Source organism: Monodelphis domestica, chromosome 2, assembly GCF_027887165.1.
Source record: "Monodelphis domestica isolate mMonDom1 chromosome 2, mMonDom1.pri, whole genome shotgun sequence".
In the NCBI taxonomy this organism is placed as follows: Eukaryota; Metazoa; Chordata; class Mammalia; order Didelphimorphia; family Didelphidae; genus Monodelphis; species Monodelphis domestica.
Window position 1 is genome coordinate 85,828,924 of NC_077228.1, and position 72,089 is coordinate 85,901,012.

Sequence of the window (72,089 nt, forward strand, 5' to 3'; positions counted from 1 at the left end):
ATTTTAAGGGACTCAGTAAGGTAAAAATATTTATATGTCTACATGGAAAAAGGATTTCAGTAATTCTCAAAAATCACTCTCAGTAGTAGAGAAGAGAGAAAGAATTTACTCAGAGGGTAGAGAAATAAGCAGTTTATGATGATGTGATATATATATATATATATATATGTCTCTATATATATGATGTATATGTAAATGTGATGATATGAAACACTACATATGTATGATATGATATGTATGCATATCAATGATCTGTAAAAAAATCAATCCAGAGCTGAAAGAGAGGAATGCACTGAAAGAAAGGGGAAGTAAGAGATAAAATGAGGTAAACTATATAAGATAAAGATGAGAGAAAAACCATTATAAATAGGAGAGGATTAGTCTGGGGATGGGCCATGCTTACACTTTACTCTCATTGTAACTGACTCAGAGAGGGAAAAATAAGTATACTCAGTGGGGTACAGAATTCTATCACCCTACAGAGAAGTAGAAGAGGAACAAGACAAGGGAATCTAGGGGTAATTGAAGGGAGGGGAGACTTGGGGGTGACAAAAAGCAAAATACTGGTGAGGAGGAAATAGATCAGGATCTAACAGAATAATATGTTGGAGGGCAATACACATGATAATCATAATGCTGAATGCTATTAAGGAGGAAATAGATTTAGAGTTTTAATTAAGAGTTTTGATGAATAAGTGAGTGGAGCCAACTGTCTGCATTGGTTAGAACTTGGAGCCCAGTTCCTGATAGAATTCTGTGGTGGTAATAGGAGTTGGAACTTTCCAACTGTTTCTTGGTCTTTGGACTAAGCCAAGTCCTTAAGACTGCTTTTTTGTCTCTCTGTTGGTGTTCCCTGCCCAAAGATGTGGCACAAACATAGGCTCACTGAAAATCCTTGAAGTGGAGTGGCAGTTGTGGAAAGAGGAGGAAGCTAAAAGTGTTGAGAAGACCTGTGAAAGAAGATCTACAGGTAAAGGAAGCAAATCTGGTTTTTGTTCCTCTGTGGTTACAGAGTTTAGTAGGCTTGGCTTGACCTTGTCAGGTTTGGATTGACTGGATTTTGAAAACCTAACTGAGCAATTACAAGTACAAGATAATTAGAAATTTGGGGTAAATTAGAAGTAAGGATTTTTCCAGATCATAATGTGATAAAAAATATACTTAAAAAGGGTCCATGGAAAGACAAACAATCTAATTCTTCAAAACTGGTGGGTCAAAAAAGAAATCATAGAAACAATTATAACTTCATTAAAGAGAATGACAATGAAGATACAACATGTCAAAGTCTATGGGATACAACCAAAGCAGTACTCAGGGGAAAAATATATCTCTGAGTGCCTATATCATCAAAATCAATAGGAAAGAGATCAATGAATTGGGTTTGCAACTTGAAAAAATATTAAAAGAACAAATTAGAAATCCCCAAATAAAAACTAAATTAGAAATCGATCCAAAAAATTAAAGCAAAATTAATCAAATTGAAAGTAAAATAACTATTGATCTAATGAGTAAGACTAGTATCTGTTACTTTGAAAAAAACAAATACAATAAATAAAGTAGTTATTAATCTAATAATAAAAGGAAGAAGAGAATCTAATTAACATTATCAAAAATGAAAAGAGTGATTCACCTCTAATGAAGAGGAAATTAATTTAATTATTAACAAGTATTTTACCCAATTATCTGACAATAAATATGACAATCTAGGAGAAATGAGTGAATATTTACAAACATACAAATTCACTAGATTAACAAAAGTAGAAATAGAATATTTAAATAATCCCATCTCAGAAAAGAAATTGAACAAGCCATCAAGCAACTTCCTAATAAAAAAAAAAACCTGCGTCCAGATGGATTCATCAGCAAATCCTATTAAGTATTTAAAGAACAACATTCCCAATACTCTACAAATAATTTAACATAATAAGCAAAGAAGGAGTCTTATCAAAATATTTTTATGACACAAATATGATATTGATCCCAAAGCCTGGCATAAAAACAGAGAAGAAAAACTACACATCAATCTCCTTAATGAACATGGATGCTAAAATTTTAAATAAAATGCTAGCAAAAAGACTATAGCAAGTTATCACAAGAATTATTCATTATGACCAGGTATAATTTATACCAGGAATGTGTAAAAGTTAAAATTAAATCTCAATAATAATATCATATTTTAAGAGATTTATTAATGTTCTTTAGAAATCAAGGAATAAAGAAGATACAAAATAAAGACCATGTGCTCATGGCTGGTTAGCCATTTTTTAGTCAACCCCACTCACCACCATCAATGCTGATTCTACATCAGAGAGAGAGAGCCTCCAAAGCCCCCACCCTTTATCCTCTGTCTTTAGGAAGTACATAATGACAGGAAGTCCGTGGGCTCTTGGGATATATAGTTCTTTTTTAGGGTAACAGATTTTCAATCATACAAATGTAAGGATGGCTTAATATTAGGAAAACCATCCACATGATTGAACATATCAATAATCAAACCAACAGAAATCACAGGATTATCTCAATAGATACAGGAATAGAAGGGCCCCTACTCAAAATAGCAAGCAGTATATATTTAAAACCATTAGCAAGTATCATCATCAATGGGGACAAGTTAGAAGAGTTCCCAGTAAGATCAGGAGTGAAGCAAGGATGTCCATAATCAACTCTATTTTTTAATATTGTAATAGAAATGTTAGCAGTAGCAATTAGAAAAGTAGTAGAAATTGAAAGGATTAAAGTAGGCAATGAGGAAACTAAACTATCACTCTTTGCAGATGATATGATAGTATACTTAAAGAATCCTAGAAAATCAACTAAAAGGCTAGTGAAAATAATTAACAACTTTAGCAAAGGTGCAGGGTACAATATAAACCCACATAAATCATAAGCATTTCTATATATTTCCAACAAAATTCAGCAGCAGGACTTAAAAGTAGAAATTCCATTTAAAGTCACTCTAGACAATATAAAATATTTAAGAATCTATTTAACAAGACAAACACAGGAATTATATAAACACAACCACACAATACTTTTCACACAATTAAAATTAGATCTAAATAACTAGAAAAACATTATCGTGTAGAATGTGTAGAGTTAGCTAATATAATATAAATGAAAATTCTGCCCAAATTTATTTACTTATACAGTGCCATACTTATCAAACTATCAAGAACCTTTTTCATTGAATTAGAAAAAATTATAACAACATTCAGAATATCAAAGGAACTAATGAAAAAAAAGTGAAGGGTGGGGGCCTAGCAGTAGCAGATCTTAAACTGTACTATAAAGCAGTGGTCATCAAAACAATACAGTACTGGCTAAGAGACAGAGGGTGGATCAGTGACATAGACTAGGGGTAAATGACCTCAGCAAGTTAATGTTCAATAAACCCAAAGATCTCAGGTTTGGGACAAAAGCTTACTATATGACTTAAACTGCTAGGGAAATTGGAAAACAGTATTGGAAAAATTAGGTTCAGATCAACAGCTTTAACCCTATACCAAGATAAATTAAAAATGGGTAAATGACCTAAATATAAAAAGTGAAATCATAAATAAGTTAGGTGAACATAGAATAGTATACCTGTCAGATATGTGGGAAAGGAAGGAATTTAATAGCAAGCAAGAGATATAAAATATTACAAAAAAGTAAAATGATTTACTTTGGTTATATCAAATTAATACATTTTCCCACAAGCAAAACCAATGCAACCAAAATTAGAAGGAAAGCAACAAACTGGGAAAGCATTTTTATAACTAAACTCTCTGACAAATGTTCAATTTCCCAAATATATAAGGATCTAAATAAAATTTACAAAAAAATCAAGCCAATGACAATTGGTGAAGGGACATGAATAGCCTAGGTTTCACATGATGAAAACAAAACTATCAATAAATACATAAAAAAGTGTTCTAAATCTCCCCTGATTAGAGAAATGAAAATAAAAACAACTCTGAGATATCACCTTACACCTAGATTGACTGACAAATATGGCAGTAAAGGAAAGTGATAAATGTTAGAGGGGATATGGCAAAATTGGGACACTAATACACTGCAGGTGGAGTTATGAATTAATCCAAACATTCTGGAAGGCAGTTTGGAATTAAGTGCAAAGGGCTTTAAAAGAATGCCTATCCTTTGACCCAGCCATACCACTATTGGGCTTGTACCCCAAAGAGATAATAGGGAAAATATGTGTACAAAAATTTTTTTTAGCTTTGCTCTTTTTTTTTTTTTAGCTTTGCTCCAATCATAAAATTGGAGATTGAAGGGATGTCCATCGATTAGGCAATGGCTGAACAAATTGTGGAATCTGATGCTGATGGAATACTATTGTGCTGAAAGGAATGTTTAAATGGAGGATTTCTATGTTAGCTGGGAAGACTTTCAGGAACTGATGCAGAGAGAAAATTGCAGAACTAGTAGAACATTGGATACAGAGACTGAAACATTGTGGCACAATTGAATGTTATAGACCTTTCTACTAGCAACAATGCAATGACCTAGGACAATCCAGAAGAACTTATGAAAAAGAATGCTATCCACATCCAGAAAAATAACTGTGGGAACAGAAGCACAGAAAAAAAAAACAAACCATATAATCAGTCATGTAGAGCGATGGGGATATTATTAAGGGTTGGATGTTAAAAGATCACTCTGCTGCAATTATGAATTACATAGAAATACGTTTTGAATAATGACACATTTATAACCAATTGGAATTGCTTGCCAGATCTAGGAAGGGGGAGTGAAGAGATGTGGGAAAAATGATTAATCATGTAACCATGGAAAAATATTTAAAATTAAAAAAAGAAAGAAACAAAATAAGAAAAACACCTAACCTTAATGAGTTACATTAGTGCCAGGGAAGCTCAGATATAAACTTGAAGAGACTAGCAATGGAAAAAAATAAACATATAATGCCCCAAAGGAAAGTAAGGAAAGGTATCAGCCTTTCCCCAAGAAAATCTATTTGAATAATTTGAAAAGAAGCTAAAAGTCAAATATTAAAATTTCTAAATGGAAATGGAAGCAAAAAATAAACAAATTTCAAGAAAACAATTCCTTAAAGGATGTAAGGGAGTAGAAATGTAAGGGGTTATTATAAAAGGTTGTACTGGATTATTCAAGAGTAGGGTTGCCTGGAACTTTAATTAATTCCAAAGAGATTTATTTTAATAATTTATTTATAAAACATAGAAAAATCAAAAGTAAGAAAACCAGAGAGAGTATAGGGTAAGATATCTAGTCTACACACTAAGTATTTTGCTCTGGCCATGGGCTGAACCCATGTAGGGCTAATTAGTCTTTAGCTGTAGGGGCATCAGCCTTAAGCTGAGGACCTAGGAATGCAGGGAGTCTCTCTCAAGAGGTAGGTCTCTCCTGAGGCTAATCCCTTCAGAAAGTCCAGGAAAGGAGTCAGCCTTTTTCACTCATCTCTCATGGTAGTTTTAAGGAAAATAGAAGCATTCTGAGTTCCTCGGTCACAGGTCCTCCAAATTCAAGTTGAAGATGCAAGATTGAAAAGCTCCTTCACAGGAATTTCTTGGCATTTTAAAAGATCATGCCTTTTCATAACTTCCTGTGACTTTCTTCCATTTTACATGTACCAATTATAGCTAAAACTTTGCTTAGGACTGCCCAGGGGGCAGGTAGTTGATTCTGACTCATCACCCACTATTGTACATGTAGGTCATAGACACTGAAGTGTAAGTGGAGTGTATACTCTTCTAGTGATTAAATCTAAAAATGGGCAGGGGAGAGTTAATTTAATCTTCATAAATTCTCCTGTGGTCATTTGGGAGACTAGTCTCCCCAATTGATCATTTCACATAATCATCTTGTATCCCTAAAAATGTTCTAACTATAGGTGTATACAATATTGCAGACTTAAATAGGCAAAGTAGAAAAAGAAACACACACACACACCCAAAGAGTACTGGTGGACACATGAAATTATGCAACCATTTTGGAGAGCAATATGGAACCACTCCTACAGGATCATAAAATTTTGGGTTTATGTCTCAAAAAGACCATAGATAGAGGAAAAGGATCAACTCATTAAAAATATTTTAATAGATATTTTTGCAGTGGAAAATATTTTCAAACTTCTGGGGTATCTATCAATTGGGAAAATGGCTGAATATGTTATGTTATATGAATATAAAAAATAATACTGCATCATAAAAATGGTGAACAGGATGAGTTTAGAAAAATATGGAAAGACTTTTATGAGCTCATACAAAGTGCAATGAGCAGAACCAGGAGAACAGTTATATACAATAATAGAAATATATCATTATCAACTAAGAAAGACTAAGCTATTATCAGCAAAACAAGGTCCCGAGATAACGTCAAGGAATTCATGATAAAAAAAATATTATCCCCATTCAAAGAAGGAACTTTTGAAATTCAGTGCAAGTCAAAGTATACCATGTTTTATTTAAATAAATAAGGAAAGATGTGCCTATATGAGTGATAACTAAATAAATAGATGAAAGACTTAGCCAAAATGAGTGAAGAAATAAATAAAATAACGGGAAGGGAAACATCTTTCATACTTTATATAATGTTAAGATTAGCAAAATTAATTCCATTTTTTAAAACCCTTACTTTCTACCTAAAAATAAATACTGTGTATTGGTTCCCAAGCAGAAGAGCAATTGGGGTTAAGTTACTTGCTCAATAACACAGGTAGTAAATGTTTCAGGCTTAATTTGAACCCAGGACCTCTAGTCTGTCAGCCTGGATCTCAATCTACCAAACAATCTAACTGCCCCCTCAATTTATTTTTAAATATCCTTTTCTGAAGCTAATTTTCAAATGCTTATAAACCACCTGCTTTAAGTCACAAGTTTAGTCTCCTACCCCATTGTCACAGGACCACAATGATACCCCTCTACCACCAACCATGTATTAATAAAATTAGGACTCTGGTCCTTGAAATTATTAGTTTATTAGAATTACTTGAATAGGTAAAAGAAGGGAAATATATAGAAAGAGAGAGATTAAGGGCTAGGCTAGCTTTCCATGTGGCTAACCCAATGGCACCCCCAGTAGCAGTTTCCTTTTCAGGACACCAGATCCTGAGAGAGAGAACACTTCCTCATCCCCCCACCTTTTATACTCTCTTTCATGTCCAGATCAAATTCAGTTATGTCTAGAAGTTCAGAGTCACGTGCAGATGAAACAGACTCATGCAGACTTTTGTCACCTACATGACCCAAGAAAAGGGAGGTTGGGCAAACTTCCCCCCACCATGCACCCTCTGATTCTTTGGAAGACCAGCATGTTAAATCTCCTCACCTCAGTTTTCTAGGAGATTAACATACCAGGTCTCCCAAATGAATCATTTTACATATGGAGTCTATACATTTAAAGATTCTCTTACTAGAGGTATATAAAATATTGTTCCTTACATAGAGAGAATTACAGTAATCTGGAAAATGAGGGAAAGAAAGAAGCAAGGAAAAAAATGATTGATTTGATAGATACATTGACCTGATAAAATCAACTCAGATTTTCAATTCCTTAAATTCTTTAAAGTTCACTCATACAAGGTTGTAACCATTTTGATGGAGTTCATCCATCATCCTATATGTGACAATTACCAAAAACAAAAGGAGCAAAAGGCTAGGTAATATGTGACCTTCCCATGGTACTAATTGTGGTAGTTTCTTTTCCCATGACAAAACAGAGCTCCTATGGATCTGGTGACAGACCCAGCAACCATAGGGAACAATGGCTTTGCCATGAAAAGGTGTTTGTCTAACTTGACTATGGACTTTTATAATGACATTATCCCTAGTCCAATCATAATGAGAGGATACAAATAACAACAATGTAACAGAACTTATAGCTAACATCCAAAGCATACTAACTGAAGGTAACATTATATAACAGAACATCTTAAATTAGATTAATATGTAAACTTAAAGCAAAAGCAAAAGCAAAAATGCAATATATGTGACAGGATATAGTCACTCAGTGTCAATTGAAGGTACCCATTTTACATTCAAGCAATGAATCCAAGAATTCATTTCTCCAATTTTGATAGCTATTGGAATACTTTGCAGTACTTGGAATGGACTTTCCCAGGCAGGCTGAGTTCCTCCAGTGAGCTGGAAATTCTTTATGTATACCTTGTCTACTAGGTATAGATCATGGAGTGAGAAATCCAGAGGTCCAGCTTGTACCACAGTTCCATATTTAGAGTTCTCATAATTTGTCATGCAAATCCTATATATAAGAGACAGTAGAAGTGTTCCTCCCTAGTCATGATGTTTATGCAGGGAGAAAAGGCTTTTTCTATATGGGGGGATGTCCAAAATGCATCTAAAATGATGAGGCATATAGATCTCTCCTAGGCCTGCTGCAAAAATAAAACAGGGCTAATGATTGAACCTCAGGCCATTTTAAGTAAATCTCACTTGAATTTATCAATTAATCAATCGTATTTTAAAGTACTATATTCATGTTTTCAACCTGACCTGAGCTCTGGGGGGGTGATATGGAATGTTGAATTGTGGAGTAGTCCCCAAACAACAATAAACCTGGGATACAACAGAGTCAGTAAAATAGGTTCCACTGTCTGAATCATTGAGTGCTGGTGGGCTAAAGTGAGGGAAAATATCCCTCTAAAGCACCTTAGCAAGAAAAGTTGCTGTGGCCCACATGTACTGGTGAAGGCTTGTCTCATTCTAGAGAGCTGATCCACTATGACTAGACAAATTTTATAATGTCCAGCTATGAAGATTGAATTTGGCTCTCCCCTGATTGTAACAATGAAGGTACTTAGATCTTCCCTGATTGTGAAGATTTAAATTGTAATTCATGTCTCCTTTTAGATCTTAATCCCCATAAGTGTAAACATTCTACTTAAAAGTTAAGTATGAAAATCTGCCAATTTACATCGAATCACCAAAAGTGCAAATATCCCATTTAATCATGAAGTGGGAGGTCTGTGACCCATGTGTGCAATAATGGATAATGAATCAGAATCAACTGGCTTCTGGGCAGTCCAGGAGCAGAGCATCAGCTGTGATTGGCAGACATGGAGTTAGGGGAAGTAAAGCAAGAGAAAATATCTTTAAAAGTGGAGTTCAACTTAGAACTGGGATTTATTTGGAGTAGAACCTCCTGTGAGAGAGTTCTTCATTTTTGGTAGTGGAGACTGGAGGAATTCTTCATGCTTTTGAGTTGAGGCTGGTGAAGAGGGGCAGAAGGATCTGCTTACTGGACTGACAAGTGGTGAGTGAAAAGCTGACTCTTAACTGCTGGATTTATTCTGAAGAGACTTCCCCAGATCCTTGGCTACAAGGGCCGAGGCCTATCCAGTTGAGTGCTAAATTCCCCTGCCTAGTTTTTGAGCCAGGGGCCAAAGTAAATTATGTAGTATTCAGGCTAGATATCTTACCTTATCCTCTATCTGATTTCTTGCTTCACTTTTTCTACATTTTGTAAATAAATTGTTAATAAAATCTCTTTGTAATTAATTAAATTCCTGGTGACCACACTCTTAAAAAAACAAGTCCAACCCTTTAAAAATTAACCCTATTTCCCCCTTACATAGCCTTAGGCATAGTAATAAAATCAATTTGAAAATACTTAAAAGATGTATAAGCTAGAGGACATCCCCCAAAAGATTTGCTATGAAAAGTATATTGAGTGTATGCCTAGCAAGTGGGGCAGGCTACACATACCTTGGAGGCTATGGTGGTTGTACCAGGGACAATTCAGACCTTTTAGACAGAATCTATAATACCCTGAGTGACAAAGTGACTACTCTTGTGAAAAAAAAGTATATTTGATGATAGAAACCAATAGGGAGTAGGGGTTTCCTTTCAGATGACAGCTGTATGTCATCAATCTATTTTTCCTTAAACTTTCATTTCCATTTTTCCACTTCCTGGTCATTATAAGAGAGAGATAAATTTGGCACTTTACTAGATGTTAGAACTAAAATGAACTCAGATCCTTCTAAGGTAGTGTATTATTTAGAATGTGTACCCTGAACTACATTTTTCATAATCCCCTTTTCCTTTTCCTGTACATGTGTCATTGGTTAATTTTGTATTCAGTTTTGATTTCCTTCACACTGGCTTTCTTCCCCAGAAGCTCCATCTCTCTGGCTTGTACTGGCATGGAGCAAGGGAGCAGCTTTCTTTCACTGGATTTACTTCCCTTTTGCTCTAAGTTGATTTTAATAAATAGTATTTATATATAATTATATATATATATATATAATGTAATAAGTAACTATATATAATATAATACTTTGTGACAAGGAAATCACTTTAAAAGACTGATATATATTAACTTAAGGTCACCAAGGAATTCAGCTATGTAATTCCTTAATGAAAACTCAAGTCAGCAGTCAACCTTTTATGGAGTTTAATTACAAACAGGAGGAAGAAAGGTTTGAGAGAGAGAGAGAGAGAGAGAGAGAGAGAGAGAGAGAGAGAGAGAGAGAGAGAGAGAGAGAAGGGAATAGGGCTTAAATACCCCCTCTATTTAGGCTGGGCCAAAAGGCCCAAGCCCTTAGATAGCCGAGGCAAAGAAAAGAGATCAGTCCCTATCACTCACGTGACCAAAATGGAGAAACAGTCTCAGGGGCGTCTACCTCCAGCTTCCTTCAGAGCAAGCTTCTCAGAGCACAACCTCTCAGAGAAAAACCTCTCCCACCTCCCTAGTCCTCAGACCCCACTATCTTTAAGGAAACCATCCAAGTTCCCTCCCCTCAGTTCTCACATCTACCAATCACTGTCCATGTCTTCCCTGTCCCAATGGTGGCTCTAGCTTAACCCAGGACCGCGCAGAGGTCTGTGGCTTTGCACATGTCTGTTGAAGGTCATATTCTCAAATAATTAAATCTTGATCCTTTGCTGCAGCCCTTCCTAAATCCTGTTACCCTGAGTAGGGTGGAGATTGGAAGTTCCAAGACCTGGTTCTGTCATTCCAAGTATCTCTATTGTATCAATTCTAAAATCAATCATGACTCAAAGAACTTCCTGTTCTATGCTTAAGCATAGGTCAAAGCCCTTTCCATTGTTCAGCAAAAGGTTTCTGTCCTAAAGTAATCTTAAGTAGGGAGGAGAAGGACCCTCCCATGCCAAGGGGGGTTTCACATTCCAGTAGACTATCAGTAGGAAATTTTTCAAGTATGAATTTTCCCAATAGTGAAATTTCCAACATTTATAAGTCTAAGAAATTTTAAGGTTTACAACTTGGAGTATCAGATATTAGTTTTAATCTTTACAATTGGCTAATGACAAAGGGTAATTAATTCTGACTGTACTCTTGCTCAAACCACTACTAGCTGCTCCTGGTCTCCCTGACAAAAGCTCCCCACCCTCTACTCTTGCTGGTAGCTCAACCCCTGGCCTTAGACAATCTGATTATGTGACACCCTCACAATTCATGGATAAGCTCATTGAACTTGGGGATTGGTACCTAGACCTTGATATTTCTAAAGACAAAGATACTAAGAAAATGAAGCAACACTTTGTCAACAACTCTTGCAGGGTGGTCCATGATTATTTTAAGACACAATGCCCACAGGGACCTCAGATGAACCTTGAAGAATTGAGGGAAACTGGTACTTATGTACTTAAAGACCAAAAAGAAAAAAAAAAGAGGAAGAGGCTAATGATGTCATAGAAACCTTGAAAAAATAAATCAAATCGTTAAAGGATTGGTTTGATAAATAAGATAAAGGGCATGGTACTCAACCAATGGCACTAGACCCTCTCCAAGAATCTAACTATCAGTCCCTTATCTGTCACTTCTGGCAGAAGAAGGGCCACATAATGATGAACTGTAGGAATTTTTCCCAGGCAATGAGGAACTATACCCACTGCAGAAATTCTTATAGGAACAATTAAAGGAATGATAATTATAATGGTGACTTCAGGAATCATAGCTTTAGGACTGTTAATAATAATTCTAGGAACATAAATCAGGCACCTGAAAACTCATACCAAATGACCCCACAACAGTATATTTTTAGTGAAACTCATCCCTGAACCACACAGGGTGCTATTGCCGCTAGGGGGGAGCCCAAGGAACTACCCAAAGATTTTGAAGGTGTATGGGGGAAGGTTGGGGCACAGGAATCAGAAGATACAACCTCTGTTTTTCCAAACACTTAAGTATTACTGCCCTTTGTCCCTATCCACTTCCCACCCCTATACTGATGAGCTCCATGTGACATTAAAGGTTGGTAATACCTATTATGATTGTCTTTTGAACACTGGAGCTTCCCAGTCTGTATTGAAGATTTTACTTGATTAAGATTGCAGCTGCATTGGCTCAATAAATGTTGTGGATGTATCAGTGACACCCCCTGATGGTTCCCAAACTTTCCCCTAGAATAATATCTATAGGACCTCTTAGTGTAGAACACTCTTTCCTCTTAATGCCTAGCTCCCCTATAAATTTTCTGGGGAGAGATCTTTTATGAAAGCTTAGGGACACAATAACATGTTCTCCAGATGGCTCTATGACACTGGAATTGCCTGAGAAATCCTTAAATTTATTCCCTGTACTTCTTTCAGATGCTCATGAGTTGAAGGGGACTCCTATTTTTGAGATTCCTACTGATATACCTGAGTTTGGCTGGGCCACATCATCTTCTGATGTTGGCCTACTTAAATTGACTGTCCCTGTCCAAATTCAAACAAAATCTATCCCACCTCCTTCCATTCCTCAGTACCCTCTTTTTTGAAGGAGGCAATTGATGGCATTACACCAATAATAAATTCATTGATTGACCAAGAGCATCATAATTTCCCATATATTTGAATACAATATTCCCATCTTGCCTATTAAAAAGCCAAAACTGGGGCCTGATGGTAAACATCTCTATTGATTTGTCCAGAATTTGAGAGCTTTGAACAATCACATTATAAAGAGACACTCTGTAGTTTCTAACATTAATACTGTTATTTCTTCTATTCCTAGCACAGCTACATACTTTACATTAGTAGGCTTGTGCTCAGCTTTCTTTTCTATCCCCATACATGAGAACTCCAGACATATCTTTGCTTTCATCTGGAATGGGCATGGGCTTGATTTCCTCAGGGCTTTGTGGACAGCCCTATTTTGTTTACACAATTCTTAACTGCTGATATAGATGCCATAAAATTTAAATACAGCTGTTTAATTCAGTATATGGATGATTTGCTATTGGCCTCACCAAACACTGAAGCATGCCAAGAGGATTGCAAGCACCCCCTCTTAGAGCTAAATAAGAGAGACCACAAAGTCTCCAAAGACAAATTTCAGTGGTGTTTCCCAAAGGTACAATATTTAGGCTTCATTTTAACCCATGGGTCCTGTTTGATTTTTCCAAAGTGTATTGAAAATATCTAAAAATTAAGATCTCCTACCACTAACAAGCAATTGAGAGTGATTCTTAGAGCAACAGAATTTTGAGGGGAAAGCTGGAAAGGAAGGGAAGGAAGAGAGATAGAGGCTGGGCACTGGGGAGGGAAAAACTGGGCAAGGCAAGAGCAAGGGTAGAGGAAGCAAGGCAGAGGATGAGTAGGGGAAGGCTTAGATGGTAAGGGTGGGTGTCGAGAGATTGCACTAAAGGTGTTCTCAGAGGGAAGGAAGTGGGCAGGGTTGGAGGTGAGACATGGTAGAGGTGTGAATGAATAATTCCCACCCCTTATATGAGAATTAGATTTTAATCTTCGCAGTAGTTTTGAATTAATCATAATTGTAATTTGAAGATAGTTAAATAATGTTAGCAGAAGTGATGATTTTAGAAGAGTTTCTGTAATTATTTTAGTATAATCATCAAGGTTGAATTAAATAAGATGATTGAATTAATAGATATTCAAACATTGTTTGCACAGATCTTGGTGTTGGCCTCACCCTTAGAATTTGCTATATCATGCACCATCAGCAAAAATTATGGTCTTGAACTTGTGATCCAATGTAAGTCACTAGTCTTGGCTACTCCATACTCCCATTGTCTTTTGTGTCACTAGTCCAGGCTCCCCCACTACCCCCTTTTCTATCAAGTGACTTTCCAGTCATCATCAAGTGACTTCTTCTACCACTGAGAAGTATATTCTACTCTATTTTTAATATGATCTTGGACTACTTTTAACTTGGTATATAAATTGTGATATCCTTTGGTGTATATAGGAAGATCTTTCCCAGTGCTGGGGGTCTTTTGGTCTTGACCAGAAGTCTGGTTTTATTAGGAGATTTCCCCACTCCAAAAAAAAACCTATTTCTTTATGGCTTGGAGACTCAGTTTCTCTCAATTGTGTTCCTGTGGTTGGAAATTACAAAACAGGGGGAGATGTCATAGTATTCTAGTCATAATGGCCTGGATCAAGAGAAGGAGTAGCCCCATGACAGGTGGGCTGGGAAGGCTGGGTGTCATTTTTTTAAAAATTCAACCAAGAGGTTTTTGGCAATATTTTTTTGGTTGAACTGTCAAGGTGATATGCCCAGAGCTTCCAGTAAGATTATTCCTTAGAATCCTTGCTGCCAATGGCCAATCAAGTTAAAAGAGCTCAAACAAGGCCAGATAAAGGATTTAAAAGTACAGGTTTCACATAGTTTCTTTGACTTCTTCCTTGAAATCCAAACCTCCTTAGGCAACCCTGGTTCATCCCAGCTGCTTAGTAACTTATGTAAAGGTGACCTCAAGGGTATTTTATCTGATGTCCTCTGGTTTGTTGTTATATTTCCCATAATATAAAAAGGAGTTAGTTGATAATATGGTCAGAAACTACTGCTTTTGTCTCTGAATTTAGAAAAATCCCTCCCTGGTATTTCTTCCCTAAGTCTGTGCTTCTGCTATAGCTGCTATTGCTGAGGAAGAAAGTTATGAGTCTAGAAGCAGCTGTGTAGTACTGGTACTGAGGCTAGAGCCCAGCAGGGAGCTCTATGAAATCAAACAGTTAAAGAATCCCAAAACATTTCTAATACAACTTGTATTAAGTTCATTATAGCCAAAATAAAGTTTGCTTAGAGTTAAAAAAGAAATCAATGCAAAGAAATACTTTTTTTTTAATGATGGGCCATTGAACTAGCATATCCAATTAATTAATTATTGCATATTTGTTATTTTTTGAATGACAGAATAAAATATACTTTAATTAATTTGGTTTGATTTTGATTAATGTTGTTTAATTTAAATTTATTAATTTATTTTTCTTCTTTTTATTTAATTTTATTCAATTTGATTTGATTCTATTTAATTACTTTTAATTGATTTATTATTTTATTTTTATTTGTATACATATCATTTTTTAAATACTTTCATTTCTTTTGTTAGCCAGTAGGTTGTGCTGCATTGGCCTGTGGGCACCCTGGTCAGGAGGGGAGGTATCTCAGATCTAGGGGGCGGAGCTAGGGGAGTCAACTCCTTGCATGAGTGGATTTGAAAGGGGGAACTGGAGTTGTGCATATACAGAAGCAACTTAGCTCTCTAGGGTTTGAATGTAAGACCCAAAGAGCAAAGGGCAAACATTTTTTTATGCGGGGCTCAGGGAAAGTGGGGTGGAGGTCAGCTCTAGCTGCCTTTTCCCAGGAGCAGCCCTCACCTCGGGGAATCCCCCCCACTACCTGGGGATGGACTGAGATTCCCACTCAGTGCTGGAGGGTGGATCTTGGAGGGAAAAGAAGTTCTCATGAGTCTTGAGAAGTCTACTTAGCAGCAGCTTTTCTCCATAAGAGAGACTTGGTTTTCTCCTCTAGTGCTCTTAATCTCATAAAGCAATTTGAAAGATCTTTTGCCCTTCCTAAAGTTGCCTCCTTGCATTAATAAAATTAGGACTGAAGTCCTTATAATTTAATAAATTTTTTTAAAATTACTTGGATAAAAAATAAAATAAAAAAAAAGATAGATAGAAGAGAAATAGAAAAAGAGACCTTAAGAGTTAGGCTAGCTTTCTAAGTGACTGGTCCAGAGGCACCCCCAGCTGCAGCTTCCTTTGCAGGACACCAGAGACAGAGAGAGGAGAGAGGAAACACTTCCTAGTTTGCCCCTTTTATCCTCTCTTTCACATCCATATCAAATTCAGAGTCTAGTAGCAGATGTCTGTGAGGCAAACTCATGGCACCTACAGGACCCAAGAAGAGGGGTAAAGGTAAACCCCCCCTCCCAACCAATTGTCTTCAAATATGCACTACTAGTAAGAAACATGGAATCATAATTGCTTCATGCTATTTTTCCTTTTTTTTTTTGATGTGTATTAACTAGGTAGAAATCAATGGTCAATTTCCTTGGCTGCCCAGAGCATTTGTCCTGGTTCATTATGCAACTGGCATGAATTGCTTAATAAATTGTTTGGATGTGATTATTGGTATCTTTATTTGACCATAACATTATGGTCTCAGCCCCCAGGAATTGTATTCTTTCAACAGCCCTTCCATCTGGTTTACTTCAACAAAGAAGAATACAAAAATACAGAAACATGCCCAGTTTAAATGGCTCCACAAGATAAAAGAGACACATTTCACTTCACTAATGATGAAGAGGAGATAAACAATTTCAGTTCATTGAAATAAATTTTTTAAAAGTTTGGCAAAAAAAATTAATGAAGATAAAATAAGCTGCTAATTGGAAAAACTTCATATCAAATATATTTGAAAAAGCTCTGATGGAAAAGGCATATTGGGGATTGAAATGAATATATTAAGTATATTATTTTCTAAGCAATAAGTGTTCCAATATGTAGAAAGACATTTTTTCACTACCATGTGTATATTTCTCTAAATCATTAAGTACAAGGGATGAACATACAAATGAAAAGACTTGGAAGCTTTATTTCACATTTATGAAATTAACAAAGATGATAAAACAAAAACAAATAAGAAAATATATTTGCTGAAGGGGTTTTGGGAAATTGAGGCCTACAGATGGACTCTTGGCAATGCTGTTCATTAGTCTAAACATTCTAAAATATAATTTGAAATATTTTAGGAAAATAACTGTAATTCATATAAATTCTATCCAGTGATATCACTATTGGGCATCTCTACTAAAAAAACACAATGAAAAAAGTTTAATTCCTACAATACCCAACTGCATATACATAAATACAAATACATATCATGCTTGTTTTAATGGTAGCAAAAATTGGGGGAAAAGATGAGTTGAACAAAGATGGGCTGAATAAATTATGATGTGTTATTAGGTTGTAATATTAATATTATGCTGCAAAAAGACTGAATTCAAAGAAGTTTGAAAAGGCTAATAGGAATATATATATATATATATATATATATATATTATGAAATATAAAGATCCAAGAGAAAAAATATACAATTCTTACAATAATTAAAACAAAAACCACATTAGATGACAGAGTTCAGATCAACAACATATAGGTATTCAGTCACTCAGTTGTGTGTGTTCAGTCACTCAGTTGTGTAAAAGGCCTCCTGATCCCATCCACCAAACCATCCCTGAAACTTTCTAAATAAAGATACAGAAGTAGATTTCCACTTCCTTCTCCAATGGATTAAAGGAAACAGAGGCGAAATGACTCATCCAATTTTACACATCTAGTAAATTTATGATGTTAAATTTAAACTTAGGTCTTGCTGACTTCAGGTCCAGAATTCTATCAAATCATTCATCTAGCAACCTTTGAAGTCTTGACTACAGTCAATTAAAACTAAATAGTTTTCTTCTTGACAAAGAGATGATTAACAATAGGTAAGCAATAAGGAATTGTGGAAAGGAAACTAGAAATAAGTTCTGTCTGCCATTGTGTTGGAACAAGAAACAGTGGGAATATCAAGAGAGAAGAAACTGTCAAGACTGTTGGTGGGGAAATTGGTGGGGGAAGGGGCAACTGGGAATGGCAGTTGGGTCTTGTGACTAGCATTTCCTTCCTGCCGGGGTTGACTTCCTTCCTGTTGTGGGAGAAGGGAGGAGTTATTCTGTCCCATCTGGAGTGGAGTACCTCTACTTGCTTCAGCCGAAGATTCAGGCCCAACCAGCTCTGAAGGTCAGACTTTATTGTTTCTTGGCCGTTATGTATGGGTTCCCCTTCCAATTGCAGATCTGGAATCAAGGATGCAGGATTCAATGGTTGGCAACTTTTTAAAGGGATGTTTTTGTGGCTTAGTAACACAATTTCATGTTGAGAAAGTCTTTGCAAGCTTGCTCACAAGTGATGCATACTATTTCTCTGATGTGTGAAATTACTTTATTTTCTGCTTAGAGTCTATGAAAGTTTGCTGGATATGTGTATTTCGCTTGATTTCATTCATTGCTACATATGGTGGGGCATTATTCTTCTTGATCCAATTATACTATGCCCTAAAAAAAGGTGTGTATCTAATTTATGGGGAAAAAAAGCAAAAGATAATGAAATGGTTGTGATGATTTTAGCCATGAGGGAGGAGATGATGCAACTAAAGCAAATGATTAAGCAACTGACTGAAGAGAAACAATGTGGCAAAGTTATTAACACACATGATATACCTAAAAATAACAATGTAGTTAAACAAGAAAATATAGATGGCGCTGAAAGTGGAATACCAATATTACCACTAAGAGATCAAACAAGCCTGCAACCAGATAGAGGCATAATTCATATTAATACACATAAACCATTTACAACAGCTGACCTTGAAAGTCTGAAAAAACAGATACCTTCCTGGTTTTCAGAACCAATGAGATGTTTGAAAGAATTAAAAAAACAAAAAACAAAAAACAATTACACTTTATGATCCAGATTTCCAGGACACTGAAATTCTTCTCTCGGAATTATTTTCAAAATGGGAAAAAAACAATTCATTGATGAAACTAGAAACAATCCAAATTTAACATCATTGCCAGAGGAAGGAACAGACTTAGAGTTATCTAATAATGAAAATCTATGTTATCTAAGAAAAGCCAGAGTAAAGATAGTCCACGTATCTGACTGCGAATTCAAATAAGATAAAGTTTAATAATCAGTTTGGATTTTAGAGGTATCAGTAAAGAGGGGCAAGGGATGTCCCTAAATAAGGTTGAAACCTTTCTCAGCTTGTAGCTGAGTCCTGACCTCACAGGTTGGTGGAGGGTTTCTCCCATGCCTGTCTACTCTATATCTCTGTTAGCTTTGTCAAATTCAGAAACTTAGCAGTTGACAGATAGCAACAATAAAGTCTGACCTTCAGAGCTGGTTGGGCCTGAATCTTCAGGAAGAAACAAGTAGAGGTAATCCACTCCAGACAGGGCAGAATAAGCTCCTCCCTCCTCCCACACCAGTTTCCTTTCCTCAATTAATGCTTATAATGAACAGGAAATTTAATCATAGCATAGACAATTAGTTACACATAGGAATAGCTGCATTAAGCTACATTTGCAGATAGTTAGTAGACTTTTAATTGTTTATTGTAAAGCTGATGCTGAAATTGTGTTTAATGGATATAGATAGATAGATAAGATAAGATAAGATAGTCTGCAAATAATACTACATATAAAATAGGAAAACTATTTGTTTTAGTTAACTTAGCAAGAGTAAGTAGTATTAACCCTAAGATTCAAATTTCTTTGTAATGGTTTTGTTTAAACATTTATTGTACTGAATTTATTATAAAACCCTAAAACTACCCTTACCCAAACTTTCCTGCAAAGAATTCCTTAGAGTAGATTTAGTAAATTGGTAACTATAATATAAATAAGTTACCTTGGGAAGGTCACAACAAAAAAGGGGATGATTGTGGAATGGAAACTAGAAATAAGTTCTGAACATTTTGCCACTGTGTTGGAACAAGCAACAGTGGGAATATCAAGAGAGAAGAAATTGTCCAGACTGACAGTTGGTGGGGGAAGGGGCAACTGAGAGTAGCAGTAGGGTCTTGTGACTAGCACTTCCTTTCTCCTGGCTTTACTTCCTTCCTGGTGTTGGAGGTGGGAAGAGTGTTGGCTTCCCAGTCTGGATTCAGAGTGCCTCTTCTCGGTTCAGCCTAAAAACACAGGCCTGTAACAGTTAAATTAGTTTATCTACTAAAAGTATTGTATTTTTAGAGTTTTATTAAAGATTATTAGAAATCAAGGATAAAGAAATATAAAATAAGAAAGCACATGTCAAGGGCACATAACCCATTCACAGCCACTTACATCTTGCCTGCCAGGTAGAGAGATGTGTGTACTTAGAAGTGAAAGAAGAGAGTCTCTTGGGAGGCAGAGAGCACTTTAAATAAAATTTGTGTTCTTGCACTCAGGTAAGATTATAGGGAATTCTGGGAAGTACCAAGGACTTCTGGGGATTGAAGTATGGGGTTCAAGTCTCCATTTTTACATTTCCCTTTTGATTGTTATTAGGAAACCAGTTTCCCCAAAAGGATCATGAAAACATAATCAACTTAAAGATTACAATAATTTGAGGATGAGAGGAAAAAAGAACAAAACCAATCATTGATAGATGCATTGACAAAAAACTAGTTAGGGGGCAGTCCACTTTGGCATGAAAGCATAAGTACAAATAAATGTTCAATCAACCACAACCAAAGTCCATTCTTGATCTTCTCATGCAGCTTATGGTCTGGAAGCATCTTCATGGTGTCTTCTCCAAACTATTCAGTTTCTGGATTTGGAGAGGTAGAATGTTTCTTAACCTAAAATTTCTTCTCAAAAGGAATTTAAACTTTGCAATTTAAAATTATACTATTTTTACATTTCCCCCTTGAAGAGGGTGATTGAAAAACACAGGGATCACTTCAGGATGCATGGCTGAGTTATGATGTATATGAATCAATTGTCAAGAGAAATGAAAAAGACATCAGAAAAATCAAAATAAAACAATTTCTGGATGAAAATATAGACTATCAAAGTCTTAAGTAAAGGAAAACTAAATCTATAAGAGGTCCTTGAATCAGGGCCCAATTAAAATGATATAAGCAAGTAAGCATTTACCCAATCAGTAGCCAAGACTACAGAAAGGTTGTCACACTATGAAAGACAGAAAAGGGACCAGATTATAGGAACCAGGTAGGAGCCAAGTTAGGGATACTCATCTGTAAGTATTTTCCCAAAGAGTGTGGATATAAGGAAGGCCTATGTCTTAATGTATGTTAAGCGTCGCAATCTTGAATCTTCACACTAGGTTCAAGTCCTTTGTATTGGCTTAGAAGTGCATCAATCCTTCCTTGATTCATTCCTTTTTTGACCTGTGTGCTCTTTTGGCACAATTCAGGTTTAGCTTTGTGCTTCTTTAGCCCTATACAATGACTCTTTTTCCTGGAATCAGAGAGAATCATTAAGCAAAGTCCCATAATTTTAAAAAAACAATTCGGGGCATCATTTTTATAGTCTCAAGCTTTTGGGGCATGCATTGACATTATAGAAAATGTATTTTAAACTTATATTACTGCTAAATTAAAAAGTTAAAGAAAATATTAATACTGGTTACATGTGCTTCAAATCTAAAAAAGAGTGAAAAAAATAAGAGAGAAATAGCATATTGCAAATACAAGAAAAATATAATAAAAGAGTTTTAAAATTCAAAAATATAGCTTATAATCATTGACACACTGTGTCAGCTAAGAAAATATAGAATACAAGGCTTTCTCACCAAAAATTAGATCCATTTCCTCTTCATATCTGGCTATGATCTACTCTGAGTACAAGCAAATGAATTTTACAAAGTAACAGTTGCTTTTTTTTAATAAAGAACAATAGTACAAATATGTAGGTATCAATATCCCCAAAATTCTCAGTAGTCCAGTTAATTACAATAACAAACAAAACCACTATCATTTTTTACCCAAGTTGTCGTATGACATTTTTAAAAGCCTATGAACTAATGGATATTTGTCACAATTTTTACAGATGTACCAAATTTTTCAAAGTTGGTAAACATATTTAAACAAAGTAAAACTCATTTAGGTCTAGAATATCATCAAGAAATCTAGACATCATTACAAAAAATGTGGAGGAGGAGTCTAGGAAAAACCCAAACCTCTGTACTGTTGATGTTGGGTAAAGTGAGCTGAAGACTTATAAATGAGACATGCTCCTCTTTTGGGAGTGCTCCAGGGCTACTATTTGCCCTGGGATTAACTTCCCAGCTTCCATTCACATTTTTATAAATGTGGGAAGTGGGGATTAAATTTGTGTTTCACTTCAGCTACTAAAATGGACCTTACCTCCTGTTAGGAGCAGGCAAAAATGACCAGAGATTGTTAAGAAAAATTCTTAAAATCATGTCTAAAGAACCCTTAAAATCAATTTGAGATGTTTAGCTCATTAAATTTCCCAAAGGTTGTTATACAATTGTAACCAGTTCTGATGAAGTTCATCTATCCACTTTGTGACAATTTACAAATTCAAAGTAGAAAAACTTTTTTTATATAGGCTTATTCAAAAATGTTTGTTCAGTATAGTTATAGGGGAAAAGCAATAGAATTTAACAGTAGTTTAAACCCAGTACATTAAAATGATTCAGTGTAACAGTATAGTATTGAATACTTTAATATATGAACTTAAAACCACAAAATTAAATATTAAACAAGAAAATCAGCAAAATGCAATAAAATACAGAGATTTTACAAAACATTGGAGTCTGAAAAGCCTTAAAAATATAACCTCCAGTCTCATTAAAGTTCCTTGTTTTTTTTTGAATTATCCATTTAGATTCCTATTGTCAGAAGGCAGAAGATTGGTAAGGGGTAGGCAATGGGAATTAAATGACTTGTCCAGGGTCACACAGAATGAATCTTAAAAACTGCTCAGACTCTACCTTAGAAGATTTGGTTAGGCTATTCCCTTATTGTAACAAATGAAGGTACTTGATCAGGAATGTATTGAGAATTTTAAAATTATGCCACCCTGCTCAGACGAGTGCCTTAGGGGAAGATAAAGTTGTGAACTCTTTACTGAACAATGAAAAAGTCCCTAACTCATACTTATAGTAAAGCTAGAACCTTAAGTTAGGTCTATTTTTAGATCTAATACAAAAGGGTGCTAAGTACCTATAAAGGTTAAATTCATCACTAAAAAGGTCAAGCAACTTATAAAAGACAAGAGATGTGAAGTTTTAGTCTACTCAGAGAAGGTGATAAAAAAATATGTGAACTAAGAATGGACAATCCTGGGGAAAACATCTACTGTGATTGGTGGATGTGAAATTTTAGGGGGGGGCGACATAAGAGAAAACTCTCTTTAAAAGGAGCTCGCCCTCTCTGAACTGGGTTGGAGTTTGGAGTTAGTTTGGAGGATCTGGGTCTCTGAACTCAGTTCAGGAGTTGAGGATTTCAGGGAAGAACTGGAGTTTTGTTTTAGGACAATTTGTGCTGAGTGATTAAAGATGGACTAGTTTCTCTTAAGGCTCAGACCTAGGCCATTTGGCCTAGGCCCTTAATACTATTTTCTCTTATTCTCTCTCTCTCCCTTTCCTTAATTCCTTCATTTGTATTAATTAAAATCTCCATAAACCCAGCTGACCTGGGTATTTTCATATTTGGGAATTATTCCCATGGCGACCACTTATTTTTTTTTTTTATTTAAATCAAGACACTAAAAATTATCTTTACAGTTTGGCAATTCACAGTCTTGAAACCCACATTTTCATGGTTACAACAGCCAGGGAGTGTCTGAGGCCAGATTTTAACTCAGGACCTCCCATCTCTAGGCCTGGCTCTCAATCCACTGAGCCCCTGGGCTGCCTTCCTATAGTAAGGTTGGGTTTTAGGAATCTCAAATTGGGCCAAAGAATTTCAGGGAGTTGAAATTCTCTCCTGAATCCCAGGTGAGCTAAGTAAAAGAATCAATTCAGTCCAAAGATATCCTTTTAAAGCAGCCATGCTTGTAAGTTCCTGTTTGGAAAAGTCTCTACCTTCTCTTCATTCTCCCCACTTGTGATCCCCTGCCCCCAGTCCACCTGAAGGGTAATTGTAGCCTAAAGGAATGGTTTTTGATCCTGAAGAAATTGGGTCTGACTTGGTGGCTGGAGATAGCTGGGCTGGGTCCGAGTGGGTCAGGATCAGGAGAGCTATCTGGGTCTGGAAGCAGGCAGCAGGAGCTGGGCCACAGTGCCGAGGCTGAAGCTCAAGAGTGATCTTAGGAGGAGCAGATGGCTGCAGGCAGGAGTGAGGCAAGCAGGCAAGCAGGCTCAAGTGAGCTGATCAAGATGCTTTTCTGAAAAGCCTTGGAGAAACGTGGCTTAAAAGAAATTTATCTAAGCTATCTTTTTTTTTTTTAATTGAGAATTTTTCTTTTGTCTTATTTGTTAGCCATTACTATAACATTTAAATTAGTTTCTCTACTAAAAGTATTATATTTTTAGAGGTTTATTAAAGATTATTAGAAATCAAGAATAAAGGAGTACAAAATAAGAAAGCACGTGCCTAGGGCACATAACCCATTCATAGCCACTTACATCTTGCCTTCCAGGTAGAGAGACACATGTGCTTAGAAGCTGAAGAAGAGAGGCTCTTGGAAGGCAGAGAGTCTTTTAAATAAAAATTGTTTTCTCGTACTCAGGTGAGATTATAGGGAATTCTGGGAAGTACCAAGGACTTCTGGGGATTGAAATCTGGGGTTCAAATTTCCATTTTTACAGGCCCGATCAGCTCTGAAGGTTAGAACTTTCCTTGGTTGCTTGCTGTCTACTGCTAAGTTTCTGAATTTGACAAAACTAACAGATGTAGAGTAGATGGGCGTGGGAGAAACCCTCCACCAGCCTGTGAGCCCTGGCCTTAGCTCCAAAGCTGAGGAATACTTCAACCTTATTTAGGGACATCTCTCGTCCCTCTTTCCTGATACCTCTAAATACAACCTGGTTGTTAAACTTTATCTTATGTGAATTCACAGTCAGATAAGTGGACTATCTTTTCTAGGGCATAGATGGAGCTGAACATCAGTTCAGTCATTCCAGGACAAACAGTCCTTATTGGACCCCTGCTGCTTCATCTCAGCAGGGGGCGTCTCTCTCCTTTGCCTCACCAGCAGCAATATTCCCTCTCTCTCCTCAATTCCTCCATACCCTGCTACAGACCTTCCATATCCCCCATTTTTCCAATCCCCCATATTTTCCCAATAAATATTACAGAATATATTCTGAGATATGTGACATTTTCTTATTTATTTTTGTTTGACCATATTTTTATTGCAAAGAAAGGTTTCATTGGAAGAGTAGAAGTTTAATGAATTATACTTTAAAAGAAAATAATTTATAAAAGTATTAGGATACTTAATCAAGCATTTCTAGTAGTTCAGAGCACCTCATCTTTCAGGGTGCACATATTTGCTTTAGAAAGCTACTTTGTCTGAAAAAGAAGCACAAGCTAACTTGATATAGTATATCATTTTGAGGAAAAAAATTATTAGTGTGCAAATTTAACATAAATTGTACCCCCCCTTATTCCATTTGAAAACCCATTTTTGATACATGTCAGCCCTGTCCTTTGAGGCATCTCTTGGTTGCCTGGCTGCTTATAAGGGGCTGGGGGTGGTGCTTCAGAAAGAAGGGGCTCAGACCCAGACTGAATTTAAGTCTATCCAATCTGAAAATCCCAGGAGGATTGATGAAAACTTACTTCATAAGAAAGGGCAGGGAAGAAGCTTGGTCTCTCTTTTTTGGGATATGGAGCTTTCTGCTTTCAGGGGCTAAAGTCTCTAGCTGGCAGCACCTGCTTTGTCTGACAAACTGAAAAAAGTGTGACTAACTGAGATGAATTAGATGCAGCCATTTGTTCATGTGATTCCCTTCTCTCTCTAACTTTTATTAATCAATAATTATAAATTAATATATGCTGTCCAGATAATTTTAATCATTACAGTAGCTAGGAAGGCATAATATATGGTTCAGTGGATAGAAGGGGACAGATTATTATGTATTAAAAACAATTAATCAAATTAACTGTGTGGAGTGGAATACTGGAGAGTCTAGTACCCCCAGAAGTCACTCTAATGAGCAGACAGGAGACTTGATAAGATGCTGGCAGAGAAAAGAGACTTTATTCAGAGAAAACAATGGACAATAGGGAAGGGTCAAGGGAAGGGAAGGAAAAGGGATTCTGCCCACATAAGTGACTTGCTCAAGACAAAAATGTTGTCTCTTCTTCTAGGTACAATCATAGAATTATAACAATTCTGTCAGAAGATTCTCCTCCTCCCCTCTGTCCAATCCCACAGAAGGTGGAGGAGTGTTGTAATGTTTACGGTCTTGAGCTCATGGTTTTCAACATTATGTACCCCTAAAAACCCCCATGATGAAGAAAAGCCCATGACTATCATGGGATTCCCAGGCTGGGACCATAGTGATACTTTTGAAACTCATTGTACTTTCCCTCCTTCAGCTTAGGTTATAGTTGGACTTTCTTCCCAAGGTATAGATAAACTCTTCTTAAGGTTTTTGAAAATAGGTCAGGAAAACTAGAAGTTTTATGAGTTTGGGGAGCAGTTTTAGTCTAATGAATAGTAATACTAAGCGATATTTAAAATTAGGGTTGCAACAAGCCAAATAGTACTCTGAAAAATTTAGACTGAATCTTTCCCACATAATCCTCTCTCTTTTAATTTCAGGGTTGTGTAATTTTCACCTGTCTCAGTTTCCCCTATATTCAACAACAATGAATAACAACATCAATCTCTTTGTCTTTATCTTCAGAAATCATCTTCATCTGGAGTCTGCTGTTTGTTCCAGGTTGCTTCCAGAATCTCAGGGGCAGGGTGTTCCTACTAACAAAAATTCTTTCGCAAAGCAAACAATTTATGAAATAAATCTTTCTATCTCAGGTTCTGTAGGAGATCCAGAAATTCCTGGGTCCTAAATCTAAATCTAAAGTTTAGCTTTTCATAACTACTTCTACCTATTGCTATGGAAAATCAATTACAGATCATCAAAAATCTCATTTATCTAAAATTATCACTTAATCAATTCTAACTTCATCTACTAGTCAATTTGCTTGTTTGGAAAATGGAAACTTTCCATCTTACAATTTATATCCTATGCTGATCCTATGAATTTATCACAAAAGAAAGGCAGGGAAAAAGATCTTTAACTATCCTTACAGTTATTTCAAGGACACATAATGAGTAGGTCAACACTGTCTGACTTCATTTACAGGTCAGATCTATCACTGGCTCATGCCATAACTCTTTCACTCAGGGATCATCAGAGTCCAGGGTGTCTTACAAAGTCAGAACAATCCTACCTCAGTTTCAGACTAAGATCTTTCTCCCACCTTCCTAAAATGACTTACACTTGTCCTTTGAGTATCTTGTTCTCTTCCAAAGGTTGTTTGATTATCAGACAGCCACACTTGAATTTCAATCTCACAGTAATATTAGATGTGATTCCCATGCACCTTTTGTCTTAAATGGCAAAACTCCTACTCATTATAATTGAGGGAAAACCTATTCTCTTAGCATTCCAATTTCATTCTCTGTTCTATAATTTCAAACAAGCTTTCTGCTTACTTGCTTACTTATTCTAATGGTTTCTAATAATTTTACTTCAAGTTTATCTAAAACAATGTTCTCCTTTAACTTCTTCATACAGTAAATGCCAGTTCTGTATCTCTTTATTCTATACCTTATTTATATTTGCCTTACTATAGTCTTCAGAAAAATTTCTCTTACTCTATCATGAGTCTCCTCAATCTTTAAATATCCACTATTTTCTCCCCTCAAACCTCCACTTCAAGCAGAATCACATTTTTGTTATTCTCACAAAAAATTTTGAAGTTAATAATGTGTTTAAATACATATTTATCCATATATAAGATATTTATATATATTTGAGGCTAATAGGTGTGTTATTTTATACATCTATTTTATATTTACATATTTATTTTATGCATTTTATATATGTGGGTACAATATATATCTAGAAGTCATAAAATTGGCAGCTAGGTGGTGAAGTAGATAGAATACCAGGTGTGGAATCAGGGAGATTCATTTTCTTGAATTCACATTTGGCTTCAGATACTTATTAACTGAATGGACTCATTCTAGTTACTCTACCTTGTTTAAATCAGTTTCTAAATCTCTAAAATGAGTTGAAGAATGAAATGGAAAGCCAATCTAATGTCTTTACTAAGAAAACTGCAAGTGGAGCAAAATTGTTTCTTCTCTTGTTTGTCACAATGATATTTCATTATTAGCATATACCACAATTTGTTCAGCTGTTTTCCAACTGATTATCAAAAACATGAAGACTGAACAACAAAAGTCTTTAAAAATCAACTGAGATAAAATGATAAAATCTTATTTTCTTCCGATTCTAAACTATCAGTATTGAAAAGGAAAAAGGAGAGTGAGGCATGGAAGACACAGGATTTTAGAAAAGTCTGAATGACCCTTAATGCTTTTGATTTCATCATTGAGTTCTTTTTAAAATCATATTATAAAATAGGATTTAACATCTCTACAAATGGTCTGGGTTCTCTTTCAGGTGGAAATTGGTAGCTTTCTTTCAATTTCTTTTTTTTCTCTCTGGTTCTAATATATCAGGAACATTTTTCTGCGAAACAATTTACACTGATTCTCTCCTGTTCTCTTTCCTCAATGTATTCCTTTTCCTTATTATTTGATTTTTAAAATATTTTCCAACATATTCAATATACTCCCTGTAATTAGGGAAAATAAAAAAAATATTTTTAAAAATTGAAAGTCATTTTTATCCCATTCAGGAATTATTGTTTCACTTTTTTCCCCGTTTATACTTTTGAGTCCTGATTTGTAGCTATTTTGACTTCATTGTCTACTTCTGAGTTTGTATCTTGATCTTCTCTTTAACTATAGTAGCTGTTCATTGTCACATTCTTTTTTTTCCACTTTCTTTCTTGATGTTAAACTTTATGTGAATGTTGGCCTCTATTCTTGGAATGGGGCAGGATGAATGCTGTCTCAAACCTTATGGTTTTTCACCTGTTTCCATAACTAGTCCTGGGTGTTTGGAAGTTTTCAGTGCTTCCAGTGCAATGTAATAAAAGGAAACATTTGGTCATTGTTCTCTTGGTCTATACTCTGAGCATATTTGTTAGTATTTATACTTTTGATTCATAAATTTCAGTTACAATTTTTAGTCCATTTCTCAGTCTCAGTCAATATAATTTTCTTGGCTTTTCATTCATAGTCCCTTTTCATTGGATACTGTTTAATTTAAGTTGCCATTGAATTACTACACCAAGTGTCCTGAAGTATTTTCTTACATGTTTACATATGATAATAGAATAGTATTACCTGTCATTAATCTTAAGAAATAAAGTTTGAGACAGGACCTGTAATTTCCATTCATATAGGGAATTCCAGTGTGAGTTATCTCCTTTTACTAGTGAAAATTATCATCTTCTCTAGAATGTATAGTCTGAAAAAAAAAACTGACTAGAGCACAGAAAAATCATTTTTTTTATCAATCACAGTCAGAATATGTCAAGGTGGGACTTGAACCTAGGTTTTGCTTTCTATTATGATAACTTTCTATATATTAAATTATATTGTTTGTTATTCATAAAAATATTTCAGAATTTATTTCCTGTTGCTAACTCATATATTTAATATGGGAGAAAGGTTCCTTGAAAATAATATAGACAATATGGTTCTATAACTAAGACAGGAAATGATTTCCATGGGGAAAAGTAAAACTATAGACTTGATTGAAATATTTAGTTATATAAATAAGTAGAGCATCCTTAGAGCAATATGTCTGGGCAGGATAGAGAGCACTAGTCTGACACAAGTTATCTTTTATCCTCAACTTGCAAATTCACCATAATAATTTGAACAGCTAATTTTCCCTTCTAGCATTTATCATCAATTTATTTTTAATTGTGCTAATATATTTTGGACTTCATATCTTCTTTCATCTTCCCATTGACTCTATTTTGGAACCACAGGCTATACCAATATCACCTTGATTTTCAACTACTTATAGTTATCTTTATCTTAAAATAGTTTGATATTTTATTTTCCCCAAATTACATGAAAAAAAAACAATTTTTAACATTTCCTTTATGAAAATTTTTGATTGTGAAATTCTCTCCCTTCTTCCTTCTTCATGCCTACACTAAAATCATAAGCATTTCTAATATTAATTTTACATGAGAAAACATGTAAAACTTTTCCCTCTTATCACTCTTAATTAAGACCCTTTATATTGGAATGATAAAAATTAAATATTGTATATACAAAGATTCAAGGCGGGTACCTTAAAAAGTAGTTCAAATAAATCATTACTGTTCCCTTTCAACAAACTTTCATAAAGAACTTGCTCTGAAAAAATCACAGTGCTACTTTCTTTTTTTTTTGTTTTTTTCTCTTTTTTTTATTATTTTTTTATTATTTTTTAAATATATTTTATTTGATCATTTCCAAGCATTATTCGTTAAAGACATAGATCATTTTCTTTTCCTCCCCCCAACCCCCATAGCCGACGCGTAAGTCCACTGGGCATTAGATGTTTTCTTGATTTGAACCCATTGCTTTGTTGATAGTATTTGCATTAGAGTGTTCATTTAAAGTCTATCCTCTGTCATGTCCCCTCAACCTCTGTATTCAGGCAGTTGCTTTTTCTCGGTGTTTCCACTCCCATAGTTTATCCTTTGCTTATGAATGGTGTTTTTTTTTTCTCCTGGATCCCTGAAAGTTGTTCAGGGACATTACACCGCCCCTAATGGAGAAGTCCATCACGTTCGATTATACCACAGTGTATTAGTCTCTGTGTACAATGTTCTCCTGGTTCTGCTCCTCTCGCTCTGCATCACTTCCTGGAGGTTGTTCCAGTCTCCATGGAACTTCTCCACTTTATTATTCCTTTGAGCACAATAGTATTCCATCACCAACATATACCACAGTTTGTTCAGCCATTCCCCAATTGATGGGCTTCCCCTCGTTTTCCAGTTTTGGGCCACCACAAAGAGCGCAGCTATGAATATTTTTGTACAAGTCTTTGTGTCCATTATCTCTTTGGGGTACAGACCCAGCAGTGCTATGGCTGGGTCAAAGGGTAGATATTCTTTTGTCGCCCTTTGGGCATAGTTCCAAATTGCCCTCCAGAATGGTTGGATCAGTTCACAACTCCACCAGCAATGAATTAATGTCCCTACTTTGCCACATCCCCTCCAGCATTCATTACTTTCCTTTGCTGTTATGTTAGCCAATCTGCTAGGTGTGAGGTGATACCTCAGAGTTGTTTTGATTTGCATCTCTCTGATTATAAGAGATGTAGAACACTTGTTCATGTGCTTGTTAATAGTTTTGATTTCTTTATCTGAGAACTGCCTATCCATTTCCCTTGCCCATTTATCAATTGGAGAATGGCTTGATTTTTTGTACAATTGATTTAGCTCATTATAAATATGAGTAATTAAACCTTTGTCAGAGGTTTCTATGAAGATTTTTTCCCAATTTGTTGTTTCCCTTCTGATTTTAGTTATATTGGTTTTGTTTGTACAAAAGCTTTTTAGTTTGATGTAGTCAAAATTATTTATTTTACATTTTGTGATTCTTTCTATATCTTGCTTGGTTTTAAAGCCTTTCCCCTCCCAAAGGTCTGACATGTATACTATTCTGTGTTTACCCAATTTACTTATGGTTTCCTTCTTTATGTTTAAGTCACTCACCCATTTTGAATTTATCTTGGTGTAGGGTGTGAGGTGTTGATCTATTCCTAGTCTCTCCCACACTGTCTTCCAATTTTCCCAGCAGTTTTTATCGAATAGTGGATTTTTGTCCCAAAAGCTGGGATCTTTGGGTTTATCGTATACTGTCTTGCTGAGGTCGTTTTCCCCCAGTCTATTCCACTGATCTTCCTTTCTGTTTCTTAGCCAGTACCAAATTGTTTTGATGACTGCTGCTTTGTAATATAGTTTGAGGTCTGGGACTGCAAGGCCCCCATCATATGTGTTTTTTTTCATTATTTCCCTGGATATCCTTGATCTTTTGTTCTTCCAAATGAACTTTGTTATGGTTTTTTCTAAATCAGTGAAGAAGTATTTTGGTAGTTCAATGGGTATGGCACTAAATAGATAAATAAGTTTGGGTAGGATGGTCATTTTTATTATATTGGCTCGTCCTATCCATGAGCAGTTAATGTTTTTCCAATTGTTCAAGTCTAGTTTTAGTTGTGTGGCGAGTGTTTTGTAGTTGTGTTCATATAGTTCCTGTGTTTGTCTTGGGAGATAGATTCCTAGGTATTTTATTTTGTCTAAGGTGATTTTGAATGGAATTTCTCTTTCTAGTTCTTGCTGCTGAGCTGTGTTGGAGATATATAGAAAAGCTGATGATTTATGTGGGTTTATTTTATATCCTGCAACTTTGCTAAAGTTGTTGATTATTTCAATTAGCTTTTTGGTTGAATCTCTAGGATTCTTTAAGTAGACCATCATGTCATCCGCAAAGAGTGATAACTTGGTCTCCTCCTTGCCTATTCTGATGCCTTCAATTTCTTTATCTTCTCTAATTGCTACTGCTAGTGTTTCTAGTACAATGTCAAATAGTAGAGGTGATAATGGGCATCCTTGTTTCACTCCTGATCTTATTGGGAATGCATCTAGTTTATCCCCATTGCAGATGATATTAGCTGTTGGTTTTAGATATATACTGTTTATTATTTTTAGGAATGACCCTTCTCTTCCTATGCTTTCTAGTGTTTTTAATAGGAATGGGTGTTGTATTTTATCAAAGGCTTTTTCTGCATCTATTGAGATAATCATGTGGTTCTTGCTAGTTTGCTTGTTGATGTGGTCAATTATGTGGATGGTTTTCCTAATGTTGAACCAGCCCTGCATCCCTGGTATGAATCCTACTTGATCATGGTGAATGATCCTTCTGATCACTTGCTGGAGTCTTTTTGCTAGTATCCTATTTAAAATTTTTGCATCTATATTCATTAGGGAGATTGGTCTATAGTTTTCTTTCTCTGTTTTTGACCTGCCTGGTTTTGGAATCAGTACCATGTTTGTGTCGTAAAAGGAGTTTGGTAGAACTCCCTCTTTGCTTATTATGTCAAATAGTTTGTATAGTATTGGGGTTAACTGTTCTCTGAATGTTTGATAGAATTCACAGGTGAATCCATCAGGCCCTGGGGATTTTTTCTTAGGAAGTTCTTTGATGGCTTGATGGATTTCAATTTCTGATATGGGATTATTTAAGAATTCTATTTCCTCTTCTGTTAGTCTAGGCAGTTTGTATTTTTGTATATATTCATCCATTTCTCCTAAATTGGTGTATTTATTGCCATATAATTGGGCAAAGTAATTTCTAATGATTGCCTTAATTTCCTCCTCATTGGAGGTGCTGTCCCCCTTTTCATCTTTAATGCTGTGAATTTGCTTTTCTTCCTTCCTTTTTTTAATTAGATTGACCTGTACTTTGTCTATTTTGTTTGTTTTTTCACAGTACCAGCTTCTTGTCTTATTTATTAAATCAATAGTTCTATCACTTTCGATTTTATTAATTTCTCCCTTAATTTTTAGGATTTCTAATTTGGTTTTCTGCTGGGGGTTTTTAATTTGATCGCTTTCGAGTTTTTTCAATTGCATTTCCAATTGATTGATCTCTGCTCTCCCTTGTTTGTTAATATGAGCTTTCAGGGATATGAATTTGCCTCTGATTACCGCTTTGGCTGCATCCCAAAAGGTTTGAAAGGATGTTTCGCCATTGTCATTTTCCTTGATGAAATTATTCATTGTTTCTATGATTTCTTCTTTAGCTAAATGGTTTTGGAGTATCATATTGTTTAATTTCCAATTGGTTTTAGATTTGGTTTTCCATGTACCATTACTAATCATTATTTTTATTGCCTTGTGATCTGAGAAGGCTGCATTCATTATTTCTGCTTTTTTGCATTTGTGTGCTATGTTTCTGTGACCTAATGTATGGTCAATTTTTGTGAATGTGCCATGTGGTGCTGAGAAGAAGGTGTATTCCTTTTTATCCCTATTTATTTTTCTCCATATGTCTATTAATTCTAATTTTTCTAAGATTTCATTCACTTCTTTTACCTCTTTCTTATTTATTTTTTGATTTGATTTATCTAAATTTGATAATGGTTGGTTTAAGTCTCCCACTAGTATGGTTTTATTGTCTATTTCTTCCTTCAATTCTCCTAGTTTCTCCATTAGAAATTTGGGTGCTATATTATTTGGTGCATACATGTTGATTAATGATATTTCCTTATTGTCTAGAGTCCCTTTTAACAAAATATAATTACCTTCCCTATCCCTTTTGATCAGGTCTATTTTTGCATTGGCTTTATCAGATATCATGATTACCACTCCTGCCTTCTTTCTATCAGTTGAGGCCCAGAAGGTCTTACTCCATCCTTTAATTCTGACCTTGTGGGTGTCAACCCGCCTCATGTGTGTTTCTTGAAGACAACATATGGTAGGGTTTTGGATTCTAATCCATTCAGCTATTCGTCTACGTTTTATGGGTGAGTTCATCCCATTCACATTCAAAGTTATGATTGTCATTTGTGGACTCCCTGGCATTTTGATTGCCTTCCCTAATTCTAACCTTTTCTTCTTCGGCTCTATCTTTTAGTCCAGTGATTTACTTTGAATCAGTCCCCCTTGTCCCCTCCCTTGATGTTTCCCTTTTTAGTCCCTCCCTTTTTGTTCCCTCTCCCTCCCCCCTCTCTTTCCCTCCCTTTTTGTTCTCCCTCTCCCCCTCCCCCCCTTGGTTTTCCCTTCTCCTTACCCTTGTTGGGTAAGATAGAATTCAAGATCCCAATGGATCTGGATGTTTTTCCCTCTCAGAGTTGATTTCCCTGAGATTGAGGTTTAAGTAAACGCCCCCCCCCCCTCTCTTCCTCTCCTTCTTATAGGAGTTTTCTTCCCCTCCCCTTCCCCTGTGAATCTTTGTGTGAGAACCATTATTCTATTTGGTCTTTCTTTACCCCCTATTTATACATTACATTTTCCCCACATATTAGTATACATAGGTTGATATAAATGTAGTCCTTATAGAAGAGAGTTTGAGTAAAAGAAGATAACATTTTTCCCCTTTCCTTAATATTTACCTTTTCAGGTATTCCTTGCTCTTTGATTTTCGGTATCAAACTTTCCACAGAGCTCTGGTCTTTTCTTTGCAAAAAGTTGGAAGTCTTCTATTTTGTTGAATGCCCATACTTTCCCTTGGAAGTATATAGTCAGTTTTGCTGGGTAGCTGATTCTTGGTTGGAGACCCAGCTCTCTTGCCTTTCTGAAGATCATGTTCCATGCCTTACGATCATTCAGCGTAGAACTTGCAAGGTCTTGTGTGACCCTGATTGGCATTCCTTTATATCTAAATTGTCTTTTTCTGGCTTCCTGTAGGATTTTTTCTTTTGTTTGATAGCTTTGGAATTTGGCAATTACATTCCTGGGAGTTGTCTTTTGGGGGTTTAGTGTAGAAGGTGTTCTGTGAGCTCTGTCAGTGGATGTATTGCCCCCTTGTTCTAGAATCTCTGGGCAATTTTCTTTGATTATATCTTGTATCACCATGTCCAGTTTGGTGTTTATTTCTGGCTTTTCTGGGAGTCCAATTATTCTTAAATTTTCTCTTCTCCCCCTGTTTTCCAGATCTATCACCTTGTCGGTGAGATATTTTATGTTCTCTTCTAATTTCTTGGTGTTTTGGCTTTGCTTTATTAGTTCTTGCTTTAAAGCCTGGTTTTCTTTTACAGTTTGGTCAAACTGGTTTTGTAGATGCGTGAATTTCTTTTGCATCATTTCCCACTTTTCCTCCCAGAGGGCTTCCATCTTTTTGGTCCTTTCTGATTCAAATTCTTCATGTGTTTGTGGAGAGTTTCTATTTCCTTTGGAAGATTTTGGAGAATTTTCTTGTATATCTTCTTCTATCTGCTCTGTATTTTGTATTTTGGCTCCATAGAATGTGTCCAGAGTCGCCCCTTTCTTCTTATTTTTCTTGGTATTTTGGGGCTTCTGTGCTTCTGTGGAGTTTGTCATCTCTGAACGTGGAGGATTGGCTTTTCTTGTCTTTGTCTGGTGATCAGAGGCTTTAGTCCTGGGCAGATGTTGGTTCTATGAGCGTTCCCTGGGTTAAACTGAATATGCCTCACTGGAACTGGAATGGAAGGGTCGGACCACGAGGCCACACTCTCCCCCTGGCTCGATTTCCGGAAGTTGCCTTCAGAATCCCTGGCCGTGAGGCCGTTTCGTCGGCCTGCGGGGGGATGGGCTGCCGCTTCCCCAAGCTCCGAGAGCACAGACTTTCACTGAGACTTGGATAGTAGGATCCAGCCCATGAGGCTGTCTTGCCCGCCCTGAGGGTTGCTGTTGTTTTGACCAGCTCTCTGCATCGGAGGCCCCAGGCAGTAACTTTCACCCGGACCAACCAGCTCTTTGCAGCGGAGGCCCCAGGCAGTAACTTTCACCCGGACCGACCAGCTCTTTGACCGACCGGCTCTTTGCAGTGGAAGCCCCAGGCAGTAACTTTCACCTGGACTGGGACTTGGGTAGAAGACCCTGAGGGTTGTTGTTCCTCAGACCCTGCTCTCTGAGCCTGGCGCGGCTGCCGCTTCCGGGAGCCTTGGACTCTGCGCTCCTACCCCTGAGGTCCGAGGGATCTCGGGTTCTGGCTTTTAAGGGGAGCCGTACCTTTTGAACCGGGTCCAGGTCCAGGAGGAGGGTTCCCAGGGTCTGTGCTGTTGATCGTTTTGAATTTCGGCGCCTTAGGAGCTTCTAGTTTGAGATCGGTCGGGAAGGGTTTTCCGGAGATCTGAACTTCAGCTTTCTCTAAGCCGCCATCTTAACCGGAAGTCACAGTGCTACTTTCTAAGAGTACAAAGACAAAATAAAAATAGCTTTTAGGAGTTGACAGTTTCCTGGGAAGTTGCAATATGTAAATATATATATATATAATCATTTGAAAACAATCTGCTATTAAAAATCAGATGATTTAAAGATCAGGGATACCCATCAATTGGGTAATAGCTAAACAAGTTTTGGAGTATAATTATAGTATAATACACAGTGGTATAAAAATGAGAAACAAGTTAACTTTGGAAAAAACATGGAAAGTCCTTCATGAAATTATGAAGAGTAAAATAAGCAGAAGGAAGAGAACTTTGTATACAACAAAAATTCTCTTAATTCTGCTCTTTATATATATATGTATATATAAAACATGTAAAACAATTTTATGTATACATATATATATATATATATTTTTTTTTTGTCAAATGGTGCCTTCTCTAATGCAAGAAGAAGAAGGAAGGAGAAAGTTAAGTGGATATTTTAATTCAACAAAATATATATGCATATGTATTTTTAAAGTTCTAACTTGAATTATTAATTTTGGTGCTTGTGGGAACCCTAGGCTGCAAATCTCTTGAGTGTAGCTTGAAACAGACTAGAATAAAATTGGGAAATGTTTAACAAAATAAATTAAATATAATACAACACAGATGAGGTTAATTTTTGTTATTCTAAGTCAATATGTACATATCAGGGTTTTGTTTTTATTAGAGTTTGACACCATTGATCATGTCCAATGCTCTCAATATAGAACTAAGAGAACTGTGAGAATGATGATTGATTATTTTTAGGAGTATTGTTTAAAAACTATAAAAATTATTAAAAATCTATGTTGGTCAGAAAAAGATTATTTTGAAAACCAGAATAGCAAATGATACAAAGAACTGCTGAATATAGCTAAAATTTTTACAATGATTTTATCTTTTTCTCATAAGACATCTATAGATTTTATATTAATTCAAAACTATTAAAATATGCTAGAAATTATCTTTGAAATGAAAATAAAGGAGGCAAATATTAAACATATTTATCATTTTATTATATAAATTTTGCAACCTGTTAGGAAAATTGCTGACAGAGTAACAATATAAATTTCTGTTCATCAAATCTAAAAATATTTTATTCTAATTTTTATGGCATATCGAAGGGCATATTAATGATAACAATAATAAATAGTTGTGTGCACTAAAAAAGGTGACCTTCCATCACATTTTGGGGGAGGAACAGATCATCAAGCTATCTGATGTTAAACACGTGTTGTTTTCACAACCATTGAAGAATTAAAAAAAATTAATTTTATATTTATCAATAGAAAAAAATGAAACATGTTCTCTCAATTCCTTCCCTTTCACTTTATATCAGTTAAATTTATTTTAATTCACCAAGAAAATTTCACAATTCTTGAAACAAATTATAGGTTTAAAACAAAATGTGTTTTAATATTGCCTCACCCTCGGTAAAACAAGAATATAGGAAGAGAATTTGAAGTCCAATGACTTTAGTCAAATTTGCTGAGATAAATAGAAGAGATAATTAAATGTCAGGTAGAACAAGGAAAACAATTAAGTGTATTTGTGTTAACTCTCTTCAGTAAGTTATTATTTCAATGTTTTTTCCTGATGGAAGATGATCTTGGTTTCTCCAAAGACTACCAGGGGACTCCAAGTTCTGGCAGTATTTATTATACTGGAAGGTGTTCAACAATGGTCCTGGAAACACTTAACATTTGCTATCCATGGATCAGTAAATTACAGAAGAGATCATTTCTAGCAAGGCCTCTACATGGCGATTTATTACTTTCCTATAGAAATTCACAAAAATTTTCACAAAAAATTTCACAAAAAATAGAAAACATAAAACAAGGTGATTCTCCACCCCCCCCCCCAATAAAACGTCAACAAAACCCTCCAAAGTGAAGTAAAGTGAGCAGAACCTACAGGACATTGTATACAGTAATAGCAGTAAAGTATAAGAATAAACTATGAATTCTATCATCAGAAATCAAAGAATGCAGGACAACTTCCTGAGACTCATTATGAAAAAGATTGTCTATTGCTATAGAAGGAACTGATGGATTTTGACGGCAGATTGCAGCTTGCAATTTATCATTTTATTTTCTCCACAGATTTTTCTCTAGTGTAAGCAATATATTTCTTCTTTTGCAATATAATATATAAATATGTATCATATGATAACACATGTATAACCTATATCACATACCTGCCATTTTGGGGAAGGGAGAATGGTGGGAAGGAGACAGAAAATGATTTCAAAATATCAGAAATAATTATTAATGAAACTGTTTCCACATGTAATCTGGAAAAATAAATAGAAATAATTGATGGAGTTTGAATAAAAACCAAAAAACTAAACCATACCATAAAATTTACAAAAATTGAATGCTAAAACTTGTTTTTACCTGCAACTGGGGCAAATAAGATAGTATTAATATAAAAAATAAATTTCAAAATTATTCTAAAACTTGAGATAAAAATATTTTAAAAAATGAAATCCCTGACTTTGAGGACTTCATATTGCTTTCTAATAAGTATTATTTTAGTTATTCTTGCATCCATACCCATGATAGGTCATTTCAGTGTTTTTTATTTCTTTTTATCATGATAGTCTCATTCAATCACATGACCTAAAGTGATTACTATCATGGCATTGCCTACCAGTACTTCAGTTTTCTCAGATTTCACATCTTCAAACATTGCTGGAAAAAAAAATCACAGACATGATGATTAGGCCCATTACAAAATATATCATCTAATTTTATCTGTACTCATACCCTACCTTTTATTTTTCTTTCTTTATGCATTTTAAGGCATAGTTGTCCATACTTGAGTAAAAATAACTTTAACATCAGTCACATTTATAAATCATTAACATTACTTTTGTATCATAATCATGTGTTATTATTAGGAAAACAATTTTAAGACTGGAGAAAGTATGAAAAAAATGTTTATTTTCAAAGATAGAACTTGAAACAAAGTGAAAATTAATCTAGTAATTTTCTTATTTCTGATTGTAGTGTCACTTTGGGTATGTCGCTACTCTTTCACCACTCACTAACTCCTTTGTTAATCTGGCTTCTACAATTACCATTTAACTGAAAGTGTTATCAGAAAGATGATTAGGGAACTTCTAGTTCTGTTATGTTGAACCTATGGCACATGTGCCATGAAAGGCACACAGAGCCCTCTCTGTGGGCATGCTTGCAATCTTCCACCAGTTTGTTACTAGAAATCCAGAGGGAGTTGGGAAGAGTTTCTCCCTTTCCCATTTCCACCAGGTTGGGATTAAGGACATTCCTCACTTCCCCCACCCCTCTGCCCAGCAGTCCAGTGGGAGTGCTTCCGTGGTATAGGCAGGGGGCAAGGGATGTGTGATGTAGCACTTGGTCTCTGGTGGTGTGATGGGCATGGGGCCCTGCACTCTGTTTCTAAAAGGTTTGCCATCACTGTTCTGGCTGTTCCTTTCTATTCTAGCTGCAGGTAAGGGATTCTACAATCTTGGATAGGAGTTTGAGCAAAAGGAATTCAGGTATAACAAGTAGGCTGAGTTTTTCAATCATTGGAACTTTGATGTTCCAAGAAGCAATATTTGGGGAGGAATGTTAGGGCTCCCATCTCTATTTTGGTGGTCAATTTGTCTCATCTGGATATAAGTTTGGTGAGAATAACTCTCTTTTTGGAAATGAGCTAAAATTTGAGATTTTTCTCCTAAAGAAGGAAGAAGTGTAAGGGAAGTTATGCTCTATAAACATTTAGCAGAATGTGAAAACTCTTCTCATATATGTGAAGTAAATAACCCTCTGTAAATGTGTGTTGTATAAAATTGAAATTGGGTATCATTCACAAACCCCTAACAAATGGAGAAAAATCCAATAAGTGCTTAAGCCAATAGCAAAGAATAAATCCTTCATAGACAACTCAGGAATAATTGGAACCTCAGAAGATCCTGGAAGAAAGGGTCAAAGCATATATATCATCTCAACAATTAGTTGTATATTTACCCATAAATACATAGTTTGGGGTAATGGAGAAATCTCTAGCCAGTTGAATTAATCCTTCTCTCAATCATATTCTAGCAGTGTGGCCATGAAAAATTATCATAACATCTCAGAATTACATGAATACTCTAAGACTTTAAGTTTCTAACATGTTTCATCCCTGGGGGAAATTTTTACAATGTTAATCTTTATATTGAAAGAATCTGAATCCTGGAAAGAATAATGTTCAAAATATAACAAAAGAGTGAGGCGAGACACATCTCTTTGATCTGTCAAATTAGCCACACTTTACTAATATGATCTCATGAATGCATATGAGCTCTTTCCTATTAGACAAACAATATCAATGTGTTAAATCCTTTAGTAGAAAGTCTTCTTATTAGAATATAGTCCATTTTGGATAACATCAAAGTTCTGATCAATAATAGCAGAAAAAATTTAGTTGCATATCTTAGGTATATTGTTTATGAAAAGTATATTGAATAAATGAATTATGCATGAGAAGACAAATGAATTCACACGCTTACTTTAGAAATAGCAGTGATTTACATGGTCCAGATTGCAAATTAGGACCAAGCAAATAGGCTAACAAGCTAATGAATAGGGAAATGTCCATAATGCAGGAAGATAGAAGGAGGAATTAAAAAAAAACAACAACAAATAACAAAAACACATTTCTACTCCCCTCTTAAGTTTTACAAAGCACTTTACATAAATTATCTTCTAGATTTCTCATAACAACCCTGTCATCATGAGAATTCTCTCCCACCATATGTACTCTAGGAATTATTGTTACCACTTTATAGGTGAGAAATATAGAGAACAGAAAAGTTATTTGCCATTTTTAACTGTACTTGAGGTGTAACAGATTAGATATAAAGTTGGGAATCTATGACTCCAAATTCAGCTTTCTATTCATTGTCCATAGGGGGAAAAATTTGGATCATTCAGCACTGAATAAGAAACATCTTATTTCCACAAAAGATTGAGTCAATTAAAAATTATTTGTTAAGAGTCTACTTTATGCCAGTTTGAACACTGGATGCTTGAGATAGAAATAGAAAGTATGAAATAATTTCTATCCTCCAAGAGTTTACTTTTATGAATATCTTACTAACCAACATGTGAGAATCACAGCAAAATGATGCTAGCACATAGGCTTACATGAAGGATGAGTCAGCTGGAAATTTGAGGTAATCTGGGGGTAATTTTCCATTTCTTTTCATTTCAGTATATGAATTTTCATCAGTAGAGGATGCATCCAGTATGAAAATTGAGTGTCTTGATGCTGAATCTTTCAATAATCCTAATATGACTTATTACATCATGAAACTTTCTCTTGCCTTGCTCTTCCCTCCTTGCTACAGCTTCTTCCTGGCTCTTCTCTCCTCTCACCCCAGTGCCCCAGATATTCTCTGCCTACCTTTTGGGTTTTTCTTTTCTTGAAAGTTGTTTCACTCTGTCTCCTTATTGGTTCTTTCACTCCTGTATACATTTTGTGGTGATATTTTAATCTTGGTTGGAGAGAATTCTCATGGTGACAGGGAGAAGCTCTGGTTCTCTCTGCCATATTGACTCTGTCCCTGAAAGACCTCACCAAACTTCTATAAGTTCTTATTGTCAAGGGTTCTTCAACTCTATCCCTTTCTATCTCCCAAAGAAAAATAGAGCCATTACCCTTCATAGGTTGTTCAGTAATGGAACAGAGACCTCAGGGATATTTTCTAGGGAATAAATAGTAAGTTCCTTATTTTGGAAATGGGCAAGTAGGTTTTAATAAACACTTTTGCTAAAAATACAGAAGATTATAGGTGATGTGTTTCTTAATTATTTAATGAGACTATCAAACTCTGATATAAACTAAAAGACATCAAATGGATTCAAAGGAAGAAAAATGAAGACAAACCTTTGTTTTTGAATAAAAATCACAGAATTAATAAAATTAAATACTGTTTAAGTTAATAGACTAGTATAAATTTATGCATATTCTAAAGTCCTGTTGATCAACTTTCAAATTAAAAAAAAATCCCTTAGGTTCATTTTGAAACTAATTCCATGGTACAGTATAAAGAAAGGGTTAAAACATCATTTTTAAAACATTGAATAAATACTGAATGAATAAAAATTGAATTGGAACACTAGCAGTTCCAGAATTCTACCTCTGATATAGACTTGTGTATATACATCTATACATAGATGTGCACATGTTCACATATGTTCATTGTTACAAGGGAATCACTTTAAAAGACTGATATATATTAATTTAAGGTCGCCAAGGAATTCAGCTATGTAATTCCTAAATGAAAAACTCAAGTCAGCCGTCAGCCTTTTTTGGAGTTTAATTACAATAGGAGTAAGAAAGGAATTAGAGATAGAGAGAGAGAAAAAGGGAGAGAAGGGAATAGGGCTTAAATACCCCTTCTGTTTAGGCTGGGCCAAAAGGCCCAAGCCCTTAGATAGCTGGGGCAAAGAAAAGAGATCAGTCCCTATTACTCATGTGTCCAAAATGGAGAAACAGTCTCAGAGGCCCCCACCTTCAGCTTCCTTCAGAGCAAGCCTTCTCAGAGCCCAGGAACCACACCGACCAAAACCTCAACCACCTCCAGCTCCAGACCCTCCTATCTTTTTGGAAAACCTCCAAGTTGCCTCCCCTCAGTCCTCACATCTACCAATCACTCTTCATCAATTTCCCTGTCAATGGAGGCTCTCACTTAACCCAGGACCGCCCAGAGGTTTCTGGCTTTTGCACATGTCTGTTGAAGGTCATATTTTTCAAATGATTAAATCTTTACTCCTTTGCTACAGCCCTTTCTAAATCCTGTTAACCTGAGTAGGGTAGAGATTGGAATAATTAAATTTTGATCTAGGCTGCAGCCCTTACTCAATCCTATTAGGCCTGAATAGGGTGGAGATTTATTCCAAGTATCTCCATTGTATCAATTCTAAAATCAATCAAGACTCAAAGAAATTCCTGTTCTATGCTTAAGCATAGGTCAAAGTCCTTTCCATTGTTCAGCAAAAGGTTTCTGTCCTAAAGTAATCTTAAGAAGGGAAGAGAAGGAACCTCCCATGCCAATGGGGTTCCCATTCCAATAGACTATCAGTAAGAAATTTTCCAAGTATGAAATATCCCAATGGTGAAATTTCCAACATTTCTAAGTCTAAGGAAATTTGAGGTTTACATCATATAGGTAATTTGTTTTTACTCATGTATGCACATACATATCTATATATGTTGATATGTACTTTATATGCTAATTTTAATGCTAGATAATACAAATAGCAATCTTAATTTATGTATAATATATGCATACAGCCTATACATATATACACATGTTGTGATGGATCTAGACCTGGGAGTCTACATCAAATACTGACTGGATGGCTCACTATTTGACCTTCGCCACCTGACTGCAAAAACAAAGACAACAGGGAGACTCATCCTGGAAGCTCTCTTCGCAGATGACTGTGCTCTCATGGCCCACCAAGAAAATCATCTCCAAACCATTGTGGACAGGTTCTCCACCACAACAAAACTGTTTGGCCTGACTATCAGCCTCAGCAAAACAGAGGTGCTGTTCCAACCTGCACCAGGGAGGCCAACGAACCAGCCGTGCATTACAATCGATGGCACGCAGCTTTCCAACGTCAACACTTTCTAGTACCTGGGCAGCACCATCGCCAACGATGGGTCCCTAGACCACGAGATCAATGCCAGGATCCAAAAGGCCAGCCAGGCACTCGGGCGGCTGCGCTGCAAAGTCCTCCAACACAGCAGTGTAAGCACTGCGACGAAGCTCAAAGTGTACAAAGCAGTGGTCCTTAGCTCGCTCCTGTACGGTTGTGAGACATGGACACCGTAAGCACATGAAACAGCTGGAGCAATTCCACCAACGCTCCCTCCGGTCAATAATGAGGATCCGATGGCAGGACCGAATCACCAACCAGGAAGTCCTCGACAGAACCAACTCCACCAGCATCGAAGTCCTGGTCCTCAAAACCCAGCTATGATGGTCTGGACACATCATCCGCATGGACCCACAGCGAATACCAAGACAGGTATTCTATGGTGAACTGTCAGCTGGACTCAGGAAACAAGGCCGACCAAAGAAAAGATTCAAGAATCAGCTAAAGTCCAACTTGAAGTGGGCTGGCATTACACCAAAGCAGCTAAAACTTGCTGCCTCTGACAGAAGCAGCTGGCGAGCCCACATTAACCAGTCCGCTGCCACCTTTGAAGATGAGCGACGTCGACGTCTTGCCGCTGAGCATGAACGCCGACACCAGGCCACAACCGCACCTCCCGTAACAACTGGCGTCCCAGGCCCCATGTGCCACAGACTGTGCGCCTCAGCCTTTGGACTCCAAAGCCACATGAGGGTACACCGTAGATGATAATGCACAAAGACAATAGTCATTCTCGGTTACGGAGAGACTACCACTATTGATCCTACTCAAAGAAAACTAAAATAATATCAGTGAGTGACATTTTTTGACTTGCAAATGAAATAGATTTAATTGAGGCAGATTTGTGCCTCACTCTTCCAGAGCTGTCAAAGTTCAGAAACAGGACAAAGATTATAACACGCATACATAGGTACTATTATGTGTTTTTCAGTGGAGGCACATATGTGTGAATATATAAATATGCAAATAAATAGGTGCATACTAATATGCATTCACAGGGAAAATGGAATAGTCAAGATAAGCATTTTCAATCTGAAAATGTTAAATCCTTCAGGGTCTTCTTGGCAACATGGTTGGCAAGAAGAAAACTAGGGAGAGAAATGAAGCATGGTGGGGACTAGCTTATAAAGTGTTTACTATAATATATAGAATCTTTAGTACAGAAATGATTGAATTAAGTAGAAACTGTAAGGAAATGTAGACATCTACAATTGGCTAGAGATGTGTATTGAATGTGAATTAATATTTTCTTGTTACCATAAACCTTTTGTTAGGGCATAATAGAGATAAGTTCAGATGCCAAGTGAGACAAAGAAAGAAACTTCACCTTGTTTAGTATAATTATGATTTTATGTGTTCTTATGTTATTCAGTGAGAAAGAATGTGACTTTTAATTATATATCTTAATGAAAAATTTCATGATGACCTTGTTCCCATATTAAAAACAAATAAAACAACACTATACTTTATTTTCATGGAAACAATCAGATTTACATAGATAAATCATGAATTCCTCTGAGAAAAAGTTCATCATTGGCTAGGTCCATTTCATCAATGACAAGCAAAGGGCTTTTAGCCATCAACAATTTTTTCTTTGAAAACCAAGTAAATTACATTTAATTGTATTTTAGCTGGCATTTATATCATAGTGTGCTAGTCAATGCACTAAATAAAATGTTAGACCTGGAGACAGAATGACCTAACTTCAAATATGGCCTCAGACATTACCTAGTTTTGTTTTGTTGTTGTTGTTTTTTTTGACCCTAGTCAAGTCATTTATTTTCTTACTGCCTCAGCTTCCGCATTTCAAAAATAGAGATAATAATGATAACTAATTGCAAAGCAACTGTTAAAGCACTGGATGAATTCTAGCTATTATTAAATAGGCCTTTTAAGGTTTTCTAAGCACTGAATTTCCATTTGATTCTTTCAACAACCTTCTCATGTAGGTATTATTATCATACTTATTTTACAGATGAGGCTAAGATGTCAGTTGATTTGCCCAGATTCATACAACTATTCATTTTCAAGGGAAGGATTTGAAATTAGTTTTCTGACTCTTTATCAGTTACTCCAATTACAATGACCCAATTACCTTTTAAAATTATTTGAATATTTCCTATAAGTTTCCTAAATTTAAAGCCTGAATTATGAATGGGTGACCTAGATAGTCACCCAACATTTGTTAAGTGTGCAATGAAATACTTTTGAAAACATTTAAAAATAAATGTCTATATCTTAAAATAAATATTTTATGATGAATATATTTTATATCAATACCAACAAAAACTTGTCCAGTAATTATCTATCTTCCAATCAATCTCAACATATAATATATAACATAAAACACTTATCCCATCCCTCCACATTCTCCTCATTTCTTTAGTATTATCTTTCTTTATTTTTCTTCATGAAATAATGTTTTTGACATTTTAATGGTTCTTCTTTGAAAAAACACAAAATAATTTCACATAGTTCTTTATTACTTCCTTCACATTATTGCTAATCAAATTATGCCATATTTTACATTCAATGTATCAAAATTGATTTGATCATTCTCTTATTGTTGGATGCTTAATTTGCTTCCAAGTTTGTTTTTTAAATTGCATAAATACTCCTATGAAGATTTTTGAAAATATACCTTTTTTGTTTTATTTTTAATAATACTGTTTCCAGAATTGGGTCAATGGATCATACATTCCATAAACTTTCAGTATAGTTAAATGTAGCTTGCTAAAATTTTCTATATTAATAAGCATGGTATTAATGCTAAAATTCTGATCTCCATACAGTGTATGCACTAAAATTTTGACAAATAGAGTTGGATTCATTATAATAAAGGTTCAAAACTTCTGGTAGACATGAAATCTATGTAGTTTATGTAGATTATAAACAATTCAGTGCAACTTTACATTTCCCCAGGAAGCGCTTTTTCAAAGTAATTGTCATGCAATCATACAAATCATTATAAAAAATAAAATGACCAGAAAAGGAAATGGCATGGTCATATAACCAAAAACTTGCATAAAAATGGTTAATTCAATAATTGTACAAGTATGAACAGAGCATTAAATGTATTGAAAGGGTTTTGATACTTGGAACATATTTCTTCAAAGTTCTATAGAAATATGTTTTCAAGAATTGTACAAGATGATTGAAGTAATTTTTGAATAGGAAGAAAATGGAACTAATTATTAAGAATCAAGTGTTTATAAAGTACCAATTACTTTCTGGGCACTATACTAGTGACTGGAAATACAAGTTAAATAATTAAATAATCCTTATGCATAAGGAGTTTACATTTAGGTGGAAAATTACATATTTAGGTATATAGAACTCCAATATAAAGTAAATAAATAAAGTACATGCAAAGAAGTTAAACTATTTTCCTTCTATTACCAATAAATTAACCTACTTGCTAGTGCCATGTAAAAAAATATATATATATAGTAGATTTCAGTTTGTGTTGGTGAAAAGAGCAACCAGGTCAAAAAATTTAAAAAAATACATGGGATAACAAGTGTATTAATGCAAACGCAGGGCACTAAGCTGAGACTAAGCACTGGAGAAAATAAGGACTTGTCCTTTCCTTTTCAGTGAATCTTAATGACTGAATGGTTCAGGTACATTGATTTTGTCACAGTTAAGCAATCACTTCCTATATTAGATATAGAATGCACATACACTTTGTAAATTGTGAATGGAATGAGCAATGAGAGAAATACCACATGCTTCAAGCCAGGCTCTAGCCTGCAGAAAGAACCTTCTGCACTTTCTGATCCTATAAGGTTATTTTTCTTAGCTAGGTCCAGTGATGTCAAAAAGATAAGTGAAGACCATTCAGGAACAGATGAGACCTTTTCCCCTTCTCAAGACTGATGATATTAATTAAGACACATTTCTCCTCATTAATAATGTTTTTAATCATTAGCATTAATTTCTACCATTGCCTGGGTCTAGAGATCCAAAAAAAAATTGAATTCCAGATTTTTAAAAAGTAGTAATGATTCTCATGATTCTGAGTAACTTTTTTTTCTAAAGGTTTCTTGATTTTTTAAATTATTTTAATTCTTTGCCTTTGGATTATTGAGTATACACACATATATAGGTATATATGCACACATGTATATGCATATATGTATTCATATTACATGTTAAAATAAATGTATATATACATGCATGCACAAATATATCCCCCCAAAGTAATTACAAGTTTTCTTTGAAAATAAACAAAATTACAAAAAAATGTTGATGAGGAAATGCAAATCTTTGTAAATGTTATCATGTATATATATTAGTTGAATATACATGCATATATAATTATAAAAACTATTGCATTCACAATTTTGAGAGTTCTTTGGTAATAAGAGGGAAATGAGCTTCCCTAATTCCATGCCATCATGCTGTTTTTCTAAGTGGCTTACATCTGTAACAGGTCATTTTTTATCCAGCTTGCTGTTTACATCATATTAGTGTGAACATCTCTTACAGAAAATTTCCAGGCTATTGGTGCTGAGATATCTTGCCTTTAAAGAGTATAATTCTTGGTTTTTCTAGAACAGTTTTAATCAACTTTATCATCTATATCAATGATAGTAGCAGCAAGACAGTCAAGTTTTGTAACTACAATAAACAAATTTTGTTCAACTTTATTCAATTGCTAACTGCATCATTTAAAAAAAATGAGAACAATGAAACCTTCCCCTAACATGATCTCCATGATCAAAGAGATATCATCTCTATTTTTAAACATTGTTGGTTTTTTATTCCTATAGTTTATTTCAATTTAGCAATCAGAAAGAAAAAAAAAGTAATGGTATTGGGGAAAAAATGTATTGAATGTCTAATAACTCTTACCAAACAGAAAATTTCATAATCATATTGCACTGCTATACTAGAGCTTTAAAAATATGCAGTTGCCATGTTTTTGGTACCAAACACTCCTAAATGAGATGTAGTAGGGGCTGGGGGTCTGTCTTCTTGTACCAAATAGATATGCTATGCATGTGATATAGACTACTCAATTTCCTCGGCTCAGGAAGACTAGTTTTTATGGGTTTAAATTTGCCCTTAGACATTTACTGGGTAACCATGGGCAAAGCCATTTAATCCCAATTATGTTAATTTTTTATTAATAGAATGAAATGGAGAAGCAAATGTCAAACCACTTTATAATCTTTGCCAAGAAAACAATAGTCATTGGATGATTAAGAGTCAGACACTATTGAAAAGTCCAAACAAAAATCTCCTGGGCATCTAGTGGGTCATGGCAAGCCTAGGAAGAACCATCTATGAGTACATGTACTTTTGGGTAATGGAGATTCAAGAAGGATGAGCAGAACCCAGAGACGGAACAAGGCAGAGATATGTCTATAAACTGATTTTGGACTCTAGAAATGAATGGGGAAAAAAAGAAAAGAAAAGAAAAGAAAAGGAGCAGCAGAAGTTTCCACTGGAAGAATTCTAATATATTCTCTGACCTGGAATATTCTAATGACCCGCTTACCAAGGCACAGGAATCAAGACTGAATTATTCCCTTCCTGTATTGACATGGAATGTTTGTCCAGAAACTGGGTCTCATAAAATGGTCTCTCACAGAATACCTTCAGACAAGTAGAAAATGAAAATGAAGACAAGAGTGCTGATTTAAAGACCTTTACAATTTCTAATTTAAATGCTGTGTCTTTTTTTAAAAATATTTCCTTCACATAATGCACTCCAGTCTAAAACATCCATTAGTATTTCTTCAGGTAGTTGAAAGTTGAGAAGGGTAAAAGATATTGGTAAGAAATATGGCAATAATTTGGGCTTGATGAGACACACACACAATCATAAGAACTTTACACTTAAAATCATGGTTAGAAACAAGATAAAAATTTACCAGGCACTGGAAAATTACAAGCATAAGGGCCCCCTTTTTTTTCTTTTTAGCTCAGAGGGATATATAGAAAATTTGGGATAGAAGACCAAGGAAGCCAAAATGGGTTTAGCTACCTTCTCAGAGACCCAAAGTAGTCTCACTGCATATGATAATGTGAGATTTACCAAAGAAGGGTGTGGTAGGGATAAAAGATGGAAAAACCAATCTCAGAGATCCACTTGAAGATTTACATGGAGATTATAATCTGAATAGCTAATTATCCCAGGATCTTTGAGGCACAAAACATTTTTCTTCACCTTAATTCTTTTCATTTTTTGTGGTCATATAAGGGCATGAATCTTTATAGATAAAAAAAAAAAACAACAATACCTGTCTAGAATTTTGTGTGTGTGTGAAGAAGAGAAGGATTGTGACAGTAAGAAATTGAACAAAAGAGATAGACCGAAGAGAGAGACTGGGACAGAGACAGAAACAGAGACACACACACATAGACAGAGTGTGAGACAGAGAGAGACAGAGAGAAAAGAGACACAGAGAGACAGAGAGAAGAGAGAAAGACAGAGAGAGATAGAGAGAGGAGAGACACAGAGACAGAGAGTCAGAGAGAGAGAGAGAGAGAGAGAGAGAGAGAGAGAGAGAGAGAGAGAGAGAGAGAGAGAGAGAGAGAGAGAGAGGACAAACACACATATACGTACAGAGATAATGAGATTCAATATATGACATGAGTGATAAACTAGTAAGATTTCAGAGGAGGGTATATTAAAGTTAATTATAAGATCCAGCTATTTGACAGAATAGTAAGGAGAAGATATTGTTGAGAATTTGAAGAGAGAAAAGAAAACATTGAAATAACTATTATCTGGAATATAATTAAGTCAACTGAGGCTAGCCACAGAACAATGACACTGTGTAGGGGAGAGAGCATAACTTTGCAGAGGAATAAGTCTGCAACATATCATGATTTCCTTTAGCAACATATGTCTTGCTACTCAAAGGAGAAACATAAATTGTGGATATTAGGAGTTATGAAAGTTTCAGAGTCAGCTGAGCAGGAACAGAACAAGGACAAAAGTGATGAAGAAGACACTCTTTGGTACAGGTTACCCAAAGGTATATAGATCAACCATCATTTGGAATTTTCTCTCTCCTTCTAGTAACTAATAGTTTCAATGAAGAATTTCAATGAAGTGGTATCTTTATCAAAATGTTTATGCTGACTATCATGTGGAAACACAATTTATTATTAGATGCTTTGATAAGTCTCCTTTTTGTACGACTCTAGGATGAATTCACTGAAGATTGACCATTTTTGCTAGCTTGCTTTTTACAGTATTTGAGAAGCTCTCAAAACTTTCACTTGATACTGCCTATTATTCACAATCCATGGGATGATCTCACTAGGCAGATGATCTTTTGAACTGGCTTATGCCCAGCACCAGTTCCTTGAACATTAATAACCTTTCTTCTTTGTATGAACACTAATAGCCTTTCCAGCAGCAAATCATGTTTTTTCACTTACAATTTTAAAATGTTCTAATATTGTTCTCAGTGGCTATAACCCAGCTTCAGATTCCAATCCACACCATTGAGAAAGAATATATCATCAAGCCAATGCTTCCTTGAAATTGCCCAGTAGGAACCCAGCATTCTGAGAAAATGGATGAAGTTAATTGTACATTTTTGTTCCCCCTTGGGAAGTGAGGTTGTGCTACCTAAGGTAGGTTAATGCTGCCCCCTGAGAACCAAATGAAAGGAAAACCTTTTATAAATTGGCAACAGGCAGGTAATTAATTTCATCTCTTGGGATCTAAATTAAATATATGGTTTCTAGGTAGTATTTAAAAGCAAATAGCTAGAACCAGTCCTCACCCAAACTATAGTATTTAATAAGCTCCAGATAAAATGGACCTAAGTTGGTGATACCACACATTAGTTGAATTAAAATTATAAAGTGAGTTCTGTCTTTGACTCTCAAAATATGTGCTGTCCTCAGGTTAATTTGGCAGATCCTGTGAAATGCTCTCTCTGGTTACCTCAGCTGAAAGTAATTCCTCCCATCTATTCAATAGTACAGGACCAAGATTTTACTTTTATTTTTTAAAAAGTCACTTTTTTTTATCATTGTCATTCCTAGATGTTGCTCCCTACCCCTTAGTCTTTATGACAAAGAAATGCATTTAAGTACAACTGACCAAACCAAAAATTGTTTCTGTGAGTTTATGCAACATTATAAACCTATAAAATCTCCTGAGTTTGTTTCTATGTTTCTACCTATAAGAAGGGCATCTGTTTATGTGTGTGCTTATGCTTATGTGTTGCCAATATGTATGTTATATGTATGTCTGTATTTGTTCAGTGTTTGTACATACAATGCCTTCATCTTTGTTCCTTTTTTTTTTCTCTTAGGGATACAGACTGGTAATGGTATTTCTGGGTCAAAGTGTGTGTACTGTATTACAGCTCCATGAACATAGGTCTAAACTACTCTCCAGAATTGTTGACCTCTCCTAAGACTGCATTAGTGTCTCAGTTTCCCCCCACTCCCTCCAAGTTCTTTCATTTTCCTTTTCTGCCAAAATTGACCAACTCATAATTGTGGGGTGCTATCTCAGAGTTGTTTTAATTTGTCTTGGTTTCACTTAGAGACCATTTCAACAAAAACCTTGCCAAGGAAGTTTATTTCTGCCTCCCTCTCAGAATGTTTCGATAATGTATGAGATAAGTGTTATTACATAGCTCCAAAGAGCAACCCATTGCAACTTTTTCTGAGTTTTTTTTATTTTATTTATTTATTTATTTATTTATTTATTCTGAGTTTTTACTTTTTAATAAATTGTTCAATTTTTCCCCAAATCTTCAACATTTCATTAATCTTGTTCATACTTATTACCTCATATACCTCGAGCTCCTCCCCTCTAATTTCCTGCTCATCTTATGCTGCTGCTGCTGTAACTCATTTAATTTCTCCATCATAAGAACCCCTGGTTAAAAGTTAAGAAATTTGCCCAGAAAACTGATAATAAAGACCAAAATAGATGCTCTCATGGCCAGATAAACATTAAACTAAATGAGGCAGCTTCATGTAATTTGTGAAACCGAATGTTCTGCAGACTATCTAGTGGAGGGTGGTGGAAGCTCATGATTCAAATATCTGCTTGTGATTTAGAACAATAAGTCCTGATAATAGGGGGCAGCTGGGTAGCTCAGTGGATTGAGCACCAGGCCTAGAGATGAGAGGTCCTAGGTTCAAACCTAGCCTCAGACACTTCCCAGCTGTGTGACCCTGGGCAAGTCACTTGACCCCCATTGCCTAGCCCTTACCACTCTTCTGCCTTGGAGCCAATACACAGTATTGACTCTAAGCCGGAAGGTAAGGGTTTAAAAAAAAAAGTCCTGATCATGATGACTCATATCTCAAGGTACATCAAGGTTCCACTGTCTTTGAGAAATAAAGCCTTTATAAGAGAAACCTGTAAATTTTCTGGCATCATTATGATTACTGTGTATTACTATCCTTCCTTTTTGAGCTCTCCCATTAATTCTTTTTCAGGCTTGAAAACAATTCATATTTTTTCTTGGAGGCTTTGGATGTAGCCATGCTGACTTGACTGTCTTCTTCCGAGTTTGTGTTTTGGTCTTCCCTGTCTCCAAAAGAACTTTCTATGTTGAGTTTCTTCCTTTATTCTTTGCTTGTTTCCAGCCTTTTTTTCTTTTAACTTAAAAAAATGTTAAAGTTGGGCTCTGTAACTGTGGTGAAGGGAGCACAGTTCTAAGCTTCAGTTCTTTATGCTGCTGCCTTTAAAGCTAGCTCTGGGGATCTACTTGTTTTTGGATCTTCCATGGTGGTGTGATGTAAAGAAGGGTGTTCCAGTCTGTGAGCTACCACTAGTACTCTTTTCTACCTTGGAGATAGGACCAGTGTTCCCTGCTCCTTTGTGGCCTCAAGTGGTATTTTGTGCTACTGCCCACCCTGAGACCATGACCCAGAACTATGCCTTTGATGTGGTTATGGGCAATGCAACAAGACTCTTGCACCCAGAGCCAGCCAATGGACCCTTGTAATCTCCTTCTGAGCACTTGTCCAACCATCCTCACCATTTGTGTCTGAGAGCTCCAGAAGCCTTTGCTGCTGACTCAGCTGTGATCAAGTTATGCTCCCTTGGTGGGGCCAGCTTGCACTGCGCTTCCACTCCAGTGCAAAAGATCTTTTGTGCTGGCATTCTAAGTTATTTTGGGTTGAAAACTTCATCCCATATTTTCATGGGTTAGGTTGCTTCAGAATTCATTTTGAGGCATTTTGAGACATAATTTTTGGAGGATAATTTGGTAGAAATCAGGTGGATATGTAGACTTTCTCTTGCATCTTGGCTCTACTCCTTCATTTAATTTTAATATATATTTTAATATCCCTTCATGAGCATAACTTTTATTTCAACATGGTCTGAAAATGATGTATTAAGTATTTCTGCTTTTATGTATTTGGTTGTGAGGTTTTAATGCTTAATAAATAGACATTTTTTAAATAAAGCTGATAAAAGCTCCCATCTATTCCCATTCAATTTTTTCCAAATGGCTATCATACCTATTTTTTCCTAAAATTTTATCCATGCTCTTGCTTTCTTTTTTGTTACATGATTCAATTCATCTCATTATGAGAGGGCAACATTGAGATTATTCATTAGTATAGTTTTACTATATATTTATTTCCTCCTGTAGCTCATCTAATTTTTTCTTTAAAAATTTGGATACTATTCTATATTGTGTATATATGTTTTCCCCCCTTCACCAGACAATAGACATCCACTTCAGGTGAGAAGCAGATCCCCTTCCGAAGTCAAGTAGCTCTTTTGTCTCCAGAAGCCTTTCCCAGTATATCACACCCTCCTTACCAAGGATCGAACTCCAGACCTTCAGCTTGCGAGACTGATGTGCTACCAACTGCACCAAAGCTGAAGTGGATGTCTATTGTCTGGGGAAGTGAGACTTTCCCTCAGGGGGAAACCTCTCCTGTGACAAGGTCAAAACCTGGGGTTTCTACCCTCAAACTAAATAAACTGGGGACTTCTAGATTTCCATGTTGACACATCCTTTATCCTTTTTCTCACATGAAGAAGTGGGTCTTTTTCTTCTCAACTTGAACTCCTCTCCATGATCAAGTGATTCTATTCCATCCTGTTTTCTCCAAAAGATTCTTTCATCTACTACCCACCTCCAAAGTCCCCTTTTGGTATCTCTAGATCCAACATAATCCCACTCATCCAGGCTTTTTAGATCATTTTTATTTTCAATTTTTCTTTATCTTTACCTTTCACCTCTCTCCCTCATATAAAACCTCTTACCAGGAGCAGGACCAGAGTTTTACTTTTGGGGAGGGATAATGCATGGATTTAAAAAATATTTTCCAGATTACATGTATAATTTTAGTAATTGTTTTCTGACATTTTGCAATCCATATTATTTTCCTCTCTACCAACCCTCTCTCCTCCCTGAGATGGCAGGTAATGTGATATAGGTTATATATGTTATATCATGAAATACATAATTCCTTGTTCATCATATCACATATCAGAGAAAACATCATCAAGGAAATAAAGGGAGGAATGGTATGCTTTATTGTGCATTCAAATCTGTTCCTTCCATGGAACTGAAGAACCTTTTTCATCACAAGTCTCTTAGAGTTGTCTTGCATCCATGCTTTACTGATATAGTTGTCATTCACAGTAAATCATCATATATTATTGCTATTTTTGTGTACAAAATTCTCTTGGTTCTGCTCTTATTTCACATAAGTCTTCCTATGTTGTATTTTGCTTTTGGGAGCATCTCATTCATAATTTTATGGCACAATATTATTTCATTATAGTCATATCTACAACTAGTTCAGCCATTCGCCATTTGATAGACATCCCTTCAGGTTCCAATTTTTTGTCACAATGACTTTATTTTCATATTGTTTCTCTATATGTCCCCTCTTCTCTTTAACATTGTCCAAACCGAAACACTCACCATCCCATTCTTTGAATGTTTCATGATAGCTTGTCTGATTATCATAAGACCTTTCCTACTTCAGTTCCTCCTCCACTTGGTTGTAAGCGTATTCTTCCTAAAGTGGATATCTGACTGTCACTTGCTGCTCAGTAAATTCCAATGCCACTGTTCCTCCCAGAATCAAATATAAAATCCTCTGTTCAGCATTCAAAGCCCTTCAAGTCATTCCTCATGTTACACCTCTCTAGTCTTCTTATACCTTACACTCTTTTCCAAATTAATCATGTAATTAGTAAAAATTTTCCCATACTGTTCATTGAACATTATATTCCACTTCAAAACCTTAGATATTTTACTAGCTGTTGTCCATGCAAGCAATAATCTACCTCCCCATCTCTATCTTCTAGATTATTCCTTCAAGCCCCAGGTAAAATATTACATTCTAATGATAATATTTCCTCATTCTTCTTCATTCTAGTTTCATCCTTTTGTTGATTATCTACAATTTATCCTGAATATAACTTGTTTGTTCTAGTTATCTGCCTGCTGTCTCCTTCATGAGATTGTGAACTGCTAGAAATCCAATACAATCTTTTACCATCCTATGTATCCCAGCACTTAGCACACTGTCTGGTACATAGTTGGCATTTAATAAATGTTGATATGTTGATTCTAAAATGTATAAATACATGTATATGTTTACAACAAAATATATGTGTACAATATTAATATAAAATTAACAAATCACTTCTTACCATTGAATAGGGTCTTTTAAAAATATTTTTAAATCCTCCAGATATTTTTTGTTTTTATTTTTTATTTCTTCATCCAGACTTTTGACTTCATTGATTTAGGAACTCAAGGTGAAAAATGTCAGTCAAGTATTCTGCAATTTATCATCTTACAGATTTATTTTCCTGGAGTATTAAGTTTTAGTGACCTACTTGGGTTAATGCAACTTTTGTGTTAGAGATTCAACTTAACCCCTCATATTTGTTAACCCTAAGCTAATTCTCTATCCACTAATTAATTCTTTATAGTAGTTTCATTAATAAATTGACCCATTCTTATAAAGTGATTTGGGATATTCTAAATTAATGTATTTATGAATTAATGTTGGTTTCTTGTTTTTAATTATCTTCTTCATGGCCAACTCTCATTTTTATTATTTCAGAGCTCAAAAAGATTCAGTAGCTCCCTGTTTCCTAATAAGAAATGATTGAACTTCTTATCCTGGCAATTCAAGATCTGTTATTATTTAAAGTTATGGCATTTCACATTTATTTGCACCAAACTACACCCCCCCAGAAACATAAACATTGATATAAAAAGAGAGGCTGATGTTCTGATGTACAAAAAAAATTAACCTTGACACCCCAAATTAATCTAATACTTCTATTAGGCAAAGAATGCTCTTAGATAGAATTTAAATTCAACCAATTCTTTTTGGTCCAATTAAGAGTTAACATGATCAAATCATATTTATTGAGCTGAATGTAATTTGCTCCCTGGCATTAGTGTAGCATTGCATTACTAAAAGAAATAAGCCAAGTAGATAGAATTAGAAAAGAAGAGAGGAGTTTCCCCTCTGCCTCTTCTATAATTTATTCCCTGACTCCTGCTCACTAATAATTTTAACAGCTTTCAAAGATACATTTTTTCTTCCTATTTAAAATAACAAAAGTAATTCTATGATTAACAAAGATGATCATAAATAAGTGATATTCATTGATTCATATTCATTTAAATAATTCATGAATTTTAATTGAATACTTATTTAGTTAGTGGAATACTAAAAAAAGTGAAGACATCAATAAATTTTTGAAAAGAAAGGAAAATATTACACAATGATGAACTTAAATTAACATTTGGAAATATTGGAGTAGTAAGGAAAAATCCACATTCGTATTTCATTCACATTATATTTTAAACCCTATTACTTTATCCCCTGCATCCAGATTCATTATAAAATATTAATTCATGTTGAGATATATTATATAATTTTTCTTATTAATTATGAAAACACACATAAAGCAGCCATGAAAATAATTTGTCTGTACATGAAATTTTAGTTAGCTAAAGTTCTAATTTTAACAGTAGAATACTTAGAATTGTTGTAAATTAAATATCTGACTAATACATATTAAATAAAATCATATTTTAACTAATAAGCTATCAATATTGAATATATATTAATTAGAACTAATTCAGGCTGGGAAATGAGGGCTGCTTCTTTCCCAATAACCCAAGTAATTGATCTAGATGTTTCTTTCTTAGTAAAATAGCTCAAATCCTCTTGTCCATTTCTGATAAATTTATTTTCTGAGAAGAATCTCCTATCAGAACAAGCTACCAAGTCTTTTACTTCTAGTCACTCCACATTTCTGAATCTTTGTCCCATAACTAGTTTCTGATGTTCATTATAATATTTGCATCTATATATATATATATGCATATATTAGAAACATGCAAAAATATTGTTCTTTCCAATGATTATGTCCTTTGTGGGGGATATATGTTGCTCTTCATAGTGTTAAGTGTTATAAAGACTGATGATTGGAAATAGAGAGATTCTCTCAAATGCATCATTTCAGCCCTGGCTTAATCCTCCAAAGAATCAAAAATAATTTTCAATCAATACATTCTAATTATTTATTTATGCCTTTCTATTTCTTCATTAGTGTTTCTGTGCAAATCTCTAACTTTACTCCACCATTTTAAAAAATCATCTCAAACTCCTATCCTAAAACATTTTCTTTCTCCTAGGTATAGTTAGCACCAACTTTGAATTCTTTTTGCCTCTCTCTCTCTCTCTCTCTCTCTCTCTCTCTCTCTCTCTCTCTCTCTCTCTCTCTCTCTCTCTCTCTCTCTCTCTCTCTCTCTCTCTGCCTCTCTCTCTCTCTCTGCCTCTCTCTCTCTCTCTCTCTCACACACACACACACACACACACACAAACACACACACATAGACAAACATACATAAATATGGTGTATACATGTGTAAGTCAATGTATATGTATATATGCATTGTATATTTATGAGGTCCTCCATTAAGATGGTCCTTGCTTGATGTAGGGGAGCATTTTCTTTGTTTTTTGGATCTCTGCTACTTAATATTTATGATTTTCTCACATTCTCTGCCCTCAATGAATTGGTCTAAATCTGTCCTATTTCCTTAAATACTAGTTCTCCCATGATGCCAAAAGCTTCTACTTGTTATTTTCAAGACCTGTCCTTCAATTTCCTTTAGCTCAAATAATCATTCTAATGCCATTTGAAAAATTTCTATCAGTTCAAACACTACCTCTATGAGCCCTTTTCTGTTTTACTAGTCAAAATTTAAAGCCAGATTCTCAATTAAGATGCAGTCACCTTAGAAAGGTTAATGTATTCTTCCCTAGTAGGTGGAATATGATTGATAGAACTTCTAGGAGATTATTATAAAGATATTACTTCACAAAGAAACAGAAGAGGATAGAGATAATTGCATTACATGATATAACAGAAAGCATCACACAGGTAGGTTGAGAATAGGCATTACAGACATAATAAATTAAACTAACTGGCAAAAGATATTGTATAGGTAAAAGGATGTTCAAAATTATAGTAGCAGATTTCATGGAGCCACATATGTAATACAAGCTGAATTTTCCATCCTTGACCATTTTTTTAGATTATCTAAAACAACTTATTGTCAACCAGCTGTCAGGCATATTTTAATTATGTAATAATAAAGTAATATAAGTAGATAAACCATTCCATTCCTATTCCCATTTGCAAGAACATCTGTGAGTTGGAAAGGGGACATTATTTATTCTTGTCAGAATTTATGAATTCTAAAACGTGAAGCTGGAGTACAAAATATGGCTCAGAATTATTGGAGATGAAAATATTATTAAGAAATTTAATAAGGATATTTTGCTCTACTTACTCTAAAGATAACTCAAAATGTTATGAAGGCTATGAGAAATATAGCTATAATTTTGTTAATTTTTTTATTTCATAAACTCAGTATAATGAATAATATAGTAGTGTCTGAGTTTAGTTATAACCTAACTAAATTCATTAAGCATTTATTAAATACCTTACATATGTGAGACTCTAATCTACATGTTAGTGATCCAAAAGATAAAATGAAATAATCTGTGCTTTCAAGGAACAGAGAAGCACTCTGATGCCAATGAGATAATATATATGAAAGCTATTAAACATTTAAAACATGTCAAATGTAACTGTCAGTTGTTTTGTTATTATCATTATTTCTCATTCTTCTCATCTTTGTATTTGATAGAGTTCAGGTAGAAATGGTCCTGGCACCATATATTGAGTGAAATAAGGCTATTTATTGATGTTAAAATTACTTCATTATAAATTAAAGACTTTTCAATAGATTTGATATTATTAAATATTCAAGAATCATTAAAAAATAAAATTGGTGCATGCCTACTATGTGCCAGGAACTGTCCTAAGTACTGCAGATGCAAAAAAGGTAACAGACAATCTCTGTTCTCATGCCACTCACAATCTATAAGTATAGGGAAATGGAAAATGAAATAATGAAGTGAGAGCAGGATAGAATATATATCATCCCCCCTTTTTTGTCTACTATTGAAATTGTAGCATATATTCTTCAGTGAGATTATACAGACAAATATGAGCTTACATCCAAATATTCATTCAATTACACTTATATCATTTACATATTTATTAATCTGTTGAATAAGAAATATATGTTAATTTATACATATAGATGCTTATATACATGTATATATGTTTACTTTATAAAATACATATATGTATATATGTACATATATACTTATAGATAGATACATAGATAACTTCTCAGGAAGGTTTTTAACTAAAGAATGTATCATGACAATAAAACATATGCACTACTACATAAAGTTGCTGCATAAGGACTCACACTTTCTCATAATTGAAGAATATGGGGAAATGTATTTACGGACTTTGTTAAACTTATAAAACACTTATTGAAAATTTTTACAGCTAGTAAAATACAGAGCAACAAAAGCACATCATAAAAAATTGGCACACCTATACTTTTGGTACATTTTTGTTTTGGCTATGGAGCCTCTGAAATGGCTAAGGTCCATTAGTTGAATTATTACTTGAATTGATTTAAACAAGGAATAAACAACACTGAAAAATAGTGACTATAATAGCAAGTAAATATTGTTACTGTTGTTTTTGTTACTAAGGTTATTATTATAGTATCAAAAACAGACAAACACAGAATGAAATCCCATCATTTATTTCTATCATGCCTATCTCCTCTAAGTTTCTAAACTTCTGAGAGTAAGATTATTATTGTAGTCTCTCCGTAAACAAGGATGACGATTGTTTTTGTACGTTTTTGTGCACAAAGACACTTGTGCATGAAGATTTAAGTAGAAAAGTCGATGCACAGAGACAGTCCCACTCTCTCAGCATTGGAAGCTTGGGTCCAGTGGCATGAAAAGTCATTACACCTGGAGACTTCCTCAGCTGCATTGGATGGCCGTTTTGTCTTTTGTGCTCCAACACGCCCTAAGCACTCCACAGTGCCTTGCTGCATCACCATCTCAGCTGTTGAACCTTCTTGTTGGTTTGTTGGTTTCATTTCTTCTGTCTGTTCCACCGAAACAGTCTTCACATGCTGGGTGAGCAAAGCCCTGGTTTCACCATGGGTCGATGACTTGATGGCTACCCTCACAAGGTTTAGCCAGCCTGTCGAAGCTGTTGCCCGGGGTATGGCCGCTGCCGCATGCTAGCAGCTACTAGGAGCCACAAGTGAGAGCTAGGTGTCAGTTGAGTGTCAGAGGCTGGAGAGCTGCCCTAGAAGGGCATGACAAGCCCTCCATACCAGAGATATAAATAAAAAAAAAAGGAAGACTCAATGAAATCTACCAAGCAACAATATCTTTAGAATAGGGAACTTAAAACATGTAACCTAAAAAATAAAATCTACTGAAGAAAACAGTCTATAGAGGTAGAGGCAACATTCCTTGAAAATTAAATTTCCGAGGATGCCAGCTTAGAAGCAGCAGAAGTTCAGACCTCTGAAAACTCTTCCTTACTGATCACAAACTGACTACTCCTAGGTGATTGAAAATCAAACCTAACAACAAGACAGAGCTAAGGAACCCTCATGCTGGACTCAATCCAAAAGGTACACCTCCCCAAAAGCCTGTATCTGAGAACACTCGTGTTTAAGGAGGAGGCAGGAGGAAGGTCTCAGGACCCCTTCCCACCCAGAGCACTAAGCCTCCAGTGGCAGCGGGAACCTCTGGGCAGGCAAAGGCACTGGTCTGGAGGATGTACCTTGTGGGCAGGGCTATGCCAGGCTCAGGGCATCAAACACAGGTGATGGGAAAGGAGCTAGAGAGGGAGTACAGGCAGCCTGGACGGAGCTACAAAGACCCTCCATATTGCTCTAGCCTTCCAGGAGGTTTTGTCCTCAGGGCACATCCAGCCCAACCCAGCTGAACTTAATCTCATCAAAAGTCTTCAGAGGTCAGGGAAGACCAAACTTCAACAACCCTCCCTCACAGACTTCTGGACATTATTTTAATCCAATCAAAAACCTCCAGAGCACAGGGAAGCTCAAATTACAACACCGCTCCTGCATAGACTGCAGGGAGAGACCTTCTGTCAAAGCTCCAAGAGGGGAGACTGACAAACTCCCAAAACAAAAAAAAAAATGAGAGGAGCAAGAGCACAGACAAATACGGGGAGCAAAGAAGGGGTAAATATGAGCAAACAACAGAAAAAGAAGACACAAATTACAATATACAGCTTCTATACAGGCAATGAACAAAGAGAAAACTGACCAGGGGGGGAGGGATCAGCAAAGGAAAAATCATAAATCCCAGAGAATTGGATACAGGCTTTGGAAAAACTCAAAATGCAATTCAAAAAACAATTAATAGAGAGGTTGAAGACAATTGTGAAAAGAACTTAAAAACTAAGATGTTTTTGAGGCAAATGGAGGCAAAGGAGATGAAAGATGAGGTAAAGAAGATGAAAGATGACCTCCAAAGCAAATCATACCAGAAGGAGAAGGATGACCAAAAAGCCAGGGATGAAGTCTAGTCTTTAAGAACCAGAATACATACAACACCTGGTATTAAGTGACCTCAAAAGGCAGCATGACACTATAAAACAAAACCAAAAGAATGAAAAAATTGAGGAAAATTTGAAACATCTCATTCACAAAACAGAAGATTTAGAAAATCATTTGAGGAGAAACAATTTAAGAATCATTGCTCTACTAGAAGATCATGACAAAAGAAAAATTCTGGACATAACACTACAGGCAATCATTCAAGAAAACTGCCCTGATATTCTAGAACAACAGGGAAAAGTGGAGATTGAAAGAATGCACAAATTACCTCCTGTACCTAATTCCCAACTGACAACACCCAGGAATGTTATAGCCAAATTCAAGAACTATCAGACCAAAGAAAAAATATCATAAGCTGCCAAGAAATAGTCATTCAGATATCATGGAACCACAGTTAGGATAACACAGTAGAATCTGACTGCATCTACATTGAAGGCCCGAAAGGCATGGAATATGATATTCTAGAAAGCAAGGGAACTAGGCTACAACCAAGAATCAACTCCCAGCAAAACTTACTATATTCCTACAGGGGGAAAGTATGGTCATTCAACAAAATAGAAGAATTCCAAGAATTTGTAAAGAAAAGACGACACTTGAACAGAAAATTTGATGTCCAAGCACAGAACTCAAGAGAAGCAACAAAAGGTAATTTAAAAAGAGGGAAAAACAAAACAAAACAAAAAAAAACCCTTTTTTAAGGAGACTCAATAAGTTAAAATGTTAAAATGCTATGAATCCCTATAAGAAAAGAGGTCATTGGTTACTCTTAAAAACTGTTGTTATCACCTGGGCACCTAGAAGAATTATATTTAGAGGGAACAGTGACATACTATATAGGATGAAAGGACAAGACATACATAGGTATATAGATATATGTATGGATAAATACATATATATATATATATATATACAACTTGAGCTAAAAAAAGAGGTAAATACTAAAAGAAATGGGAAAAGAAACAAAAGGGGGTCAATTTTTATGTCACAAAGTAGCTCATGGCAAGAGGGGGAGAACATCAATACACTAGAAGGGTAAAGAGGTTGGAGACAGGAAATACTCAACTCTTATGTGCATTGAAATTGACCCAAAGAGGGAAGAACAATCCAATCCATTGGGGGCAGAGAATAGAATCACACCTTATAGGGGAGTAGAAGGGTAACAAATGGACTGGTGGGGAGGGAAGCACCATAAGGGAGTGAATGGGTGGGGGTAGTTTTAAAAAGACTGCAAAGAAAATAAGGGGAGGAGTAAGAAGGGAGTGGGGTAGAAAGGGAAGTAAAATAAAGGAGGGAACTGGGGGGACTGATTAAAAACAAACTGGTGTGGAAGGAAATAGTGAAAGAAGAAAAGGCAGGACTAGGTGTAGAAATCAAAAGGCTAGGAAATACACAGCTGGTAATCATAAGTCTGAATGTGAATGGAATAACTCACCCATAAAACTCAAACAAATAGCAGAGTGGATTATAATCCAAAACCCTACCATATGCTGTCTGCAGGAAACACACATGAGGAAGGCAGATACACATAGGGTGAAAGTAAGAGGATGGAGCCAAATCTATTGGGCATCAACTGATAAAAAGAAGGCAGGAGTCAAAATCATGATATCTGACAAAGCCAAAGTAAAAATAAATCTAGTTAAAAGAGATAGGGAAGGTAATTACATCCTGATAAAAGGCAGTATAGACAATGAGGAAATATCCATACTCAACATGTATGCACCAAATGGCAGAGCATGCAAATTTCTAAAGGAGAAACTAGTGGAGCTCAAGGATGAAATAGATAGAAAAACTATACTAGTGGGAGACCTGAATCTTCCTTTATCAGAACAAGATAAATCAAACCAAAAAATAAATAAGAAAGAGGTAAAAAAAGTGAATGAAATCTTAGAAAAATTAGAGTTAGTAGATGTGGAGAAAAATAAATAGGGACAAAAAGGAATAAATCTTCTCAGAAGCACATGGTATGTTCACAAAGATTGACCATGTATTAGGGCATAAAATCATTGCAAACAAGTGCAAAAGAGCAGAAATAAAAAATGCAACCTTCTCAGATTACAATGCAATGAAAGTAATAATTAGGAAGGGTACATGGAGAGGTAAATAAAAAATTAATTGGAAGTTAAACAATACAATTTCCAAAACCAGTTAGTCAAGGAACAAATCATAAAACAATTAATAATTTTATTGAAGAATTTAACAACGATGAAACATTTTTTAAAAACCTATGGGATGCAGCCAAAGCAGTACTAAGGGGGAAATTTACATCCTTGAGTTCTTATTAACAAATTTGGGAGAGCAGAGGTCAATAAATTGGGCATGCAAATTAAAAAACTAGAAAGTTAACAAATTAAAAATTCTCAGATGAAAATTAAATTAGAGATACAAAAAATCAAAGGAGTAATTAATATAATTGAAAGTCAAAGAACTGTTGATTTAATAAATAAGACTAGAATCTGGTACTTTGAAAAAGCAAATAAAATAGACAAAGTACTGGTCGGTCTAATTAAAAAAAAGGAAAAATGAAAACAAAATTAACAGTATCCAAGATGAAAAGGGAAACCTTACTTCTAATGAAGAGGAAATTAAGGCAATCATTAAAAACTTATGCCCAATTATATGACAACAAATATAGCAATCTAGGTGATATAGATGATTACATACAAAAATATAAATTGCCTAGACTAATAGAGGAAGAAATAGATTACCTAAACAACCCCATATCAGAAAAATAAATTGAACAAGCCATCAAAGAACTCCCTAAGAAAAAATCCCCAGGTTCAGATGGATTCACAAATGAATCCTATCAAACATTCAAAGAACAACTAACCCCACTATTATACAAAGTATTTGACAGAATAAGCAAACAATGAGTTTTACCAAATTCATTTTACGACACAAATATGGTACTGATCCCAAAACCAGGCAGGTCAAAAACAGAGAAAGAAAACTATAGACCAATCTCCCTAATGAATACAGATGCAAAAATCTTAAATAGAATACTGGAAAAAAGACTCCAGCAAGTCATCACAAGGGTTATTCACTAGTACCAGGTAGGATTCATAGCAGGAATGCAAGGATGGTTAAATATTAGGAAAACCATCCACATAATTGACCATATTAACAAGCAAACTGACAAAAATCACATCATTATCTCAATAGATGCAGAAAAAGGCTTTGACAAAATACAACACCCATTCCTATTGAAAACACTAGAAAGTATAGGAATAGAAGGGAGCCTTTCCTAAAAAAATTAAACTGTCTATATCTAAAACCATCAGCCAACATCATCTGCAATGGGTATAAACTAGAAGCCTTCCCAATAAGATCAGGAGTGAAACAAGGATGCCCATTATCACCTCTATTCTTTACCATTGTACTAGAAACACTAGCAGTAGCAATTAGAGAAGAAAAAGAAATTGAAGGTATTAGAATTGTCAATGAGGAGACCAAGCTATCACTCTTTGCGGATGATATGATGGTCTAATTGAAGAATCCTAGAGAATGAACCAAAAAGCTAGTTGAAATAATCAACACCTTTAGCAGTCACAGGATACAAAATAAACCTGCAAAGTCATCAGCATTTCTATATATCTCCCACCCAGTTCAGCACCAAGAATTAGAAAGAGAAATTCCATTTAAAGTCATCCGAGACAATATAAAATACTTAGCAATCTATCTGCCCAGACAAACACAGGAACTATATGAACACAACTACAAAACAATCTCCACACAATTAAAACTAGATCTAAACAATCGGAGAAACATTGATTTCTCATGGGTAGGACCAGCTAACATAATAAAAATGACAATCCTGCTCAAATTAATTTACTTACTTAGTGCCATATCCATTGAACTACCAAAAAACTTTTTTTACTGAATTAGAAAAAAATATAACAAAGTTCATTTAGAAGAATAAAAGGAAGACAGTATGGGAGAGATTAGGTTTGGATCAACATCTCACTCCCAACACCAAGATAAACTCAGAATAGGTGAATGACCTGAATATAAAGAAGGAAACTATAAGCAGATTAGGCAAACATAGAATAGTATACTTGTCAGATCTATGGGAAAGAAAAGTCTTTAAAACTGAGCAAGAGCTAGAAAAAAATCACAAAATGTAAAATCAATAATTTTGATTACATCTAATGAAAAAGTTTTTGTACAAACAAAACTAACCCACCAAAATTAGAAGGCAAGCAACAAATTGGAAAAAAATCTTCATTACAAAGACCTCTAACAAAGGTCTAATTCCCCAAATTTATAAAGAGCTAAACCAATTGTACAAAAAAATCAAGCCATTCTCCAATTGATAAATGGGCAAGGTGCATGAATAGGCAATTTTCAGATAAAGAAATAAAAATTATTAATAAGCAAATGAAGAAGTGCTCTAAATCTCTAATGATTAGAGAAATGCAAATCAAAACAATTCTGAGGTATCACCTCACACCTAGCAGATTGGCTAACGTGACAGCAATGGAAAGTAGTGAATGCTGGAGGGAATGTGGCAAAGTCCAGACATTAATGAATTGCTGGTAGAGTTGTGAATTGATCCAACCATTCTGGAGGGCAATTTGGAACTATGTCTAAAGGGCGATAAAAGACTGTCTGCCCTTTGGTCCAGCCATAGCACTGCTGGGTCTGTACCCCAAAGAGATAATAAGGAAAAAGACTTGTACAAGAATATTCATAGCTGCACTCTTTGTGGTGGCAAAAAATTGGAAAATGAGGGGATGCCCTTCAATTGGGGAATAGCTGAACAAATTTTGGTATATGTTGGTGATGGAATACTATTGTGCTCAAAGGAATAATAAAGTGGAGGAATTCCTTGGGGACTGGAACAACCTCCAGGAATTGATGCAGAGTGAGAGGAGCAGAACCAGGAGAACATTGTACACAGATACTGATACACTGTGGTACAATCGAATGTAATGGACTTCTCCATTAGTGACAATGCAGTGATCGATCCTGAGCAACTTGGAGGAATCTATGAGAAAAACCACTATCCACATCCAGAGGAAACACAGTGGGAGTAAAAACACCAAAGAAAAATAACTGCTTCAATACATGGGTCGAAGGGATATGGTTGGGGATGTAGACTCTAAATGAAAATCCTAGTGCAAACAACCACATGGAAATAGGTTCTGATCAAGGACACAAGTAATACCCAATGAAATTGCTAGTCGGCTGTGGGAAGGGTGGGTTGAGGGGAGGGAGGGAAATAAAATGAGTATTATAACCAAAAAAAAAATCAAAGGAAAAAAAAGAAAATTAAATTTACCCTTTCTTCTACCATTAAGTTACTATAGAAAGAGATATATTTATATGTTAATATGTATGCTATATATGTACATATATAAATAAGGACTTTTCCTAATTTTCTTCACTAATTCTGTCCCTTTTTTCCTATTCTGCCTCTATCATTAGAGGATAGGGATATTGTCCAAATCTCCATTCAATGAGTTCTCACCTCAGACATTGCCTCATTTCCTTCTTCCTTACACTCCTTTGGGTCTTCTCTCAATGACATTTCTGCTGCCAGTTGAGTACTTTCCTCTTACTGCCTAACACTTTTTAGCCTCTTTTTATGGATTGACATTTATCACTATTGCAGCCCCTAGTAGTGAGAGTGGACCCCAGTAAAATCAAAGCTATGGCCTGGCCAGAAGTACTCCTCACACAAGATCCCAGAATGCCTCCTTTCCACCCCTCCCTCATGTACTTGGTAATAACTAGCTGTTCTAGATAAACTCACAGAAGCAAATATTTCCCTGAGAATCTGGACTAGATGGTTACATATTTATCTGAGATTTATTATCTTAAAGAAAACTATGTTTAGAGTCACTGAGGTAATCTACATCCATTGTATCTTTCTTATAAATCATTACTAACCATTGTCTCTGCAAAAGGCCTATCTAATCCCTTAGCCTACCTCATTTTCCATATAAAGCATATACCCCAAATCATTAAACTTTGTCACTGATCAGCAAGAGAACTCTGCCTGTCTGTCTGTAAGTCAGTCAGTTTGACCCTCTTGTAACCTCAATATCATTTCTCTCATCCCAGTTCATTGACCCACAAGTAATTTGTTAAGGAGGTCTCTTCACACTATAAGGTAATCTCCTTGAGTCCAGTAATTATATGGGTTTTTTGTATGTATCTCTAGCACTAATCACAGTGCCTGGAAAATAGTAGGTGAAATGAATTATTTCTTTTCCCATGCCATCTATGAATGTGTGTGGTATGGTTGAGTGCCAGATAACTTAAAATCCTATGGAGAAGAATTAAGCATTTGTTTCAGTATGTATTATAATGTCTAGCATATAGTTGGCACTGAAATGTTTATTCATGATATAAATGATGATAGTTTGGGGATTTGGGGGACATGTCTTATTTATCATCATTTGTCTTTGGCTACAAAAATATTTATTGATTTTCTGATATTAATAAGCTAAAATTTAAGTGCTAGGACAATGATGACAAACCTATGGCATGGGTGCCAAAAATGACAGAGTGCTCTGACCACTACCCTCCCCCTCTCTACACTCACTGAGGACATCCTTTACTTCCCGCACCCCTCCACCCAGCATCCTGATGGGAGCTCTTCCTCCCTCTCCTGTGTGGGGTAAGGAAAGGAACAGGGCAAGGGGTCACCATTGCCCCATTTTTAAAATGTCTATCCTATCCCCCCATTGAATGTGTAAGGGGAGAAAAAGGGTTAATTTTAAAAAGGTTGGACTAGATCGTTTAAGAATACGGTCGCCAGGAATTTAATTTATTCCAAAGAGATTTATTTACAATTTATTTACAAAATATAGAAAGAGTGAAGTAAGAAAAAATGGGGGCAGGGCATAGCACTCAGTCTTGGGGGTGAGATGAGGGTGGGAACCCCGACACTCCATCTCTAAATGTTTTGCCATCACTGTACGAGAATATCAGAAAAAATAAATGGGCTACAACTCTAGTATAGTTCATTTAAACCACTTAAATTATCTTATTAGACTGTTCATCAAGCATATGGAGATTATGTTTGGATTTGGAATACCAACTTGACTGATTGTAAAGAGAAATATGTGGGCTGCATCAAGTCATTTAGATGATTAGACTAACTTTTTCAACCAAAACCTAATAGTTTTGCTTCCTAATGACAGAAGAACAGAAACATGCTTCACTTGCAACAGCATTCCAGCTACTTTAAGTGATGTAGGGTTTTTTTTTAATTTAATGAAGGTCAGTTTCTAGATACCATAAAACAGATATGATCTTTAACTGATCAAAAGGAAACGTTACATAATGTAGCAATTAAGTCACAAATTGTGATAGTAGCTAAGACCAGCTTTGAAATAATGGAATTGTTGATTCCCATGAAAAGGCAGTAGGAAAAACTAAAGAGTTGAAAGTATTATGGAATTAAACAATCATAATGATTTGATAGATAACAGTGCCCTTTATGCTTTCCTATGCAAATGCTTTATAATTGTTCTTCTACCTTGTAAAACTTCATAGCAGCAATATAAAAGTCATCAACTACTTTTTATAGCTCTTACACTTTACAGTGAGTCTTAGCCCTATGGGGTTTAGCATTGTAATTAACCAAGGCCATTTGCTTCTCAGTAAGGTTATAACACTCCTGGTCTCCATTCACTTATCCATATAGTGGTAATAAGGGAAGGTAGTTAGGTTTAAGGATTTCAGTGATAAAATATAGCAAGTCAACTTCATGTGTCCAAAAGATAATATGTTTTCCTCACATGACCTCCTGACAATTTTACTTCACTAACAAACCAGCTAATTATGTATCTGTATTTACACACACATGCACACACACATACATAGAGATAGCCAGATGGATAGACACAGACACAAAGACAGAAAAAGAGACTGGAAGATAAAAAAAGGATTAGATGTATCTGTATGTGTTACATATAACCATATTATCAATATTACTAGAGTATAATTTTTTGAGGAAAGGTATTGCATCTCATTTTAAATAGCTTTTTAAAGGCAAGTAGATAGTATTACTCTTGATGCATACTCAATAGCATGTTAAGTAATTACAAAGGAAAAATTTCAAATAAATAATTACATTTTCTTGACAGTATTTGTTTTTATAGTTTTTTAGCTTCACTGCAAAGAAAAAAAAACACTAAAACACAAATGTATAGAATTAAAAAGATCCAAATCCTAGTTGTAAATTTCATACAGTGTGGTTACAAAAGAATTAAATATATCTTTGAAGAACTTAATGGAAATCTTTTTTACCTTAAAATTCACTTGTTTGAGTCATGTAAATTATGACTAGTCCATGTGTATAGGGGTTAAGAGATTTCAGGTTTGGTCTAAGGATGTCCAGGAATCACAGAAGAGAAATTTGAAGACATTTGATTTTATATTATTAGTTTTTGACTTTTCAAAGTTATCTTCATCAATAAGTGTGATAAAACTGGTAATTTTCTAGTTGATCTTTGCTACAACTATTTTTTCTGCTACATTATTTGATAGCTAACACATACAATGGATAGAGTGCCAGGTGTGCAGTTAGGAGGACATGGATTCAGGTCTGGTCATACTTCCTAGCTGTTCAATACTGGGAAAGCCACTTAACCCCAAGTGCCTAACCTCTGCCCTTCTGTCCTAGAATTCTTAATAGTACCAAAAGAGTTTTTAGAAATAGTCCAGGCTTTAAAAATATGAATGCATACATACATACATATACATAAACA